The sequence below is a fragment of the Phoxinus phoxinus genome, assembly GCF_949152265.1.
Source record: "Phoxinus phoxinus genome assembly, chromosome: 10".
NCBI lineage: Eukaryota > Metazoa > Chordata > Actinopteri > Cypriniformes > Leuciscidae > Phoxinus > Phoxinus phoxinus.
Window position 1 is genome coordinate 29,664,996 of NC_136885.1, and position 60,460 is coordinate 29,725,455.

General features: G+C 37.2%; 2 protein-coding genes across 11 annotated transcripts; both read right to left on the reverse strand.

The window, feature by feature from the left end:
* Positions 1 to 4,671: 4,671 nt before the first annotated feature.
* Positions 4,672 to 19,100, reverse strand: ppox (protoporphyrinogen oxidase). Its single transcript, XM_079626520.1, has 13 exons — positions 18,961 to 19,100; positions 18,104 to 18,212; positions 16,285 to 16,419; positions 14,820 to 14,935; positions 14,608 to 14,740; positions 14,309 to 14,453; positions 13,586 to 13,779; positions 13,384 to 13,447; positions 12,960 to 13,078; positions 11,365 to 11,478; positions 9,868 to 10,017; positions 7,882 to 7,924; positions 4,672 to 7,790 (listed from the first exon to the last, which is right to left on the reverse strand). The coding sequence occupies exons 2-13, from the start codon at positions 18,188 to 18,190 to the stop codon at positions 7,657 to 7,659; spliced, it is 1,434 nt and encodes a 477-aa protein (XP_079482646.1). The 5' UTR covers positions 18,191 to 18,212; positions 18,961 to 19,100; the 3' UTR covers positions 4,672 to 7,656.
* A 6,945-nt stretch (positions 19,101 to 26,045) lies between these two features.
* On the reverse strand, positions 26,046 to 58,108 carry cspg5a (chondroitin sulfate proteoglycan 5a). 10 transcript variants are annotated; one of them, XM_079624722.1, is made up of 7 exons: positions 57,570 to 58,038; positions 49,090 to 50,062; positions 38,763 to 38,951; positions 35,761 to 35,839; positions 32,256 to 32,312; positions 28,386 to 28,487; positions 26,046 to 26,785 (listed from the first exon to the last, which is right to left on the reverse strand). In XM_079624722.1, exons 1-6 carry the CDS (start codon positions 57,664 to 57,666, stop codon positions 28,401 to 28,403), a joined length of 1,482 nt encoding a protein of 493 aa, XP_079480848.1. In that variant the 5' UTR covers positions 57,667 to 58,038; the 3' UTR covers positions 26,046 to 26,785; positions 28,386 to 28,400. The 10 variants fall into 10 exon arrangements, with proteins under 10 accessions (XP_079480848.1, XP_079480852.1, XP_079480853.1 ...); XM_079624728.1 differs by having other exon boundaries at positions 26,615 to 26,785; positions 35,683 to 35,839; XM_079624726.1 differs by lacking the exon at positions 28,386 to 28,487 and having other exon boundaries at positions 57,570 to 58,088.
* Between the last annotated feature and the right edge of the window lie 2,352 nt (positions 58,109 to 60,460).

Here is a 60,460-nt window from a genome sequence, read left to right on the forward strand (position 1 = left end):
CTTCCACGAGCCAAGCTGACTTACCCACTAACCCTATGGTCAGGGAAGAGGAAGAGCAGGAAGAGGTGGTCATTTTTCATCCTGAGGAGATCCAGGAGGCCCTAGATTCACCCAGTTCCCTCGCTCCTGCTGAAATGGAGGCTATACCTGAAGACGTGACCATGACTCTGCGACGCTCTGTTAGATCTACGGCAGGTCGGCACCCTAACCCCTACCGGCTCCCTCGAGCCATTTCCATGGGGAATGAGGAGGGGATATTGCCAAAGGTTGTTGACCAGAGTATTGGAGTGTGAACTGCCATCGTCGGGCCGCCGATTCACTTGGAGGGGGTGGAATGTAGCCTGTGGGCCTGGTTAGGATTGGGTCCCTTCGGTTTACTCTCGTTCTCTTTCAGTTTTATGTTTAATCACGTCACTAATTGGTGGGTGGAGCGAGTATTTAGTAAGCCGTCAAACGCGATTGAGGCAGGCTTATAAACACCTGGTGTCCTTAGACTGGGATGGTGTAAATGTACTGCTGGCTCTGGTGTGGTGAATCAGTGATCCAGATGCTGTTTGAGTGTTGAGTGCGTGAAGGAGCTGACGCTGATTGAGCCGCAGCACGCTATTGTTTTCCTGGTTGACCATGTATGGGCGAACGAATCACAGCAAAGTAGTGCCAAACTACGTCCGCGGATAATAAGCGTCAACTGGAGACTGTGACTGCAGTGGGATGTTTATATTCAACTTCGTGTTCCCCCTTTCACTGTGAATGCTACGACAGACCTGTGCAGTTACACTTGAGTTGCTAGCTGCTGTTCTCCATACTGTGTGATTGTGGATGCTGCTCATAGTATAGTTTATTTTTTTATTAGTTTTTTTTTTCTTTTCTTTCTTTTCTCCCTTTTGTTGGTTGTTTGTTTTCCTCTAGCCTGTTGGCTGTAGCTGTTACCGTGTGATCGTATGAGTTGTACGTCACAGGCTAGAGTGGGTTTATTTATTTATTATTATTTTCTTTAGGCCCAATTCCCTTTTTGTTTGTAACCAGCCTCTGTGTTATTGGAGCCAGCGTAGCTTCACTGAAAGCGAGTTTCCCTTTTTCTTTTGTTTAACGAAGAAGTTTGCAGTGCTGTGTAGTGTGAACCTTAATGTCTTTTAAACCCTATTTATTAGAGTGCTGTGAGTGTGCAGTGTATATTACTTCAAAGTGAGGTCTTTGTTCACCGGTGGTAGTGTGAACTCAGCTTCCCCTAGTGTTTTCACAACTGTTTTACTGGCTCCTGTGCAGAGGGCTTGGTATTCCCTAGTTATGGCAATTTGTTTTTATTTATTTTTTTCTTAAACCAACCAACACCTTCAATCAATATCATTCCTCAATAAAGATTGTATTTTTATACTTTTCTACGAACCTGTGTTTGTACATTTTATTGGAGTAGAGTTCCCCTTGCTCTGACACTTGCACTAACCAGTTTAGCTCAAGGGGTGGCGTAGTCAGTTGTACAATTAGGGGTGCCACAAAATAAAAAATAAAAGCAATGAAGCGTACATAGATTTAGCGTTGGGCATAATCAGAAGCTGCTCATTAATAGTTAACAAGCAGGGTTTCATTATGACGTCACTGTTTAACTGCATGCAAAAACCAAGAACTTTATTTAGGACAGTGTTCAAAATCCTGCCTTTCTGGATGTGCTTTTATAAGCCTAAAAAGAATCCAGGGATGATCTAACTGCTGTTCCAGTGGATGTGTCATTATTATGCAAAGCGCTCCTTACTATTGACTTAAAAGAGAATGTCAAAACACAAACAAGTCTTAATTATAATATTTTATTCTGAGAAGATGAAACTGAAGCCAAATAGTATCTTAGAGATGTGGTATTTAGTGACCCAGATTGAGCATGGAATATATGCAGACGGCAGGAGGATTTCAGAGTCCACCAAATAGCTTTTATGATCATAATTATATGCTATTTGGCTTATGATTTTCATACATTAGAAGCTCTTCACGAGTCGCTCAGTCGACAGAAGGAGCATGGCGCGGTCTCGCGGAATGACATAAAGACAATTGACCTCATTTCTCAACAGGGCTGTCCCTCTGACTCGGCTCACGTGTGAGTAACAGTGATCATGCATATGGAGAAGATGGAGGTGGACAGCTGAAGATACTTACAGACAACAGCAGGAAGAGTCACATTGTTGCATATACATAGCCATTATGTCAAGATTGTGTCTTATACTATTACGACCAACTAGCTGTTAGTCAATCAGACATCATTTTTGGTATCAAATAAGACCAATCTATAAGTTTTTATGTAACTGACTTGTAAACGTTATAAGCAGTCTTGGCACTTTATGCAACCACCAGCCACAGCATGTTCCATAAAAAATCTGTGCATGCATAACTTCAAAAGCGCTGCAGATTTCAACAGAGCTGTTTGTAGTCCTAAAACCTGCAAGAGAATTAGCATATTCAAGCCACGGATTCCCTTGGGGAGTTTCCCATTGTGGTTATGAATTTCAGAGTAAATGAAGTGGGCAAACTCAAATGTGATTTTTAAAAGCTTCTGTTTAAAAAAAAAGAGACATTGATAAGTTGCTATACAAAGACAATGACATCTACCACAAGTAATGTTTTTTGAAAGAAGTCTCTTATGCTCACCAAGGCTGCATTTTCTTTGATCAGAAATACAATAAAACATTTTATTGTGAAATATTATTGTAATTTTAATTGTGTTCTATTTTAATATATTTTAAAGAGTAATTTATTCCTGTGATGGCAAAGCTGAATTTTCAGCATCATTACTCTAGTGTTCAGTGTCACATGATCATTCAGAAATCATTCTAATATGCTGATTTGCTGCTCAAGAAATAATTTTATTATTAGCAATGTTGTGTTGCTTAACATTTTTGTGGATCTCTTGTGGAAACTGTATAAATGTCTTCACTTTTGATCAATTTAATGTGTCCTTGCTGAAAAAAATTATTAATAAATTTTTTAAATAATTGTCTGACCCCAAACCTTTGTACAGTAGTGTTTATGATTTTGAACAACATTTTTAGTCATTATGCAGCATAAATGTGACATACACAGCTAATAATCAAATTAATAAATAAATAGGTATGAAATATAGATGTTTCATTATTCTATATTATACACATTTTAAATATAGATTTGAAATTATTTAATTTAACAAGAGTGAGACAGATATATAAGCCCATTGATGCCTCAAAATATATTTTAAACTTATATTGTGAAATAGTCACAAACAACAAAATAGTTTAATTATGATCAATAAATTCAAAATTGTTACACTGAAATATATTAAAAACACAGTTATGAGAAATTAAGTCACTATTGAGATTTAAAGAAAATCGCATTTAGCTATATTTAGGGCTACTTTAGCACCACAGACCTGGCAACCCTGTCAATGAGAATCAAGTATTCCAGAGAACTAGTAAGTATGAACTCTGCATCTCCTTCAAGGATAACAAAACCAGTATAAAATTGTTTTAGTGGCCCAGAAATAAAGCAGAGGGACATAACAGCTCACAGCAAAACTGATGCCGGCTGATTCTGTCAGGAGCAGAGGACGACTGCCAACCGCTCCCGAAGGAATACCAATGTGTCTCTTTCATGCTGTTCTGTATTCTCTTTTACAGCCATATGTTTTCCTTTCCCACCATTTTAGACATAATATGCTGTTATATACCATATGCTGTTCTTTTTTAAATTAAGGAACTGACGGAAAGCGTGGGCATTAAATACAACAATGATAAATAAGAGAACTGTGGATCAGTGGCTTGGCTCTGCACAAGGACTTTCATGATATAGAATTAGTGGTAGCAATTTACTTTACAGTCCTGTTCTGGATGTATAGGCTTCATACTATATGTACTTCTTATAGTAATTATAAAACTGGATAATAACTAGGTATTAACCCTGAACTTACCCCTAAACCTAACCTTAACCCACGTAGTTACCTAGATAGGTACACTGCAAGTACAAGTACTGTAAAATAAAGTGCAACCGAATAATTCATCAGATTTTTTAAACAAGGTGGTGTATGACCACACAAAACTCACCGCCAGGTTGTTGCTAAGCAGATTATAAAGGTTACTGTTTTTTTTCCGGCACGTTGCTAGTATGTGGTTGCTAGGTGGTATTCTAGAACCTGCATATGGCTCGAGTTCTACAATATAAATCTATGCGATTTTTTTAAAATTGTAAATCTGCTCGAAAAGTAATAGCACACCTTACTTCAACAAGTATTGACACTCAAAATTGTGGCAGAGTGAGCCAGACAGGACAGGATATCACTTAAAATGTGCAAATTACAATACCAATGAGGAACAATACATTTCAAGGTCGCTGGCAGTCACAGTGTTTTTTGTCTGTGATTCACAGTGTGCTTTCTGTCAAATAACTTTCCAACTGAGCTGTCAACAGACTCAGAGGTGGAAACAGCATGTCATTGTGAACAATAACATTTCAAGGTGAAATTACCATTTGTCAGATAATGGTTTCAGGGGGTGGGCTTGTGTAATTTGCACATTAAATATTTCATTTTGGCTCTGTGTTTTATTAATGTAAACTCCTGTTTGGCTGCAGGCTTCTTCGCTTTAAACTGTACTGGCACCGTTCACTGTCTGCTCATTAACGGATAGAAGAAGTTATTAAACAGTTTAACCACAATATGCGCAACAAACCAAACACATCTCCTTTATTTATCACACTCAAGATAATCGCATAAAATACATGATCATTTATTGAGCGGTTGTCATAATAAATTAGAGGTTTTTCATGGAATTATTATTGTTACATACTGCACACTTTAGTCACATTCACTATAAAGTTAAATAAGGCTGAAGATGACGCAATCAGTTTCCATCGCATGTGGATCCATAATATGACAATAAAATATAAAACTGCTTTTACTGATGTCTCACAAGTACTGCATGAAAAAGGTATTCTCTGATAAAACATTATTGCAGATTGAAGCTCTGTGGCACATTAGCATTTATCTTATAAGATAAATGCTTTGCAAAGCATCTGTGTGTGAAACAACTGGCTCTCAAGCACCCATTAAAGTCTGCTTCTCGGAGTAATAGGCAACTTTGATCTTTTTGAATAGCAAACTTTGAAAGTCAGATTAAATGCAGATGGTCACAGCCATTTCCAATCTGCTACTTGGCTCAAATGTAAAATAGAAATAGTAAATATGCCATTGGAGCCACTTCAGTGTAATGGAATAACATTTTCAGAGCAAAATGTCTTTAGTGCACCCTGATTTAATGGTACTTCATCTCAGCCTGTCCTATCATACCTGAAAACAATCATCATCTTTCAGACAAATGGAAGAAACAACCCTATATTTTGAACATTTGAGATCTCTGGCCAGTTTTGATAGTTGCTGTGGTGACTTGAACGTTGGTCAACGTGATCTTTCCTAATGGGAAGTGTGATTTTGACAAACAGAAGTTCTGGGTGAGATACTAGTAACTACTCAGCCCAAGACTTTTGACTGATATTACTGATAAAGTAAATTATTTTAATGGCTCATTCACTGCATATTAAATCATTTTTTTAGAAGAAAATATCTAGACCTGCTTAAAACATTTACTTAAATTGCATGAGAATAAAAGTTTATTCTTCCCAAGCCAGCTGCTTTTTGTCTTGTTTTAAAGGGGTCCTAGTATGCTTTTTCCCTTTTTCAACTTTGGTTCGTGAAATGTTGCTGTTTGAGCATAAAAAGATCTGCAAGGTTACAAAGCTCAAAGGGAGATATTTTGTTTAACAGAATTCACTCTCTAAGAACTAAAACGAACAGCTCGCTTGGACTAAAACACGGGTCCACAGGTTTTTTTCTGGGCTTTGTGAAGTCATAATGTTCCTCATTTAAATGATCCACACCCACGTAATACACAAAGAAGGAGACGAGCCCTGATTGAGCTGCTAGAGAAGACAGTGTTGTCGGTATGTCAAAGAGAGACTGTTTTTTCCACCCCGTTCCCAAAACTCATTTGTTCGACCTTCCTAAGGCTGACGAACTTAGAGAGGTTAAAATCTATTTTAAAAACTGTTCCTGAACATTATAACCCCGACGTTATCTGTGTGCTGCACATTATACGGAGAACAGCTTCCAGAACCTAAGAGAAAACAACAAAAGCTTCTCCTGAAATGGAGCAGTTCCCACTTTGTCAAGACAATCTGTTGTTTGTGGATCATAACTAAGTATGTCTTATTATTTGTAGTTGCGTTTTCTATTAAAAGTTCAAATGATAAGTTTTATGTTGTTGCTACGATGTAAACAAAGGGCAAAGCTGTTTGGCTCCGCTTGCCTGCTAGCCAACATTAGTGTTGATAATGTTTACTGTAGCTTTTGTAAGGCTGTTCACCGCCACTTAGGAAAATGAACCATGGTTTTGTGATCAATTACTGTTTGTATTACCATAGTTTTCTGACAAATATCATGATTAAATGGTGTATAACATCGTATTTTAAATGTATAAGAAAATTCCCACTCTAAAACATCCTGTGAAATCCATGCTTGCAAAGCTCGTGCTTTAAATCCGTTCTGTACGATCCTCTTGTTTGTTAACATCCTTAAGTCTGATTCAGGCCTGAATTGGTTTGAAATTGATGGCATCCGACATGAAATCCAAATTGACCCTATTTACTTTGTTAGCGCATATTAGTAGTCTTGTGGTGAACAACTAATCCGTGCAAGTTAATACACAGAAAAAAATAGTTTGCCGTGGTAATCTATAATCAAAATCTGAAAAAGTTACTTCCGGTCTGGAATGGCGTTCCTTTTCTGTTGACGTCAGTTTGACGGCTTGGATTGAAAACGCTTAACCACTCCCCTCAGACCGTTAGTCTGCTATGAGCAGAGATGGAAAGGAGGAGCGCTAAAGTAAAACCCTGCCCTCAGTTCAATATTTCGTTTCACTTGGAAATACGTCACAACACTGGAGAAAAGTCGTTCGCAACTTCCGGTTCACGCGGATTTTAATATTTACACCCGATCAGATGAAACTCACGGTTATGGTAAGGGGAGGGACATTTCCTGAACACACAGTGCCAATCACAACATACTGGGCCAGCTAACCAATCACAGTACATTTCATATTTCGGAAGGAGGGGCTTCATTGAAACAGGAACTCTAAACGGCGTGTTCGAGCCAGACTGGGGAGAGAGGTGCTGCAATAATGCAAAATACGTGAAAAATAATGTTTTTTTTTGAACAATAAAGTATGAAAGCATATTCTAGTACAAACCATAAACAAAATCAAGGGGAAAAAAGCATAATAGGACCCCTTACGAGAATTTAGGGAGGTTTAACAAAGACAATGGAGTACAAAAAATAAGAAAGCAAAAACTGTTTTCAGAGAAAATATCTTGAGTTAAGTATACGTCAATGTATCTCTTTTAATGACATTTAAATATTTCTATTTTACTGAAAACAAGATAAACTGAATTAATATCAAATTATATTAATAATGATTTTAGAAATATATTACATATTCAAACAATTGGATGTACATTTTCCACCCTGGGTTCAAGTAAAGCATGTTGTTTTTATGTTAGTCTGCATTTTTAAGATCCTTCCCAAGAATCACAGTCAAAACATACAATCTTCAATAAAGGCATCTCACTCTGTCAAAATGAAGTCAGTCCAAGTCATACTTTTCCAACGAGACCCTCAGCTGCAGTCCGCCCACTAAATATAACATCATTGACAGAGACACCATCGTAGGAAGCTCCCGCCAGTGTAAGGGGCAGATTGTGGTTGCTGATGTATTGCCTCATCTTTTCTGAAAATAAGAAATGGGCACACACACAACCCTCATTTACATGACTCGGGGAACAGATAGTGGAATGAGTTTGGGGGATTGATAAACTTACCAAGTCGTTTCCAGTGTCCTAAATGATACTGCGGAATGCAGTTCTGAAAAAATAATCACATTGATAAAATGATTTAATAACAGGAATGACAGAGCAGAAAAAAAAACACACAAAAGAAATTACATTCTTTCATCAAAAAGATGAATATCTTCTAGAAATGAGATTCCAGATAAAGTAGCAGTCTGAATATCTCTAGTCTCTGTGAGAGTGTAAAAGGGTAATTAAACTGTTCAAAAGACATCGAGACAATGTAGCATGAAAAAAATTTGAGTGGGCGCGCAATAAGGTGGAAATTTTCTTCTTGCTCTATGACCATATAATTAGGAATAAGTCAGTCAGAAATGAAGCGGAGCAGCGAGTTGCTCCTCTCGCCCCCCAACGACAGTCTGTCATCTCCGGCCTGAGAACGAGTGACCCTCTCGTAGCCCTCCCGCCACAGCAGCGCTCGCTTCTGTTCTGCTCACTGAACTCCCTGAACCACACGAACCACACAGAGAGATGGAGGGCAGGAGTAATCTTTAAAGAAATGGACCATCTGCCTTGATTTATGTCAGAACTGAACCCCAGAGAGACGACTGAGGGCATCTGGTGGCTGTGAGCTCCATAAAGCTATTGCTATGCATGGCTGACTCAAAGGAGAACTTGGATAGTAAAAAATCTTTTGGCCATTCTTCAAATGAATGTGAATCAATGGGGGCATATTCTACACTTTTGTAGCAAAGTCATTTTTCATCCCAGATGCCTCCCAAAAACAGTCTAAATTAGTTTTACATGAGCATTTTATACCCTTTCTCTGACCCAGAGAAGTACACTGGACATTTTTGCTATTTTAGAATCTTTAGGACTTAAATGCAATTTGTTTTGTTATGTTCATCTCAATACATTTATGTAATGAACAGAATTCAAAAGAGCAAAACTTTTTATATAAAAATATATAAATATATAAAAACAAAATGATTATTATTAGTAGTAGTAATACTGTTATTATTAATAATATTTATTGAAAATATTATTTTTTATTTATTTACTTATTTTTATTTTTCATAATAGCAATAACCAACTTAAGGATATCTTTACAGATATTTTCACATATACACTGGAAAATTTTGTTTTTCACACAGAAATTGCTAGTACATTTCGCTATTAAAAAGAAATGGCAAGTTTCACATTGAATTAAATGTGAAATTTTGAAGTAGAAAGACTGAAATAGTATTTTCAAGTGAATTTAAATGGCAAATGCTTAAGAGTCTATGATTGGATCATTTTTGCAGTGATTATTATGTTTCCAGCATGTTATATGTTTGGCAACAGTTCTTCTAACCCTAATTGATGGAGTGTGTAACTTTACATTTCTTAAAGAACCATGTAGGAACAAGACACATCATGACCATATTCCAGGATGACAATGAATTCATCAAGCTCAAATTATGAAAGAATGGTTGGGAGGAGCATGAAGAATCATTTTCACACATGCATTGACACATCTTGAGTCCAGACCTTAAATTCATTGAGAGTCTTTGGGATGTGCTGGAGGAGACTTTACAAAGTGCTGGACTCTAAACATTGTCAATACAAGATCTTTCCCAGAAATGTATACAGCTCTTGATAAAAAATAACATCACAACATTTATGTCCATCAGGAGGTGCATTCTTGGTTATTCTATATTTACATACATACATACATACAGTATACACTATTTCTACTTCAAAATTTCACATTTAAATCAAACTATTTGCAACCACATAATTAAAAGCAATTACCAACTCTATATTTATATAGACTATATATATTTATAGGGTATATTTATAAATATTTACATTTATTTTTTTACTTCATATTTGCCTCCATTTTATAATATCTATAAGCTACTCGTATAGCTTTGACCAAGGCAAATGGGGCTTTATGCACTTTGCATAGAAGACCCATTACCAGTGGTAATGCACAGCTTCAATGGCTTATAGCTTTTTTTCAACACACAGTCTCACCTTGAGTAAAGCAACAAAGCTCCACACAGGTTGTGAGGTTACGCCCAGGTGAGAGGTCACGGCCTGAGTGGCTCGATCCAACAGCTTCTGCTCCGTCACTGAATCAGGACTCCCAAACGTCTGCTCGAACCACGCTCCCCCCATCATCACCTTCACGCAAACACACACAAACAGCTAGAGCACTGAGCTGCAGTAATTACAACAGAAAACAACATCATTCACAGAAATGGCTTCTGTGATGATAACAGCTGGAATCGTCCACATAACATCCACTCACGGGACTGATCTCGCAGCCGGAGGGAGTTACATTATGTTATTCAGGATGCTAACATTGCTCAAAGCATATTTCAGCTCCTCTAATGGCACTCAGTTCCTGTACGTTTCTGACCTCTCGACTATACAGATGTTTTCAAGCACAGGAAAAACATCATGTTCTAAGCAAAGGACATCTAACTATTAAATTAATAATGATTTAAGTGGGGGGAGAAATGAATAATGCAATAGCATTTTTTGTTGTGAGTACCGCAGAGCACTGAAGGCTATTTTTATTACCGCATGTAAAATATTCCTGATAGGGGACGGGAGAAGAATTCCTGACAGAGATTCAGGCGCTTGTTTACACCTGGTATTAAGATGCGTTTTGGTCAATCGGATCACAAGTAGATGAGGGGGACACATTCCCGTTTACACCTGGAGTATAATCCGTCTATTTTCTCCACTTTCAACAACTTCTGTCCTGAGTTCTTCGAGGGGAGGGTCTATAGGCGAATATTAATGTAAGGCCTTTTTCAGATCTTTCGACCTAATGGATGAAATAAGCTCACGAAAAAGTGGTTAAATTGAACAAGATCAGAACGTTTTAGACACCGCTTACACCTGTATTTAGTGTCGTCCGATCGACAGGTGTAAACAGGGCCTCACAAATCGCTGTTCGGGTATCGGTTTATAGACGCATCTATCCAGAGCCCTGTACTGTTAAATATTCACCAATACGTCTTTAAAGTTCATTTATTTAATTTTTCTTCATTTTCAAGAGTGTTATTTTCATTTTGCCAGATTTCTATTTTCTAGCCTTGTCCCCACTTAAATGTATAACTTCAATTTTACAATAAAATGTAATAAAATATTTTATTAAACTTTTTTTTTTTTTTTACAAAAAGTAATAATCAAAGCTAAAGATAAAAAATATCATATTCTCAATTAATGTGATATTTATGTGTATAATGTGCAATATACACTAACATTCAAAGTTTGGGGTGGGTAAGATTTTTTAAAATGTTTTTGAAAGAAGCCTTTTATGCTCACCAGGCTACATTTATTTGATAAAAAATATGATTACAATTCTAATATGCTTCTTTCATGAACAATAAGTACCAAAGAACAGCATTTACTTGAAATAGAAATCTTTTGTAATACTAATTTCATTAAAAAATACAAATAAAAACCTTACTGACCCCAAACCTTTGAGGGTTAATATTTATGAGTGGTCAGTCTCACCGTCAGCCTAGTGGTCGGTTTTCCACTCTGACTGTGTTGCGGAAAGGGAACAGAGTCGTACACCACCCCTAACAGACCTGGATCTTCTGAGGAAGGCACCAAATGTCCAAAGCCCTGAAATATTCAGAGCATGTGCACATATACATACACACTCATTATTAATAATGCCCCCACATACATAAAGTGCTTTGATGTTTGTACAGTGCAGTTAGGAAAGATTCCAGGCAATGAGAAAACGAACTGAACAAAACAAGCAGACTTGAGCATTTAATGGTCTAGGGCAGTGGTTCCCGGACTGGGGTACACGAGGTGACCGAGGGGGGTGAGCGAACAAATTAGATTTGCCATTTGTTTAATTCTGCCCCATCTTAAAATAACAAAACCGAGCATGCATTTCTAACAGGCAAAAAGCTACTTCTAATGAAAAAACAGGAAAATGGTAGTGCTGTAAAAGGTTAAATTCATGACATCCAATCAAATGACCTCATCTTTTGCGGTCAAACCTGACTGTATCCACACAAGCAGTGTGCATATGATAGGCTGCCTTTGCAAATTGCTCTACATTACTGCCGTTTTCAACAATGTATTTTTGTAAAAGTGGGGATTTAGCACTTACTAGCATGACGAACAGATATAGACACAGACTGTGCAGTGCATAGAGACCAATTTAAGACTCAAGCTCTTGGATACAAAAACATACCCTGTGTGAGTTCTTGTTTGATAATATATTAAAGTAGCAAGAATGTGAAAAATTTAATTCTTGGGAAAAATTGCATTCTTGCTCCTATTCAGTTATTCATACAACCTCTGATGCAGGCTGTATGAATAACTGAATAGGAACAAGAATGCATTTTGTCATATTTTTCTACTGAAAATTTTTTGTTTTATTTGAAAACATCTCATAACATTAGCCTAGTTGTGTCATTGTAACTGAATTCATGCCACCTCTGAGCAGGAATAAACAGTGTGTAAATAGATGCAGCTTGTGCCACTGCAGTGCAAAGATGGCTTTTATTGATAATGATTGAAATTATTTATTTAGTTTAATTCAATGCTTTTTAATTGTTTAATTCAATGATTATATTAATAATTAAATTAATGGAATTTTAAGAATTTGAAAAAAAAAAAAGACATTCCGGTACATTTAATAGGGTTAAAATAACTTTGCCTTTATAAAGGTAAAAATGCACCTAAAAATCAATTTAATAAGGGGGAAAATATTGTCTCTTCATGGAAAAGGTTTGACTGAAGAGAAGGGGTACACGACTATAACAAGTTTGTGAACCACTGTCCTAGGGATCTACACTCTAGACACTTTTCAACCGTCGGGCCGAACGCTCCCAGTTATATTTCCACTTGAGCACACAACGATTACAAACCATTGTCAGCTCGGAATTCTCAGCATGGTTGTAGAGTTTACAGTACATTCCAAAGAGTTACATTCCAAAGAGCTCTGTTATCAGAAATAATAATAAAACCATATCCGCACCAGCTGGGCTGGATCAGCACGGAATGGAACGGTGTGGCCTGACAGTGGAAAAGCAGCTCTGTTCTCTCTTTTTGTCTCCATTTAAAATCGCTGAGTGAAGACTTACAGTAACAGGAAGGATGAAGCCTTCATATTCCAAATTCACCACGGCAACAGTAACTGAAGCGATGGATCGCAGCTGTTCCGCCAGAGGATGAGAAGCAGGGGGCAATACAGAAGCCAAAGCTGGTAAACATATAGAAATTGCTTTAAATAGATACTTCTAAGTCATCCAAGTAGAGCACAGTGTGTGCATCTACAGCGCCACACTGAAATAAATCACATTTTATATTTGTTGTAAGATTGCATTTGTTGTAAGAAACTGCAAAAAAATGTCAACATTTCTATTCAACTTTTTATCGGTAGTTGAATCAATCTAAGGATCCGAATCATGCACTAAATAAACTGACTAAATTAGACTTAAAATGAAGAAAAACTTGTGTACCAGAATAAGGAAACATTGGAGTTCACTGTAAAGTGAGGGCATTTACCTGATGCTGGCAGGGTAGAAATAACATGATCAGCTTTCAAAGAAGTCCCATCATCTAGTTTAATCTAAACAAAATGTTTGAAAAATAAGAACACGCTCACTAATAATGCTGGACTACAAGACATAGAGTCAGACCATCTTAGCTGAATGTCAAAATATGTTACGTGGTGAATAAGGCGCTTCATGTTGGGCCATCATCTCACCTCCCAGCCTCCCCCGTCCATGTTCAGACTCTTCACTTTGGCATGATGATGAATCTCCACTCGCTCTTGCATCCTCAGCTTGTCCTCCAGGGCTTCTGGGAGTGTCTGCATGCCCCTCTTTAGAGACCACTGAGTCCAGGACTCACTAGACGCTCTCTTTGCCAAGTCTGAAGGGACTACTTCAGGACCCCCTCCTTACATAACATGAATTAAAACAAACATTATTCGGTAACCCCTTCTATAAATTTTTTACATATTAAGCATTATAAAAGGTATTTTAATGCCTTTATAATTAACATCAAAATACATTAAATATAACATTTCATGCATTTTATATATAGCTGTATATACAGTACTAGTCAACATTTGAAGTGGATCTAAACCTTTCATCAAAGTTATACATGATTTTGAACAATACCCATTCTTGTCTTAGGACAACTTTGATGAACTTTTTTCGATCCACTTCAAATGTTGACTACTGTATATAAATGATTAATTATATCAATAGTAGTGTTGTCAAAAGTATTGACTTGGTACCGGTAGTGTTTTTGACAACACTAATAGTACACGTATATCTTTTTGATAAAAGAAATTGAACCTGGTTTGCACAAAAACATTAAGGAGCACAGCTGTTTATTGCATGATGGCATTATGGGGAAAAAATGTTTTTTTAAATAAAATTCCATATAAGGTAACCACTAGGTTTACACCTACAGCGCTCACCTGGACCCATCAGCATGCCGAGCACGATGGAGCCCCGAGACTGCTCTGCTTTATAAAGAGGTGGAAAACAGGACCGTACACTCAACTTTCTGCAGTCTCCAGCATAAACTCCTCTACACAGGCTGTCTATGGCTATATCTGCCATCTGAGTAGAGAGAGAGAGACAATCAGGTGTGTTGAATCGGTTTCAGATTCTCTCCTGTCGCGACACATTTGAGACTGATTTGCCGTGGCAGTGAAGCATGTCGTACAGCACAAGGACGTTTAACAGGTCATTGTGCCTCTTCGCTAGTTCTCACCTCAGAACCCAGTCGCCTGGACACAAACGCATGCACCGATTCGTCCTCCTCTTTCCCTTTACTGATCAGTATCTCCTTCAGAACGCTCTGAATTATGGGACGAGAGAAAGGAGGGACGGTGCGGAAAACCCCACTAGAGGAAAGGAGAACAAGATGAGAACTATTTATGACTTTAAATAGGTAACTGTAGGCACGGTGGACTTTTCTCTCACCCAGCTCCTGATGGCATCTTGTGCAGCTGTCCCTTCACATACAAGAAGCGGTTCATAGACGCCACATGATCCTTCGTAATTGGCAGGATTTCAGACTCGAGACCCACTTCAGAGACCTGCACAAGAAAACATGAACTAGAACAGTGTTCGTCCTCCATAAATATGAGCATTCATCAGTAGGGCCCTGCAGAAAGGTACATTGTAAATACTACATTTCATCGGCTGCTACTTAGATTTAACAGCCTTTTCTGTCTCTTGGAATGCAATTTGCACATTTCCTCAAAGTACTTCAAGTAAATCAGAAAAGATGATGCATATGCAAGAAAATTCAAATAATATTATGAATAAACGGAGATAGAATGGTATAATGTGACAAATGTGACAGTAAAGACATTAATAGTGTTTCAAAAGATTATTATTTCAAATAAGTGCAGAACTATTCATCAAAGAATCCTGAAAAAAAATGCATCACAGTTTCCACAAAAATTGAGCAGCACAACTGTTTACAACATTGATGATAATAAGAAATGTCTCTTTCAGCAAATCAGCATATTAGAAAAATTTCTAAAGGATCATGTGACACTGAAGACGGTAGTAATGATGCTGAAAATTCAGCTTTGACATCACATGAGTAAATTACACTTTATAATATAATAAATTGTAATAATATTTCCCAATATTGTTTGTTTTTGCTGTACATTTGATCAAATAATGCAGCCTTCTTTCCATTACACATCTGCTCTAGCTAGTTTACTTCTCTAGTTTACTATTAAATCTTGGCATTATGTACTGCAAATATTGTTGGCTTTAACAACAAATTGATGTTCTTCATGTGTACAGTAATTCAACTGGATTATTATCGTTAACTAAAACAAAAACTATTAAAAAACATTTCTGATAATTGAAATACAGCTGAAATAAAATATTCATAAAGATAAATACTAAGTCAAAATATGAATAAAACTAAAAAAACTAAAACTAAAATAACACTGTATCTGCTACACGACTAAATGTAAATGCATGGTGGCCCTCTTGTGGCCATGCAAAGGAACAACAATAACAATGGCCAAAACCAACATTATCTCAAAATAATAAGTAAATGACTCAATTCTTAATTCTGACAATTCTTGCATGAAACTGATTCAAAATGAATGCACAGTTTATTTAGCAAAATCATAAGTTATTATTATTGTAATAAATAAATGTAACTATTTATTGAACATTGGTATTTTATAATATTGCTGATGCCATTTTAAAAGCAAGAATAAGCTATGAGAGGTTGTGAGTAACAGTAATTTTTACGTACAACACAATAATTGGTTTTACATACCAATTATAATATCGGAGACTAAATGCATGTGATCATGTGAATTGCAATTCTTAAAATATGAAATTAAATGACTATGTAAATGTGTGTCAACTTTCACATAGATTTTTCCATGTACATAAGTTCTCATATGTATACCATATTCAAAGTGTTCCGGCCGACAGCCCCTGCAGGTCGCACCCCTCGTGGTCCGTGCTCGAACACTGCCCCGTCATCCCTCCGTGTGGAGCTCAACCAACCCCCACATCTCCCAGATTCCTCCAGCAGCACCATCTACAACACAGTGGTTACATGTGTGGAACTTCATGTTGAATGTACCAATGAAAGCAGATCTATTGAGTCCTCAGGCTACCAGGGTTGTGGAAGTGGAAAAATGTTCAAATGAAGAGCATGTTGTGCCTGTGATCTTCTGCCCTACCGTTCAAATGTTTGGGTCAGTGAGATTTATTTTATCAAAGAAATTAATATGTTTGTTCAGCAAGTATGCAATTAATTAATTAAAGTGACAGTAAATTAATTTTACAAAAGATTTCCGTTTAAAATAAATGCTGTTCTTTTGAACTTTCTAGTCATCAAGGAATAAAAAATAATAAAAAAAATCACAAGTTTATACAAAAAAAAAAAGAAAAGAAAAAAAGCAGCACAACTCTTTTCAACATTGATAATAAGAATTTTGCAATAAAATATCCAAAAATCACTTGCACAGTGTGATATATTTCCTGCAGTTGTGTACTTAAAATACCCGAAAAGTTCCCAAAGATTTTTAATTTCAGAGAAATTCCAATTTTAAATAATTGGCCATCCCGGAAAACCTGTTCACTTGTTGCCTGTCAATGACGTAGTATCCGCGTTACCCCTGGTTTCCGCTTGTAGTACTGCCATAGTAACCATGGCGACAGACGTGGACAACTGCGTAGTGCGTAACGTCTAGCTGCACGCTGTTGTTGTTTTGTTCAAACATTATGGACCATGGCAAGCAGACTTTGGGGGAAAAAAGAAGAACTAAACCGAGGATCAATATCAGCGTGGCGTTTTCGAGATGCCGAGAGCTTCGTGTCCGTGACAAACTTCGACTTGACAGAGCTCTTACATGTAAGTTACTTTATTATTAGACAGGTGAGCAAATGTACATAAAACTAATCAATGTTATATAGCTCAACATAATAAAATTTTAGAATATGATCTGTATGTTATTCTATCTAATGTTGATCTAGCTTACTGCTAGTCTAATATAGCCAACAGACTAACACATAGAATAACATTATAACTTTCAACACACTCAAATGGAGTTTATGTGATAGTGTAGAGCAAGTGAAAAAGGTGCTGCGTTACCTTTCATTCGTCAAATAAACTAACCTGTGCGAGTATTAATTCAGCACTTGCGGGTAGTTCGGTAGAATTAAATGTTCTCATTCCTTTAACGTTAACGTTATATCCACTGGACTCGCGTGTGGCGCTGATGTGTTTCTTATTAGCAATCGCGCCCTGCTTCATACCACAGTCACGATAAAAACATCAATGTATTCACATAAACATTAATAGATCCATCGGCTTGACGACAAGTTCCATAATTCCGCAGGAAATTTTGCGTCATCAACGTACGACTTTGTTATTATAAGAGGTTAGTGACCCCTAGCGGCGAAAAAAATTACATATTGTATCTTTAAATCAGCATATTAGAATGACTTCTGATGGATCATGTGACACTAAAGCCTGGAGTAATGATGCTGAGAATTCAGCTTTGCCATCACAGGAATAAATTACCGTACATTTTAAAATATATTACAATAGAACTAAGTTATTTCGCATTTTAATAATATTTTACAATATTACTTAATATAACAATATATGTTTTTTGCAGCCTTTGTGAGCACAAAAGACATTTAACACATTTTTTTAACAGTCGTGCAAATGTAGATTGGCTAAATTTTAAGCATATTATTCACGGATACTGTACCTTGGAAACATTAGGACTCTTGCTCAGATGATGACAGGCCGACAGACCCCCAATCCCCCCACCAAGCACTGCTACAATCTTCTGCATTCAGCTCCAAACACTCCCACACCTGCAACAAGACAAACCAATGACAATGGATCAACATTTATATCAGCAAGACCATGAGTAAAAAATACAGAAGTGGGAAACACTTTATTTTACAGTGTCCTTGTTACATGTACTTACCATAGTAATAACAGTAAATGATGCATATTGCATGCAACTAACAACCAAATCATAATACTACCCTAACCCTATAGTAAGTATCTACATGTTCTTTCATAGTTCAAGAATAAACAAAACAAAAAAAATTAGGCACATTCTGCCATTTGGTCATATTGGACATTGAATGCATCTCTGACAGTTGAAAGATTAAGAAGGGTTTTCAACACTGGCATGGGGCCCTACACTGCCACAAGTCGAGGTCTGATGGGAGTAACAGGGTAGTGGCCCCTGATAAGGTCATTATCATATTCAAACAACAGAGGGCAGAAAAATGTGTCCTTCAATAAAAACTGGCCGTTATCTGTTCAACTGGTCAGAGTTGAACTCATACATAAATATAGAGCGAGTCTCGTTATAAAACAGATATAAGCCAAAAACATCCTGCAAATAATCCTTGTGGTTATTTAGAAGAAAGCGACATATTAAAAACTTATTTCAATGTTTGCAGACTTACTAATATGCTTTACATGCCTTTGCTGACATACAATTTGCTGTAAAAAAATGTGTAAACCTTTGTCTAACACCCGGAAATAATGCTAAATTAAATGCAAATTATATTAATATATATAAAAGTGGGAAATAACGCTTCTTACCTGCATACAATTATGAAATGTGGAAAGCTCGGCTTCTGCTGTTACATAGCTAGTGACTCAAGGGTCTCAAGTAGTTATGAAGCGTCAAGCCAGCGGCAACGGTGATGGAAAAACAACAAGTGTTTCAAAATAAAAGCCCCATCCGGTTTCCGCACTTCCTGTATAAAGCATGTAATGGAATACTCAACCACTAGATGACAAAAGAGACCACGCTATTTTCTTTGGATAATAATTGTTTCAAGTTCAAATGACTGCCACAGATGTGTAACATATTTGTTACGTCTAAACCCAAAGAGCTATATGTATAGCCTTCTAGGTTGGCCTATATATTAACGTTATATAGGCTATTGGTAAGCCAAGGTGTGGTCTCTTTTTTCATCTAGTATGGAATAAGAAAAAAATATGTATGGATGCATTACAACAATGACACTTATTATGCTAATATTTAATATTTTATAGGGCCTATTATTTATTTTATTTTAGGGAGAAATGTGACCTGTTAGTCTTTTAGACATTTGGCAAATAAACTTTGACCTTGTTCATGCAATATGCATCATGGTGGACTGTGTATGATTATCACCTTGATGGTTTGGTCAAATCTTGACACTTTAATAATGAAATGGTCAATAGTTATATTGTGGAAAATATCAGTGTTTTCTGTAATATATGAACTACAAAAAAAAAAATGTGTGAGAACCAAAACTCTGACACTGATTGTATTAGGTTTCACTAGCAGGTCATTGTGTCTTTGTGTCACAGAGAAGCTAATGGACCGTGCTAATTTAATCCCATGTGATGTGACACAAAAGGTGCCCTGGAGCTCCTTGCAGTTCAAGAGAAGGCCCTGTTGCTTTTGGTATTTCGGAGGCTGCTTTAACCACGCGTCGTTGTTCACGTGCACTCGGTTCTGTAAGAACTTCACAGACCATGTTACCAAAACCACATCGGTTCAGCCTTAACGGAAATCAGCTTTGGTAGATGGATCAATGTTTTGAAAGCATGTGGAAAGGGGCTTGGTAAATGAAGTCCTCATGCAGTGGACCTACTTTGCATTTTAATTCTATCATGTTAAGCTCTCCGATAGTTTATCCAAAAATGAATAATCTGTCATCATTTACTTACCCTTAAGTTGTTCCAAACCTGTATGAGTTTCTTTCTTCTGCTGAACACAAAAGAAGATTTGGAAGAATACGGGTAACCAAACAGTTGATGGACCCCTCTGACATCCATAGTGGGCTATGGGGAAAAATGCTATGGAAGTCAATGGGGTTCATCAACTGTTTTGTTACAGACATTCTTTAAAAAATATTATTTTGTGTTCAGCAGAAGAAGAAAAAAATTATACAGGGTTGGAAAAACTTGAGGGTGAGCTAAATTATCTAATTTAAATTTTTGGGTGAACTATCCCTTTAAGTTTCATAAACAAATTTCTCATGGATTGTCTTCTGTATTTTCTTGCAGGCTTTTAGTGTGTCAAGTTTGCTGTGAAACTTATTCATTTTCTCAACCTGTTTGCCGTACTATAAATTACAAAATGTGCATGTTTGCAAAAACATGAGGTGATCTGTTTCATAGTCTGATTTATTGTTTGCAGAAACAATCTGCTGATGATAAATTCCCAAGAGATATTCGTTTTTATTAGCTCAGCGACCATCTCATTCAGAGAAACATTTGCTGTGTGTTTCATGTATTATGGTACAGTGCATTTAATCATGAGAACATCACAGCTAACAAAAATATGTTCTAAGAATGTTTGCTAATGTTTCAATTACGTTATTAAAACATAGTTTTATGTTGAGGATTAAATGAAGATCCAACTAAAACATTTCAGAAAAGGGTAACACTTTATTTCAATGGTCCACTTTAGACACTCTACTAACTATAACTAACTTTGCAACTATGACAACTACTTTCATTAGAGTAGACTATTAGACTGTTCTTTAGGTTAGGGTTAGGTGTTAATAGAATATGTTGACATGTACTTGCAAAATTACTTATTATAGTCAGTAGAATGTCTGTTGAGGGACCATCAAAATAAAGTCTTAGCAGATATTATGCATACAGTCTAATCTAATGAATGCTAGTTGACTTGTAGTTGCAAAGTTACATTACAAAGAATGTCTAAAGTGGACCATCTCGAAATAAAGTGTTACCAAAAATAAAAGTTCCATGAAAGATTTATAAATAATGTTTTCGTGCTAACGTTTTGAGAACATTTGACCATAGACCAGATAACACTGAACGAATCTTTTATTAACGTTACTGGAAGAACGATTGCTCATAACTTTGAGAGAACCTTGCCAGAACATTTAGCTGAAGTTTTGAGAACGTTTCTCTACCAATGCTAGTTGATGTCAGATAAGACATAAAGAAACCACTTATCTTATCACATTATATCCGGATGATGCTTCAAATGTACAGTCTGAGCCCCATTTTATTAAGCAAATATGATTGTCTGTATGAAAGTCTCCATTTTACAGTGTTGCTCGATGAGGATAAATAAAGCATGCTCTGCTGTGACTGGTCAGAGTCTCTGCTCAGAGGGCAAACAGTGTGTGCATGTCGTGTCCCAGCGAGGTCTTGCTGTGGATGATTGCAGGCAGTGAGAGTGTGCTGACTGGACTGTAGAAGGGAGACTCACAGTCCTTCCATCTCACCCTGTGCTTCACCCTGCCGTTCACAGGCGATTTAGCCACTTTATAGAGGAACACGTCATAGTGGACTGGCTGGTTGGGCTTGGGTAAGACTTTGGCTTTTTTGGGAAGGTGAAGCTCCACGTCAATTGTCCTTCGTCCCTGCAAAGAGAACACAGGCAAAGACACGTGCACAAAGCACATTTCCATTGGCACACAAAGAGAAATGTGTTAATGCACCAATAAAATGTGTCCTTAGAGACGTGAGCATTTTTCCTAGTGTGTGGTTTAGCTGCTGTCACATTTGGCACCAAAAATAAAAAAATATACATTGAAATGATAGAAATTGTAAATTATATTATGCTTTCAGAAAAGATCAAGATTTTTTGTGTTGTCATAAAAATTAAGAACATTTTATTTTTTTATTCTCACTATCTAGAACATTTTATTTTTTTATTCTCACTACCTATCTATCTATCTATCTATCTATCTATCTATCTATCTATCTATCTATCTATCTATCTATCTATCTATCTATCTATCTATCTATCTATCTATCTATCTATCTATCTATCTATCTATCTATCTATCTATCTATCTATCTATCTATCTATATATCTATCTATCTATGTCTATATTATTTTCATGACAAATCTCATTACTGTAATGTATTCAGTTTTATTAAACAAACAAGCAAACAAACAAACAAACAAACAAACAAACAAACAAACAAACAATTAAAAATAAATTCAAGGTATAGATGCTAATCATTTCATGCATTTCCTAGGAATTTAACTCTTGAATTAGGTGTAATTTAATTAAAGGAACAACATTTAAAAAAAAATCACAATACATTTACATTACTGCATTACTTTCCACTGAGAATATTGGTAGTAATATTAATATTAATAACTGAATTCTTTACAGTAGTGAGATTTGTCATGAAAATAACTATATGCTAGCATTACATTATTTCGATGTTAGGGTGAAATGTGACCTAGACTTGTTTCTGTGAGATTGTTTCTTGCAACTGCATCTGCTACTTTAGACCTCACGTGCTGTTCAACATCAAAAGAACGTGCCAAACTCAGCAGAACAAAACACTTGGGGAAACGTGGGGTGTGGGAGCAGGGCCGTCACTAATGGGGCGAAAGGATTTTAGGGGCTCCCGGTCTTATGGGGGCCCTGCGATTTCAACATGGAGAGCCCCCCCAATCAGGGGGGGGGGGGGGGGGCATGTTTTAAAGGGGACCCACAGCAAGAACCTGCACCGGGGCCCTGGATACCCCAGCCCTGTGGGGGAGTATTTTTTAGCCATTGAGCCATAATCTATCAGACGCATATCCATTATAAAGGCTTCTCAGCCCACATTCCAAAGGCTTCATTAATAATCTTAAGCATTCCTTATTAGCTCAGCATGTTCTGATGAACCCACACAATCTAAATCTCCTAAACCAATGCTCTGAACGTGTGTGCGCGCGCATGTCTCCTCGTATTCCAAACGGCCAATGGCTGAACTCTGTCTGAGATCTGCATGTCATCGTTCCACTGTCTGTAGCCAATGGGGAAGCAGGGATGCCGCATGCATGTGTGCCCATGTTGGTGTAGGCGGATGTTGCCACACCTCAGTATGCAATGTTCTCTGTCATACAGCATTTGACTGCAGAGGGTAAAACAGATTCATTTAAAATAGACACACTGAGTTAATTATGTGCCAGCTGGAAAACTGCTTTCCTTCACATAGGTGAAGCTTTCTGGGTGAAAAGAGGAAATGAGAATTGAAAGGAAATTTTAGAACAATAGCATATGATATAGTGCACATCTGGTTCTTTACAGTACACCCTATATCCGGTTTAGTGACACTTACTGTAGGTCTTTATGTAGAAATGTCATTACATTACATATATGATATCAAACCAAATGGCATTCGCAAAAAATAATATCCGACCATTTCAGATCTAACTTCACTCTTCTTAACCATTTGTGCAAAGGTCATTTTAAGTGGACGTATGAAGTCAGTTACTACAGTTGTATGTAGGCTACTTGCATGTAAATGAGCTTTTTCGAGCAACTGTAGAATCTCCTTTGTATTTTGCTGTATGCCGTTCCACTTGAGTGACCCATAGTATCAGAATGTGTTTCAACGACTACACCCCCAGAATTGCATTTGCATGAAGATCAACACGGCAGAAAAAGGAAGGGGAGGGAAGGAAAGCAGTGAAAAATGAGAGCGAGAAGAAAGAAAGAATGCTAGAGAGAGCGGTGGTGAGATCGAGTTGGTTTTGGTTCAACATAAGCTTGAAAGCAGTCCTTGCATGGGACATTAATACTGTGTCCTTTTTTCACTGTGTCTGAGACTGAGGGACACCTCAGGGCACTGATGATTTTTATTTTTAGTGTGTGTCTCACACGTTGTGAACACTCCCTTGTTTTTGATTCTTGTGTATGTGCTGTTGTCAAGGTAGCAGGCAAGAATTAGATTAGGAAAAAGGCCGTAGCGGAGCTGCCACAAACCCAGATTTGGCCAAACACTAAGCAAAGGGCTCTTAAGCTGAGCTCTGAACATTCTGAGCTTCACAGACAATATAACCAGACTCACGTGAGTATGGGTCTATATGTTCCCGGATCTGATTTCATAGGCATCTGTGGTGCATTGAAAAGGTACTTGTGTCTCTCTATGAATATGAGAGGATGAAGTGGTCCCTTTTATTCATTATAATGCAGATCCACACAAAGACACCAAGCAGAGGCCCCTGAGGGAGCCTTCTGAAAACATGGGAAAAAAAAAAATATATATATATATATATATTTTTTTTTAATGTATATATAAAAAAAATCTACAAATGTTTTTTAATATTAAATATATTAAAAATAGAAAAATAAAGGTATATAAAAAAAATCTAGATTATATACAAAATTGACAAAATTACCTCATGTGCTTCTGCTTCCTATTTGCTGCATTGAACTTGTTCTCTATTAGTGTGGTTAAGGGACGGAGTCTTTGCTCTGGGGCCGAAACAAACCTCCTCGTCAAAAACTCATAAGAGGAAACCACAATAAAGAACCTGTGATTCATTTAACAGAGAAAGGAATCTTGGAGTGTCAGTTTGACAACCGACTACAGAGAGATTCTTATGAGGAATAATGTTCAATGTATATTCAGTGTGACTAAAGTATTTAAATCAATGAACTGTACTCAAGTATCTTTTAGGCTACTTTGGTTTTACTGAGTATCAAAGATATTAGCAACTTTTACTCTCTACTTTCTTCTACTAACATTTTTGAATAAGTACTCTTTACTCTAATACATGATGATGAGTAATGCAATTATGCTTACATTTTGTATGGCACCTAACTTTTTCTGCAGCAGTTTATTTCTGCTACAAAAGAAGTGATATCCCCATCCCTCAAGGCACTGGGTGTACTATATCTTGTGTGTTTTTGACCTTACTCACCCATGGCTATACTTTACGTGAATGTGAGTGCATTAGCAGGTTTGCTCAATCGCAGGTGTTTCATGAGAAGTGGACATGACTGCAACCGGTGATGAGGCCGAACTCAGCATGTCCAGTGGCTATGGCTATTTCATTTACATTATTTTATTTATCCATTAAAGAGAAGGATATTGGTTTACTATAATGCCCTTTTTTAGTTTAACTGAGTGTCTGTAGACGTTTAAGAGGCTGTTGTGTAGACCTTGATGTATTGCAATTTTGAGGTGTTCAGGTTTTGGATTTTTGGAAATAAATGATATTGCTCTCCTCACAAATCAACTGTTTCACATTTTCACTGGCACGTCTCTTAGGTGTTAAGGACTGGTGCATCTTTGAGCCTATATACATTCAAGTCGTATTGGTGACTTTCAACTTGTGATGTCATTTTTGCTGTAAGATACCTGTGCTTTTACTCAAGTATGGTTTTCAGGTAGGCCTACTCTTTACACTTTTAGTGTAACTATATCGGGCCCATTCATCATAACAGCCAATTTTTCCAAACCTCAGGTTTTGACTGTTTTAAATCAAGGGTCTTCAACAGGGATCTCGATTTCTAAAACTAATTCTTGTGAGAAAATAATGGTATATGAAACACCACTTTATATTAACTAATAACGTTACAGTAAGCAATGGTAAAGCTAAAGCTTTTGAGTGTATACCAAAAAAGAGATATGATTTGTCTAATATGGGTCAGATTACTTAGATGATCCCTAACACCTTTTAAATTCATATTTGTCAGTGAAATAGCAGAAATATGTGTATGATTTTGGGTCACCCACCTTATTTAGCGGCTTCTGCACAACATTGTCAGTATGAAGGTCTAAACTGATGTAGACTTCAGGGCATTGAGGTATCAAAAAGCCATGCGCAATATCAAGCAAAGCAAGAGATAATGAGTGCAAGACAGCATCTGGCTGGGGAAGAATACAGGCTAGGACCACACAGGGACAAGGACTTTAGTGTTAAAAAGGTTTATTTCAACAACTGTCAGATTTTTTTATCTTCGTAGTTTATATTCCCAAAAAAGTACAAAATAAAACAAGTACATCAAAGGATTAGAAATCACATCAAAACAAAGACACATTGTGTTTTTTTCTTTATATCAATCCAAGCATTTTTTCCATATATTTATACATACTCACTGAATTAGTCAGACAAACATCGAAACCTCTCAGTAGCGTTTTCTTTTATGACAACGTTTTATATTTTTAAACCCCAAATATGTTTTACTTTTTTCTTCTTTTTTACAATATACACCAACGCATGCCGTAATTCAGTTAGGCAGGGGTAGGTGAGTGTATATATAAGGGCTGAGTCAGGGGCGGGTCGACTACAGGGGCAAAAAGACTGCAACAAGGGGCGGGGCAGGAGGCGGAGACTGAGTGGGTATGAGGGGCGGGGTTTTTAAAGTGTTCTGTCATGTGATGATGGTGTGGTGGGTGTGGCTGCTCGTACCATCTGCGGTTCAATGCTATAAGTGATCGTGGACGTGGTTGCGTGGAGTTTTTTTTCTTTTTTTTTTCTGTTCTACATCATGTTGTTCTGCAGCGAGTTTACCTCCGAAGAGTTCTCCTCGCCCAGCACTTTATTGTTCTCGTGCTTAGGGGTGAGCGAGTTCTGGATGTTCAGCGACTCGTCCTCTTTGGGTGGGGGGGCCTTCACGGGGTCCTCCAGCTTGTTCTGGGCATTAGGATCATCCTGAGAAACGATAGTCCCATGTTAATAGAATTAGTGAATAATGTGCAATTGTAATCTTTTTAAATGATTAAAATAAATAAATGATTAAATAAATAAATAATCATCAAATAAAAACATAATCTTTCATAACATAAACTACTTTGGTCTCCAACTACTTTAATAAAATTATGTTTTAAATTGAATATTGTGCAATTGTAAAGTCATTAAACTACTGAAGTAAACAAAAAAACTAAAATATTGCTCATTAAGTCTCACTTTAATAAATTAGTTGTTTATTATTAAATAATGTGCATGTATATTAAATTATTTAAATAAATAAATAATATTGCTCATTACATCTCCAAATACTTTAATAAAATTGTTGTAAATGTAATAATGTACAATTGTAAAATCATTAAATTATTGAAGTAAACAAATGGACTGATAATAAAAAAATGCTCATTAAGACTCCTACTTTAATAAATGTTTTTATTTATTTAATAATGTGCAAGTGTAAAGTTAATAAATTATTTTTTTAATGTAACAATGTGCAAGTGTAAAGTTAATAAATTATTTAAAAAAAAAAAAATTCTATTGCTCATTACATCCCCAACTACTTTAATAAAATTATCTTTAAAATATAATAATGTGCGATTGTAAAGTCATTACATTATTTAAGTAAACAAACAGACAAATAAATAAATAAATAAATAATATTGCTCAATAAGTCTCCTACTATTTTAATACAATTGTTGTTTTTAATCGAATAATATGCAGGTGTATAAATAAATAAATAAATAAATAAACAAACAAACAAACCATATAAAGCAATCATTTCTAGTAGGCTAAACCAGAAACAAAATGCATATAATACTTTCCATTCAGGTCTGTAAGAGTGAATAAATTTAGTTGTGTAAATATACAAACAAAAGAAATATAAATTCAAACTGTAATGTAAGTTAGTAGATATTTTATCCACAACACTTTGGCGTCATATTCAAATAGTTGGAGAGTGATGGCACTGCAGGAACAGATCTTGTATCAAATAAATCCATTGATTGCAGTCGATCAATGGCTGAGGTTGTTTCCTCCTCTGGGCAGAGCAGAGGCTGTATGATCCACCCGTCCTGACACACATGCAGACATGCAAACCCATCACAGCTCATACAGCCCCATCCCACACTCCTGTCCCGCCAGTGAACAGGAAAAGCCTTGAACTGAAACAAGAGCTCTGGCAAGAGGAGCTCACCTGCCAAAGCAATAAAGCAAAGCTCTCTCTCTCTCTCTCTTCCTCTCTCTCTCTGTGGAATAACCATTTAGTGGCCTTTAATTAGTGCAGTATTGCAACAAATGAATGAGAGAAGACTTGCACATCCTTTGATCATCGAAAATGAGCCTCAAAGTAAACGGCATCATCTTAATATGAAAACTGTTTGAGTGACAACTGACACCCTCAATCCAGTGTTGAAGCGATAGCAGACCTTGCATCATTTTTCAAGGGAAACTGGTTGAGCTAAGATAATTTGAAGCTAATGAAGCATCCTGGTCCTTTGGTGTAGCTGGACTAAGGCACGAGTGTGTCACGTTTTGAACTCGGTAGAGACAACTAATGAAGATTTACCCTTTCAGTGATGACTTAGATTGTAACTTCGGGCAGGACGTGGGGATACGCCACCTCCATGGTTACCGGATAGGCGACATCCTTTCTTCCGTCGGCATGAAACTAGAAAATGTGTTTTTTAATTGTGGTTGGATGGGGTGGGGGATTACATTCCTCTTGAGACTTTTAAGGGAGTTGCTTTGGATGTGCCATGATGGAGATGACTGATGAATCCTGCCAACATTAGCTATGGTATTGATGACAATTGGTGGCTTCCATGTTGTTCTTAACTTGTTCTACTCTGAATGTAGTATTTTCAATGCTATTTCATTTTACGATTAATTGGAGAATCTTACCTACTCTTCCTTAATTTGTATAATGTGTATACTATTTAAAATTATGTAATTTATGCATCCATTTTACATTATTTTAAATGATATACACATTATAGCTCTGTTCCAAAACCTAGTGAACTGCTTTATTGCATATACTCTCTTCATTGAAAAGCTCATAATTGACTAATCAGAAACGCTGTGCATAAGAGCACATTCTCACATATATTGTTCCTCACACAAAACAAACCTCACAATTGATTACAACAGATTTTCGCATTAGCATATGTAGCTAAGCTAACAACATGATACTCTAACAAGGCATTTATACAGCTGGGGTCCATCTCAAATAAAAAGGGGTCTGTGGAAAACGCAACCAAATCTCACTTTTTTTTTCATGAGGTGGTGATTTTCGTATATATGAATTCGTATGATATCAAAACTACAGAGCCCCTAAAGGGACATAGTGAAGCAAAATAAATATGGGATGGGAGGAAAACTTTTGCGTGAATGCTTTTGTGTTCTCTCGCAAATGTTTTGTGTTCCTCGAGAAACTTTGTGTTTGGTCGAAAAGTTATTTGGTGAGCGAATGCAAAATTTCTCGGGAGAATGCAAAGGTTTCTCAGAGGAAAACAAAAGTTTTTGTCCCTTTAAGGACTCCTGAGAAAAGTATGATTTTTAGGGGGGAAAAGAATGGTTATAGTTAACTAAAACTAAATAGCAACCTAAAACAAAATAAACTTTAAAAAACCAAACATTTTATTTCAGCTAGTTGCCAAAGAAACATTTCTCATTTTAATTTAGTTTAGTATGATGTATACGTATATAACAAATTAAAAACTGAAATAAAAACTATAGAGATATTTAAAAACACACAACAAAATGACTATAACTTTAACTAAAATTTAAATAAAAACATAACTTTTTTTAAAAACTACAAAAGTATCTCAATGATACTAAAGTAACACTGATGAATGTTCACGCATAAATATATTCGGCACTGGGACATAAGCAGATTGTACGAAAATGAGATCATACAAATTCATATGATTTAGCCACGAATTGCCATGAGATTGTGTTGGAAAATGTCAATTAAAAACAAAAAGATGACAGAGTGTGGGAACACTGGGTGCAAATAGGCGTCCATGATTCTTATTCTCATGGTAATGCAACTGAACAGTTTGGTCTTAAACGGGACACTTAGTTCCAAAAAGATTGAGAACCCTGCTCTAATAAGCACAGATAACAGCACACACAAAGCAGCTTGTTGTAGGTTTCGGAACAGAGCTGTTGAGAAGATTTCTAATGAAAACAAACTGGTAAATAAGCATTCACATTCAATTGTGGATTCTCTGCATGAGGGTCAGTTGAGGTGAACGGCGAAACGTTGAGGAGAGACACTAAGACGAGACGGGAACAAGGAAGGGACACTGTAGAATCACGGTTGTGGCTTCACTATAGCGCACAACTGAGTGGACAGAGGGACAGAGGATACATGGGAATAGAGCAGTGGGTCCACACATACATATTCTATGAATAAAGTAAAATATTTCACTCTATCTGGAAAATGCTGGGGATAGAGGTCAAAACTGCATTGATTGGTTGGACAGATCCAGCTTAGGTGCACTAGCATGGTCCATGTGATGTCTTAAAGGGACAGGCCACCCAAAAATTAAAATGTTTTAATCTTTATGAATATTCTGCCATCAAACCATTGTATAGCAACACAATAGTCTATATGAATTGTGAGCTTTATTCCAAGTCTTTTGAGGTCATTTGCATCAGTTTTTTTGTAAAAACAGACTGAACTGTATATTATATTATGCTCTACAGCTCTAGAATTTCATTTGATTGATTTAAATATGGCCATAATCAAATTTGCCACATTGCAACTGGTTATAAGACATTAGAACCAATACCATTGAACATAATTTACATGGTGTGACATGTTTTGTTGTGCCATATTTGAATATGGAATAAGATTTGAGAAGAAGAGAAGATTACAGGCGAATAAAAACGTATCAAACCAAAAATGAAAATTTTGTCATCATTTACACAACTGTCATTCCAGACCTCTATGACTTTCTTTCTTCTGTGGAATACTAATACATTTATTATGAAGATTGTTGGAAACCAATGTTTCGGCTCACATTGACTTCCATTGTATGGTCAAAAAACATATTGAAGTCAATGGGAAACGAAACTGTTTGTTTACCAACATTATTCAAAATATCTTCTTTTGTGTTCCACAGAAGAAAGAAAGTCATACAGGGTTTGGAACGACATGAAGGTGAGTAAATGATGGCAGAATTTTAATTTTTGGGTGAACTATCCCTTTAAATTTCGCTCTGTTACTTACACAACGCCTTCAGATGACTTGAATTAAAGACTTGTATGGATTAACATCTCCTTTTGTGTTCCACAGAAGAAACTAAATGTTTGGAACAACACATGAGGGTGAATAAATGACATTTTTGGGTGAACTGTTCCTTTAAGTCAAGTCAAAATCTCAGACTGAAAAATATTTTGCTACAACTTCACTTATCTGACCTTTCCGCTCTAGTTTATGGTCTATTTAATTCCAAAACATCTGTCAAGTCACAGACCGTCCCAGAGGCTTTAGGTCTGTGTGCATGTGTGGAAAGAGATGGAGAGAGAGAAATATAGGCTGTTTTGGCTGCTAGCTAGAGCCGGGCTACTTTACTCAAGCGGATATTGATCTGCGGAGCAGAAGCTCTGAGCTGATGGTAATAAAGAGGCCTGACTGTCCACATTTTTGCCTCCCTGCCTCCCTCCCTCCTTGTCTTGAGAGATTCCTCATTTCATGGGATGCATTTCATTTACAGGAGGTTTTTTTTCTCTCCGATGATGAGCTCCAAGCCTCCATGTGGGTGGAAGAGACAATCAATTTCAGCGTCCTATATTGTCTGAAGGTCACAGAGTGTTTGAAAGGATTTTGAGAATTTATCTCAAACTTGATCTGATGCTGGCATATTATATTTCTGCAGACGACTCTAGCTGAAACACCATATACACCCACAGATGTGATTTCCACTAATGGACTATTATTTTTTAATAGTTGCAAGTGTAAATTGTGACCGTTTATTCTTATAGTGAACATATTATTGTGTTCTTTAAAGGGACAGTTCACCCAAACATCTTTTACTCACCCTCATGTTGTTCCAAAACTTTGTTTCTTCGGTTGTTCTCTGAAAATCTTTCACTTCACCTTTTCTGTTAAAATGAATTCAAATATGAAATTTTTGCAAACTTATGAAACACAACATGGACAACTTTTATGGAACTCGGCCATTTTTAAAGCCCAACAGGACAGATGACACGAGGGTGAGAAAATGATGATAAAACTTTCAATTTTGGGTGAACTATCCCTTTAAGACTTTAAATGGACCATACTGTTGCAAAATGGGTCTGGGGTCCCGATGATGACGAAGGTAGGGAGGGCCAGCATTGGTCACTACAGTTTGATTGACAGGATAATAGCACAATGAAGGGACAGCTGCTGTGACTTTGGACAGGGCCTTTGGGTTGTAAGTCTTACCTCACAGCCGGGCTCCTCTTTGGTCTTACACTCCCAGGTGTATCTGCTCATGGTTTTCTGAGGGGTGGGGGCATGGAGAGGATTATATACCTCATACACATCATTTCCATTTAGAAAGAGAGAGAGAGAGAGATAGAGACTAAGGAAGAAAGAGACAGGGAAAGACAGACAGAGGGGCAGGGAAAGGGCCCTTTGCATAAGACCCTTCAGTTGTGAGAAGCGTTCACTTAAGTTTTTTTTTTTTTGCTTTATTCAAGCATAAGCATTGTAGGTGTATGTCTACGACCCTTTAAAGTCTTTAGGTTTTTACGACTAAAGCAAAAAATATACATACTTTCACTGTGTACTGCACTAAAAGGGAGAGATAACAAAATAAAATAAAATTTTGTCATAATTTACTCAAACTTGTATGTTTTATCTGTTCAAATTTAGTTAGTCCATGCAATGTTCATCTGTTTTTACAAAGTCATCAATCAAATAGCTTTAAAAGACCTGAAATATATAGCACATAAGACATATGCATGATTTTTTATGACAACTTTTTTTGAAGAGTAAATTGTTTTTAAAAATTATTATTTCTGTTCTTTTTCGGCAAAGTGAAATTCAAAGTGAAATAAATATACAATATTTTAAGCCCCTAAAAAAACAAAAACATATTTTTCTCTCTATATATTTTTTTATTTTGACAAAGAGCTGCATAAAAATGCTCAAATTCTATAAATAACAAATATATAAAAAATAAAAAAAAGCATATGGGTGTGGAAAGACATCAGGGTGAGTAAATAATGGCAGAATTTTATTTTTGGGGTGTACTATCCCTTTAAAAATGTGACCTTGAGTTGCTACTTAAATATAATTGTATCAAAATTATCAGCAAAAACTCCTGAGCTCAGGTCCTAAAGACATTTTTTTATGTCCCACGACCCAAACGTATTAAAAAAGGAGTATGAAACCATGAATAAACAATAGAGCTTTGATTTGCTTTTACTTTGATCTAAATGATGCATACAAGCTGGAATTGAAGGCAACACATATTTTATGTAGATGTTATGCTTATTGAGAGTTTTTGAGACTGTTTTTACAGAACAATTGAATGTAGCGAACATAATATGAGCGAAGGGCTCAAATATAGGCTACTTATTTATTAAAGTAATATACTTAAAGTTTTTATTTTCCATTGTTTAAGACACATTAGGATAATTGAAACGAGAGGAGAGATGTGTTATGGTTATCCCACAGAAGAGAACGACGCCCGTGTTAGATCTACATCTACCCATGCCGCAGACATGTTAGCCAAGTGTTACGCCACCTAAAGGCAGCAGTGAGACGTTGCATCTCAGATGTTTATCCTGTGTTTTACGCTCAACCCTTCATTGGTTGGTGAGATCTGGCACAAGGAGCTCACCCACTCACCCTCTCATCTTTCTGAACCAGGATAAACGAGTGAAACGACAGACAGGTATATTAATGCGATGCAGTGGACAAGCAGCAGCAGGTCACAGGACCACTAGGAGGTCCATGTGAAGAGTCAGACATGCAGCGATGCAGAGGAAGAGAGAAGGGGAGCGGGGTGACGGGGGGAGGAGGGTGGGCATGGGTGGGTGGGCTCTCTCAGCGGAGTCCAAGGTCTGCAATCAGGGCATAATGCTGGAACCAGAGATGCTGCCAATACCTCACCCTTAAAAATCTCAAATCGTATCTGAAAAACATATCTGAGGGCATTTCCTCACCTTTCCTGATCTTAAAAAGTATGATCTTTCCTACAAGCCAGACAACATCTCCTCATCATGCCATCATTCCAGTGAAACGCAAAATACAATGCAACCAAATACGCCACTATTATTAAAACACCTACTGACAGACTGATGAAATTCTAATTTACTTTAAAGAAAATATTAATTAAAAGAATTTATTAAACTTTTTTTAAATAATGAATAATTAACTAAATTATGAATTAATACATTAAACTTATAAATGAGGACAGCAGAAATGTGAATTTTTAAAAATAAAACAATAAAAATTTATGAAAATAAAATGAATAATGAATTAATACATTTAATTAAAAATGTATGCAAATTATTCAATCAATTTCGAAACGACACTCGTAATCATTCACACTTAAAGTTAGAAATATTCCTCAGAATTGTACAATATCAAAAATAAAAAATAAAAAATAAACCACATACATTTAATATGTGGTTGTGGTTATAAGACATTATAGATCTTTGCAATTCTTTAAAAAATGTAATAAAAAGTGTATAATTAAATGAAAGATTTATACATGATCTTTAATCCATTCATAGACTCAAACTCGCATCCTCTCGCACATAAAGCAAGAAATATTCTTTTGATCCGTAAAATATCATGTTAAATGGATAGTTCAACCAAAAAATTAAAATTCTGACATCATTTACTCACCCTCATGTTGTTCCAAACCAGTATGAATTATGAGCACAAAAGATATTTTGAAGAATGTCGGTAATCAAACAGTTGACGGCACCAATTGACTTCCATAGTATTTCTTTTCCTACTACACTCTAAAAAAAACAATTCTGGGTCAAATATGGACAAAACCCAAACGTTGGGTTAAAATTGTAGGCCTAATTTAAAAATGTAACCCAACGGCTGGGTTTGTCCATATTTGACCCAAAATTGGGTTGAAACAACCCAGCATTTTTTAGAGTGTATGGAAGTCAAAGGTTACCGTAAACTGCACCGACATTCTTCAAAATATCTTCTTTTGTGTTCAGAAGAAGAATACAAATCCATACAGGTTTGGAACAACATGAGGGTGAGTAGCCTAAATGATGACAGAATATTACATTTTTGGACCTCGACACCTATAATATCACCTCAAGCCAGATTACAAGGCGCAAATTACACAAAGTGCTTAATACCTTGTCACTTTTATGTTTAAAACAAATAGCCTGCATGTTTATGCATATGAACATTCCAGGGTATAATGTGTCTTCCAGGTCTGCCTCTGTATTGATTCTTGTGCGGGATCAATAGAGTCGCTTTCCCATGAGTCTCTCAAACCGCTGTTAAAGAGAGTGTCTACAGGCTAGACTATCTGTTCATCTAGAGACACAACGGGGCAGATGGATGGGGCTGACAGACAGTGACAGACTAAGGTCATCCACATCGCCAAGCCCCACCATTAACGGAGCATCAAAAAGCGGCGCTCGCAACAAAAAAAGACCAGCTTTTTCCCCCGCTTCCCGGTTACCCTGTTGCTATGGTAACAACTGTTGCCTCAGTAACCACACTCCTATCTGAGAGCAGACCTTTTCAGCGGAGAAAACGCTCCCATCTCTCTGTGCGCTGTGCACCCCCTCCCTTACCAAAAAGGTTACGCTCGGGGTCCATGCAGAGAGGGGAAGGAGGGGGAGGGGGAGAGGAAAGAGAAAGACGAGAAACACGTTACCTGACAGATAATGTTATCATAGTAAGCCAAAGCACGGGCATGAGGGAGGTTAGGAGGGGTGTCGCAAAGTTTCCTTACATTTGGATGGGAGCCCTCAGCGATGGTGGACAACGAGAAATTATCATTGTGGTGCTCCGAGGAGGGACGGTACTTACTGCTGCGAGGTGGCAGGGGGCGAAAGGGAGAAAAAGAAGGACAGTGATGGAATGGAGGGAGCATTGTGGGAAGATGAGAGGTATAGAGACAAGGACACAATGGAAAATATAGGGGGAGAATATTAGAATGAAGAGATTATGAAGGACAGAGGAGAGAGAGAGAGAGAGAAAGAGAAAAGAGCATTAGTGCAATTCTAGGACTGCGTTGGAGACACACGTTCAGTTTACAACCTGTGATGCAACATATCAGATGACAAAATGACGTCACTTTTTCTTCTCAAAATCAACAAATGTTTCACCCATTTCAAAACAAGAGAAGTTTTAAACACATTTCATCACCATAAAATGACCTCAACTAAATAAACAAATGAAGCTTCTTGGGCTTATTGATCGCAATTTCTTCCCATTTTTTTTCTTCCCTTATCCTTCATTTCCCACTTCCTACTCAAACATTCCATTACTCTTCCTGTTCTCAAACACACATACATGTAGATAATAATAATACAATTTAAAGACCTGCATCATTGGCTAATGAAAGAGGCTGGAATATAAAGAGAGAGGGAGAGGGGGTTGTCACTTCTATTTTGAAGGCCAATATAGACATTTTGGACAATATAGCTATTTTTAAAGGGGCTATATGTAAGAATTTACATATTAATCACATTTGTATTGCCAATACGTGAACAGCTTGTAATGAAACTTAAAAAACGAGACCTTCCCCGACTTCCTATGAAAGCATAACTATTTTTTTCTGTGAAGGACTCGAAAATCAAAACGATGTGACGTTTACGCACACTCACGAGAGCCTCTCCTCCAATGACACAAACGAATGCTTATACAATGTTCAGCATAATGCCGAAAGAGCCATTCTATACTGTAATGTCAAAGGATCAATTCAAACTATTCTTATATAGCCATATCTATATAGTCTATAGTCTCTAATATACTTTTTAACCAAACTATCATAATTTGAATGACCTAATCTGTCCACATGATGACTGTAAATTGCAGAGCTAGTGGAAACATCCGCATTGTTACGATCAGATGCTTTCTAAACTGGTGCTTTCTCAATGCTGTCATTTTTGTTGTGTCTATTTTGTTATTGAGAGGAAAGTGCGCACCACATATTTACATATTACTGTATTTTCAACTTTTTTAATTTTCATTGAATCATTATGTGCACAAGTGCAAGCACTGCTTGCAGGCTGCAGTTCACTTAATGGCCACCGGTATTGCTAAAAACAAGGTTTTCTGATTATATATGCTTTTATGAATAATTTTGCATATTGTTGGGCCTATGCAGATAATAGTATTATGAATACAATTTCACGGTTTGATTTCAAGGACATTTTTTGCTTACTTTTGGGGTGATATACAATTTTGACAATGTTTTGGGTCGCCACATGATGTTAATCTGGGTTCTGAAGTAAAACTGCTTGAGAATTTATAGGATCAATGCCTTCTCTTTTTTGCTTTAATATGCCCCAGCTTTTCTGCTACAATCTGTAGATTAGATCTCATAGAGCAGAAAGACCTCAAGCACATTCAGTTGCAGCAGATGTTGAGGTGGGTGTCTGCTGTATTCACGAGTCTCATCTGTAGCACTGCCTGTTTCTTCCCTCCATCATTCTCACCTCCAAACATGGCCGCCCCTCCTCTGCAGCCTGTTATAAAACTCTCTGTTTCTCCACTGGCACTTGCTTTCCTCTTCTGCTCTCCTCTTTTCCCTCATCATTTTCCTTCTCTTCTTTGAGGAGGGTGTGCGATGTTTAATTCCACCCCCCCCCCCCCCCCCCTCGGGTCTCACAGCTGTATGTAGGTCAGCCGGCCCCTCCTCCCCCTCTGCCCTACTTTCAGCTGGAGCTTTAGTGACATCATGCATTCTGCCCGCTGCTAGCGCAGTACGCTAAGCATTAGCATGACATCCACTCACGGCTTTATTTGGTCTCCTCCGATTAGCAGCTGCATCACTAACAATTTTTAGGGAATTAAAAATTCAGCAGACTTTTACAAAAGCCATTTCTACTATTATGTTGTTTCTCTCAGTTAAACCTTTATTTATTTATTTATTAATTTTTATTTCACCCTGCTGTAGAATACAGCTTAAAGTTGGTTTGCTGGTCTTGGTTGGTTTAAGCGGGTCTCCCAGTAAGGTCAAACTGGTCTAACTATAGTTAGCTTGCTAACAAGTCCTAAAAATGTATCTAAAACCAGCAAACCAGACCGGTTAACTATAGGCAAGCAGGTTTAAGCTGTTAAGCTTGTTTTTTTAACCACAAACAAACACAATATTTATTTAAACATTAAAGAAATATTTAAAGAAAATTTTCAAGAAAAGTTAATTTTGTCTTGCAATTCTACACAACCGGTCAAATATTTGGCATAATTAAGATGTTTTTGATGAATTTATTATACAGTAAAAAGTAATATTGTGAAATATTATGACAATATTAAAGAACTGTTTTCTATTTCAATATATTATAAAATGTGATTTATTCCTGTGATGGCAAAGCTGAATTTTCAGCATCATTCAGTGTCACATGATCATTCAGAAATTATTCTAATACGCTGATTTGCTGCTCAATAAATATTTCTTATTGTGATCAGTGTTTTTGCTACTTAATATTTTTGTGAAATCCATGATAGACTACTATTTCAAATTTGAGTAAGATTTTTTTTGTGTGTGTATATGTCAGAGAAAGGTCATGGGATTGAATAGTTGCTATAACGGCACAAACATTTGGCAAGCTCCACTGTGTGCGACTTATTTGTTCCTAATTCCGCCACAAAACATGAGGTTTTAAGGCTTTTAATCCATAAACCCTTCTACTTTGTCTTACTCTCTCTAAAAATCTCTACCGCATGGGTCATTTTCATGAATTTAGCTGTGTCCTTCCAACTGCCCACAGCATGCCGGAGTCTCACCTGCGCTTGCGCAACTTGTTATTCTCAGTCTTGAGCACGTGCAGCTTCTTGGCAAAGCAAACGACGATCATGAAGAGCAGGAGCACCATGAGAGCGGAGGCCCCGATGGCGATGCACATTACCTGGAACTCCGTGATAACAGACTCGCAGCGGGCACCCTTGTGCCACATGTAGTCCTGGATGTTGCACCTGCAAGACAAAGAAAGGGAAATATATGCAAATCCAAAATCAAGAAGATTTTGATGCAATGGTCAAATGTTAATTCAATATACAATGAATAAAATTAATAGCAATATACATACAGTAGCAATTACGGTAATCGCAAATAAAATAATTTTACGGTGCAACAAACAATGAATGCATCTAAACGTGTTATTTAAATATGAATGGAATGATCCAATTATTTTCGTGGGATATTGCATCGGTCTTGCATTATTAGTTGCTGTTCAGAAAACATTACTTTTTGCAGACATTATCCCATTGGCCTCTGGTTCCTGGTTCAAGACCAGCAGGTTTTAAGGGTCAGTGTGTAGCCAATCTTTTTTGCCTCTTCTCCAGTAAAAACATATGGAGCGACAAGGCCCCTACTGGGATTCATCCAATATCATGCCAACACACTCATTTTTGAAGTGAGACATTTTAAACACACCATATTAAGACAGTATTTTAATCCTTACTGGCTTCCCAAAAATGTGCTTTGATTCCCAATGTAGTCTCTTGTTTCATATGAATTATTCATGTGGGCTCAGTGCATCTCCTACACCAAGGGCGAGTTAAAATTCACTGCCTTCAGCATTTTTACCATTCATTTTTTGCAGACACCTGGGTGGATGACAAGTTCACTGCCTTTATCTTACCTTAAGTTTCTTCTATACTGCTTTAGACTGGATTTAACACCAGTTCTGAGCCTGTTTTAGAAGTCATTGTACTAACTTCAAAGACTGTCAGGATCTGTCATATTAAAACTCAGTGACATTTGCCTTGATAAGGCAATCCGATGTTACAATATTATGTTTGAGCGTGTATGAAAATGTTGCTACCAAAAAAGGTTTCAGAACGCTGGGCTTTGCATCTGGGTTTTGTCAGGAATAAAAGCACGTGGGCATCTGCATCCTCTCCATCAGCTCCCTAAACGTTTCCTCCTCTATTTTGCACACATAACAAACAGGGTTGTATCTGTCAGAGGACAACATCAGAGGTGCAGATGCCGCTGTCAGATTGAAGGATGAAATCTGAAACATGCCCTGTATCTTTTGAGCTCCACCAGCATTATTGCTAAGAAGAGTCAGGCATGAAATGGCATGATGTGATTTACCCATGTATAGGCTATGATTTCCTATATTTGTTCCTATATTTTGTTGACAGGGAAAAAATGTGTGTGTATATATATATATATATATATATATATATATATATATAATGTTATTAAGAATATTGTAACACTTATATATTATTTATAAAACATCTAATCCGACAATATTTTAATAATATAAAATATAAATGTCACAATATTCTAAAGTACATTATATATTATACATGCTAAAGTGCATTATACAGTGTGTGCGTGTGTGTGTATATATATATATATATATATATATATAAATATAACACACACACATATATAAATATACATATATAGCCTATATATTACATTTATATATATATATTAAATAGATAAAATTTCAATATACATAATATATATATATATATATATATATATATATATATATATATATATATATATATATATATATATATATATATATATATATATATATATATATATATATATATACACTCTAAAAAATGCTGGGTTGTTTCAATATGGACAAACCCAAACGTTGGGTCAAAAATGTAATTTAAAAATTTAACCCAACGGCTGGGTTTGTCAATATTTTACCCAAAATTGGGTTGAAACAACCCAGCATTTTTTAGAGTGTATATATATATATATAATGTATATTGAAATTTTATCTATTCTGATGTTTTTATAATATACATTTTTTAATTGATAAAAAATAGAATACATTATGTATGTAATGTTTTATATATATGTAATGAATGTACAATATTTGAATTACATTATAATTTAGAATATTATAAAATGTGTACATTACTATATATAGAAAATCTAATCTGATTGGTTCATCCCATTGGTGATGTTGCTCCAGGAACCAACGTCCATGTCCAAATTACGTTAAGCGTGAACAGTGGTTAAAAGCTTCAATGGTGCATCATGCAGATAATCGTGGGAAAGAGAGATTCAAATAGCTGGAGAAGGGCGAAAAACAGATGTATATAATAAAACACAAATCTGATGATAACTGAAACATTTGCAAATGATCTGCAAAGACTGCAATCCTGTCTGCACCTCTCTCTCTCTCTCTCTCTCTCTCTCTCTCTCTCTCTCTCTCTCTCTCTCTCTCTCTCTCATCCACATTTGCACATACTCAAATGTAAATGTCTATAATGAAAGGAAGTTGTCTTCATTCACAGTCTTGGTGGTCACGGGAGGGGGGTCTGAGGTTTCACTTCTTTTCACTACAGCATCCTGTATGCCCCTTTGTGCCTGAGCCAACCGAGAGCGAGACGAAGGAGAACAGGGTTGGCGCGGCGCCACCGAGGGCATTCAATCGCAGAAGGGAGAGGTGTCAGGCGTGTTGATGTGAGTGTGCATATAAATGCATCCTTACAGTGGGCTGTATAAAGCAGCCTGTCTATTCAGCCCCTCAGCTGTTTCTCATCCATCCTCCTAGATCTCAACACTCTCTTAACTGTGTTTGTTTCTTCCACAAAGTTTGCATGCTATCTAAATTACATTCTACACCCATTCCCTTGCCTGTTTTCCAACCCAACCCTCTTTTCAGGGCTTTCAGTCAAGATCTTTTATTGCTTTCGTGCATTCTTATGTTCTTATTTATCTCCTTCCCTCATCCACTGTCTCTCTCACCCATGTTTATAACTGCACAACCTTCAGACTGCGTCAGTAGTCAAAACTGTTATGCAATCAGTCATATTCATCCTGTGTAAGCTGTCATCCCAAACAGAGCCTACATCAATGAACCTGTTTACACAATATTAATATTATTATGTGAAATGAAATCAGATGGTTAGATACATTCTGAAAAGTTCCAAGAACATCCGATATAACTACAACTGACAGGCTGAGTGAGTTTATGCATTAGACTACAAAACACAAGCCACCAGGCTACTTAACTAAGTAAAGTGATAGTTTAACCAAAAATGTAAACTCTATCAGTATTAAAGGTAGGGTAGGCAATTTCAGAGTGGCTAGCTTTGAAAGCATGAGATCCCCCATCCTTCAGAACGCTCTCCAAAGCCGCCTCATCTTCAAAACACCTGAACGCACCAACCCGATCTCACGGCAATGTAATTTACGAGGTGGCTAATTCGTACAAATTCATGCGACCTCACTCGTACAAATTCGTAAGATTTTTGCTAAATCGCACATATTTTACGAGTTGCCCAATTCGTATGAATTCGTACGTATTACCCTGATCCCACCCCTAAACCTACCCATCACTGGGGTTTAGACAAATCGTACGAATTATTACTAGTTAGGTTGTAGAAATTCGTACAAATTAGCCAGCTTTTACTCAATTCGGTCCGAATCCAATGATTGGATGAAAATTTTTTGGTCCTGAGACTTCCACAGAAGCTATATTCACGTTTTCATATTTACTTCACTTCTATTTTTGATTTCTATCATGAGAACAGAGTGTCAACCACTGTAGCAAAAAGTGTTTATAAAACAAATTGCCTACCCTACCATTAAATCCCCCTCATAGTGACTTTCTTTCATCTGTGGAGCACAAAAGAAGATACTTTGAAAAAAATATATATTTTAAAATAATAGTGGGCTCCAATGTTGCTTGGACAGAAGAAAAGTAAGTCATACAGGTTTGGAACAACACAAGATGGAGTAAATAACGACAGCATTTTCATTTTTAGGTGAACCATCCATTTAACCAAGCATAATGTTGTTGATTATCCTGCATCATTTTAAAAGACCATTAGTTAAACCCATGACTATGCTAGTGCACCTAGAAATGTTGGTCTAGATGAGGGTTGAATTTGTGCGGTTAATCTCTGTGTATAAATATGGGCAGTTTACGAAGCTGCCGTGTGGACAGATGGTGCAGCTAAGACTGTGTTTGTGTGCACATGTGTGTGTGTTACATGGAGTGTTGAGATGGATGGATGCCAAGCCGCCCCAGCTGAGCAGTAGCAAGCAGTAGTTGAAACAGATGTAGTGATGACATGTCATTCCATCACTAATATCTCTCTTAAGACCAAACCTCCCTTCTGTTCCCCTCCATTTCTCTTTCTTTCTCTGCTCTGTTATCTCTTCCTCTTTCAAGAACAACATATATACAGATAGTTTTGATCATTGTAATAAAAATGTCAAGAAACCGTTTCTGTTCTCAAAAATATGCATACGTGTGATTACACACCATAATGTACATGTCATAAAATGCTGTAAATCCACTGAAAGTAATCTTCAGTCATGCAAACGATATTTGCAAGAACAATGTACATTTAAGACAGGCAGGTCTAGTAATTCAATTCACATATTTTCCACAGATAACACAGATTATGAATCATTTTATAACTAACAAATTAATAACAAATTATACAACTAGAAGTATAATAACCAAATAGAACTTGCTAAGCAGTGTGTACAATATAGCAAAGCGATACATTACAAGTTGTAGGACATCCTACTTTACCTGCATACATAATATAGTATTTTTGTAAAGCAATATACTATATAGAAAAACAATCTAAATGATTTTATTGCACACCTCTATAAGGTTGTATCTTTATTCGCATAAAAACAGTATAATCAAAAACAGCGATATATATAGCAAAGCTCAACTAACTGTAACTATATTATTGCCCAGCTCTTTATATAAAGTTGGATATGAGTATGTCCAACTTTAATTGCATACAGTATACTCTCTTAGGGCAATATATACTATATAGCATATCTCAACTGCTTGGTTGCTTGTATTGTCACAAAATGTAAGCTATATTATCAGTATCGCCCATGGGCGCTCCAATCTGCTAAATGTGACTATAATGCATGAAGATAATAAGTTATGATAAATATTAACACCATGATTTAAAACAATGTGTATTGTGAACAGCGCTATGAATAAATTGAACTTCCTCAAAATGCATCTTAAATTTTCATATTCAGCTTGTCTCTAATGTATAACTTCCTTAATAAGCAAAAACAGTAAATTATCGATTGTCAGCAACATCTGCATGCTTACTAGTGCTAACAATATTTTTTAGCAGATGCATTCTTACTAAAAATGACAAACAATGAGCCCAGGTCTTACTCTAAAAGTTATTTCGCACAGTACACTGATAGGGGGACAAGATTTTTGCCACCTATCTCCCATTAAAAATGAACTGGGAAATCTGTAAAATTGTCTTTAGGAAGATCTACTAAAACTTGGCGCTCAACCGTCGCTAAATTAAGTCCCAGTACAGCTTGTCATCATAAACACAGCCACACCATGAGCGGCAACCCTTCATTAACTCTAAACATGTGGTTTAGCACTGCTGTCACAATCATCACTCCTCGATTGCTGAATAGAAACCCCAAATTACAAGGGTTACAAAAGTTTGCAATATTCAGCTTTGAGAGGCTGCAGGCCACTTGATCCCCTGCCGGATCCCTGGGGTGGTATAAGGGTGATCCCCAGATGGAGAACGCTTTTAGGAGACCGCCAATGGTAATAACCCAATGACAGAGAAGGATCAGGACTGGATTAGACCAATCATTAATCAGGTCCAACTGTGTCTGTCACAACAGACTCTATCTATCAAGAAAATGAAGCGCTTGTTGATCTTCAAAATCTAAATGAACAAATTATACAATTTACAGGGTTAGTTCACCCAAAAATAAAAATTCTTCCATTAATTACTTATCCTCACGTAGTTTAAAACCCGTAGACATATGTTCGTCTTCGAAACACAAATGAAGGTCTTTATAATGAAATCTGAGAGCTTTCGGTCCCTCTATTGACAGCCTATATACACAACTACCACTTTCAAGGTCCAGAAAGGTAGTAAAGACATCATAAAAGTACTCCATGATATGAAGCAACGTGAGTGCTTTGTTTGTGCAAAAAATATATTTTAACACTTTATTTAGAAAATATTAATCTCTAATGTGTGTTCATGCAAAAACATCTACTCTCACGACATCACAACACGCATGCGCTCTCGTGAAGGAATGTCGGAGATTAATACTGCTGTATATTACAATATATTACATTGATTTTACAAAAAAAGTTGCATTTGAGGTGTTCGCCACTTGTGACCAGGAGGAGTACGAGTGTGACGCCTAAATGAGGAGCACCAGAGGGTCTCAAAACTACAACAACAACTTGCTGACCCCAAACTTTTGAACGGTAGTGTAATTGACCCTTCGCAAGAATTGACCAATCATACTTCGCCATCCGCCATTTGCCATTCAGGAGAGTTAGTAGATTAACATGGGAGGATTTGAACATGAAAAACAGAGTGTATTGACGCTTTTCCGCGGTTAAAACAACATTCCTTCTTAAGTTCATTCATGTTTATTTGATGCTATAAATTAACTAGAAGGAAGAGATGATCGGTTCACGAGCAGCTTTAACTGATGCTCTACAGCGAACTGTCACGACACATTAAAGAGCCACAAAACGGTATTTGTTGTTTAAATTTCTTTTTAAAAAATGACCAAATTTGAAAGGTGAGACTTTGTTTAATATGTTTAATTACAAAAGTAACCGAAAAGTAAGCTGGTCTGTCCTGTCTGTCAGTGTGTTGTCAGTCTCCTCTCTACTCCGCAATGTATTTTTCACTGCGTGAGAACATGGTGTGGCGTGAGAGCGGCGTAACTTGTTGGATATAGTGACAGTAACTAAGGGGGGCGGGTCTTTGCGAACGGTCAATTGAGAAATCTGTTAGGTCTATCGAGCTATGAAAGAGCATAAAAAGTCCTCTTGGATGTTAACATTAACTTTCACAGATTAGAATCACAGTCAAAAACATGTTTTTTTAACTGAAATGAAGGCACATCTGTCATATATCCACACAAACAGAAAGCTCTTGATAGATCACTAAAAGAGAGGCAAGTGCGCAGGGGAGGGGGAAGGACGGTGTTCTGAAAAGATGTCTGAGCCATTAACATTCATACTCTAATAAGATTGCAGTGGTGAATAAATCAGAGTTCAGGCGAGCCTCATATAAACAAAGCCAACATGGGACACAGCTGCCCAGAGCTCCACTGACCCACTTTGACTGGCTTGTTTTGGGGAGTCAGTGAGGGTAACCGGCCCCGAAGGGGGGGGGGGGGGGGGGGGGTTACTGGTGGGGCAAACGTCTGTTTACAATGCAAGTACATGAACATGATGAGGAACTCGGAGACACGCTCAGAAGAAGAAAAATACATCTGATTCAATTTAGCAGATGCTCTTATTCAGAGTGACTAGAGATGTAATAAATTACACTGGTAATTATGATGACGACTAGGGACGACTAGGTGAGAGGAGTAACTGGGAGTAAGTTTTCAGCAAGATCATTTGATATGAGCACGGACTGCTCATATTATGTTACTACGGTATTATTTAGAGGGGAAAAGGGAGAAAAAAAAAGATTTTTAATCCAGCACAACTGGCAGACAGACAACTGTTTGTTACCCTAGAAAAAAAAGAGATTAAACAGAACATATGCAGGTCTAAGTCTCCTGCTTCTTAGAGTTTTCTCCTGAGATACAGACCCCAGTAATCTCACATACTGTATGTATGTCTCCTCTAAGAGATCTCAACAAACTTTCAAACTGTGCTCAATCGCAAACAAAAACCAGAAATTTCAATATTTTCTCAAACATTCTTCCAAAATCAAATGATCTATTTATTCATACATATAGCTCTATATTGATTGCAAACTGCATGCAAACCATCCTAAATTCAAGCAATGTCTTAGGAGAAACACCTGAGACTAAATTCTTATATGAAGCATACCTGACAAATCTCATGAGCTATGAAAGAGCAACCTCTGAGCAATAAAACGTTCAGCTAGGAATGAAATTCACAGCTAACCATGACCTCTGGACTGACAAAGGTTGTGGATACCGTCAGGGTCATTGCACAAATCCAAAAAGAGGGAGGATCAAGTGATTTATGATCATGAATAGGTTGTTAATATTCACTGGCTGGCAAGGGGATTGTCTTAGATCTTAATCACAATGTGAATTACAACCGGTGTGTGTCTGGAAGAGTTGTGGAGGGAGAATGACGGTTAATTTCACAATTATGCAGTACTGATATCCCCTGAACCCATTATAGTATAATCTACCCAAGGTCTACCCTCCCGAAACCCCCAAAATATCATTAATATGTGACTTTTATGTAAATAAAATATGGTAGTTGCTTTTCAGGAAGCAGTGAGCTTGGCTCTCAAGCATCCTCCCCCCATTTGACCTAATCTACCCTTGAACAAGCTGAATTTCATATCTCCTCATACTTATTTTCAGCTTAAACATAATCCTCATGATGACCTCTTTATAGTGGTTACAGGTTACTCTTTATAGCGTTTGCTTACATGGTAAATGTATTTGCATTGATAGTGAAGTTAATGAACCCGCTGTTATTGTTATTCTTCAAAATAGGACTTTTAAAAAATGACTTTTCTAGTAAAAGAGAGGATTTTAGGCATAATGCAAGACACATGAAAACAAACATAAACTTGTGTGTCTAGAGTCTAGACTATTGTGCATGTTTCATGTTTGGTCACATGTTTGGGCAGAAACAGTTGTGCCCAAAATAATCTGGCAGCGAGAGGGAAGTTTCCTAATAAAGTTTCCTCATAAAGAATCTGGGAAAACATGTGGTGCATTCTGCTCTGCAGCACTCAGCCCGTCCTTGTGCATGTCCTTAGTTCCCCTTGTGACCAGATGTGCCATGAGGAAAGGCAAATCTTCTTGAGAGGTTCCCTCCATTTCATTCCAATTTAGAACTAGATTTGTCCAAAGAAAATACCAGGGGTGTTTGCTCATGCATAAACTAGGGCGTTGTGTGCGGTTGTCAGGGTATTTCTATGTGGTTGCTAAGCAGGGATGTGCAAAATTCAGAATGGCTCCTGTGATGGATTTTTTAATTAATCATAATTCATAACTAACATTTATTTTTCTTGCAGGGACAACATTCATATGCTTTTGAATCTTAAATGTTTTCAAACCCTTTGGTGAGAAGGGTTTGCCTATGAAGAACCAATCAAACTGTAGGGAAATTATGTAATGTTTTATATAATTTTTGCCATGCTTCTATTCTATAAAGTTAGTGGAGCAAGTTAGTGGAACAAGTTATTTAGCAAAACACTAGAGATCTTACTCCTATTCCCAAGTGATAGTGTTTGAACGGAACGAGACGTTGTTCGACTCTTTATGAGACTCTTAGGCGGGGTTACCGTAGTTTGCGGTCAAGTAACTAGAATTCTTAGGCATTTTATGTGGTCAGAATAGCTACACTTACAGTAGGTCGTCAACCCGAGCGGTTAGAGGTAAACTCAACTGAGTATAATATTTTCAGGTGTCAGGGACACTCGGTTCAACCAAAGTCAGGTGCGTAGGGGGAAAATCTACCACACACCTTTTCAAAATATGATTGTAAATTTGAATCGAAACTGCCACAACCCACCAAAAGTTGAATTGGAATGACAAGAAATGGATCTGTCTGTCTTTCTGTCTATCTGTATTGTTCCCTCTTGAGGCCTCTAAACTTTTAAAGTTCAGGGTTTTTAACATTGTTTCTAAACGAAACTTTCAAATAAGGCTATGTGAAGCCAAAATTCAGATTTTGACAAATGTTGTTTTTCTAGTTAAAAAACTAGTTGAATTTCTTTCCAATTCTATTCCAATTTTGTATCCAATTCATTACGTCAGGATTTGAATTGAAATTTAAAAGACAATCTCAATTCAATTCTGAATGGCACACAGCCATGTTGCTAAGGTGCTCTGAATGTTTGCTGTGAATTTGCTAGAGTGTTTTGGATGATTGCTATGTGTTTTCTTACAGGCCCAAGTCAGAAGAGCCGACCCTCAAGTACTCTGGTCGCTAGATATGGTCACATCTTTGACGTAAGCTTATTGGATTTTGTTACCTGTTTCAACATCCACTAAGTGAAAATTGCAAGTCTAATCACCTAGAAAAGTAATAGCACACCTGTCCTAAACAAACCAAACGATAAGTATGAGCAAAATGAATTGTGATTCTTAGTGAATAACCTGGTTCTTCTAAACGCTTACCTGCAGAGCATTTGAGTTCCTTCCAGGACGTAGCACTGGCCCCCATTGAAGCAGTAGTTGGGCTGCAGATCACATGGGGACTTGCAGGTTCCATTGGTGCGGACAAAGCCCTGCCGACAGTCTGAGCCATTAACTGAGTCGATCACACCAGGGGGAGCACTGGGTTTTTCTTCCACGGTGGCTCCTTTGGGAAACGTGAAACCAGGGTTGGGGGGCAATCGAGGAGGGAAGCGTTTGGAAGGAGGGGTAGTGGAGACGTCATCATCGTAAGACTCAGAAGTGCTGCTGTTGGGGTAATCGTCGACAGTGGGAGTCACATCGTCGATGGTGGGAGTCACACTATCATCGTAGGGCGTCATGTAGTCGTAGTTGTCAGGCATGGCCCAGGAGGTGGGGTCACGGCCCTGAAGCTCGTGCGGTGACAGAGACGATGGGTCTAGGTTCTTGCGGTGGGAGCTAGAGTCGAAGAAATCTACGGTGACGTCAGATGGGGAGGGTGGATGAGTTGGGGACGGGGTCATGGGAGATGTCTCAAGGTCAAGGTCAAGGTCAAACACAGTGGTCTTCATGTCTCCTTTAGCATCCTGCCAGGGTGGTTGTGTAGGCACTTCCTGCTTCACTTTGTCTTTCTCTTCCACTTCCTGTTCCTCTTTCTCCAAGGTATTAACAGGCTCATGGGGAAGGAAGTATTCGTTCTCAGCAGAGTCGGGGCTGATGTCTGGGATCGTCAAAGTGGTTGTGGCACCCTCACTGGAAGTTGGAGTTCCTGGAGTTGGCGAGAAGACTTCATTCTGCATCCCACTGCCTACATCTTCATCTCTGAGCTTTCGTCCGGTGGGAGTCAGGTCGGAGGTGCTGGGCAAGCTGGTGAACTGTAACACCTCCTCTATCTTCTCCTCCTCACCCTTGGTAGACAAGGAGGTCACATTAACAGCACTATCAGCCTCCGTTTCATTTCCCACCACAGAGTTACCTGTTGAAAAGAGCAGATTAAGGTTAGGAGGAATGAAAACTCTTTGCTTATTTCCTTCTCAGTGGTAGGTCTCCCAATGTCTTTTAAAAAGCTTCTTTAGCAAGCCTTGAGATTAGGTGTAATTATTTTACTAATGTACATGGTTCTCAAAGGCAGGATTAGGGATTAGGGGTCGAGACTTGAATCATAGGGGCTCCCAGCAGAGTAACGATTAGCTAAAAAGACACACATTATCTTTGACCACCAGAAAAGCCCATACATTATTTTGTCATCTATATATCAGGTCTTATCCAACAACACAATTTTATTAAAATCAACACAGTGTTCAAAATCTATTTTACAGCCATAATGTGAATAAAATATTCGATGAGGGGAAACAAATTAAAGAGAGGCTAGATTGTATCCATTGAGTTGACCGGATTGTGAAAAATGTCAAATGGCAGATGTTTAAAAAAAAAAAAAAAAAAAAAAAAACAGGGCTTGGTAATAATGAAATTAGTTTTCATATATATTTATATATATGCTTGCAGATAATTTGTTGAACTTGTTTTACTTTAAATATAGGCAAGTTAAAAACTGAGGAAAAACAAATGTAATTGTATTTAAAAATACAAGCAATTAAAACAAAATATAAAGGTCAAAATATCTTCTACAGTGTTGCTTCTAAAGTAAATGTATCTTAGTTTAAGAATTTTTACTGGAAACAAGTAGTAATTTTTTGCAGATATGAAAGTTACATTTCTTTCCATGAAAAAATCAAACAAATCTTTCACAATAACAGAAACACTACAAGCATGGATTCTCACAATTAATCTGTAAAACACTTTTATAGAAGTTGAACACGAACAAAGATACTTTGTTCAAAAATATGAAGCTCAAAATATGTGTTTGCTGCTTCCACTACACAGGAAATTGTGTGCATTTCTGGAATAGCAATAACATTTTTGTGAAGAAGTATATGGACTGATCCTGCTTTCCTGTCGCACAGAGCAAAAGTCTAAGCAAACTTACACGGCAGTCTCTCTTTCTTGAAGACCGTTGTTTCCAAAGATAACTGTTTTGCATTGATTTTCCATGCTGTTATCTGACCGCTCTATTGATGAGTTTATAACTTCTGTATTGCCAGGGCATTATTGTTCCAAGAACATCTGTGTTTTTCAAACACATGAAAAAATAAACTGAGTAGGATATAGTCAGAGACATAACATGTGACAGCGGAGACTAAGATCTTTGGCACAGAGATGCTCCCTCGGAAAAAGGTTCCCAAAAATGGCCAGATGTGCTTGGTCTGGATTTTATTAGAGAGTGTGAATCACTAATGTAGTATTTATGTGATAAATCTGACGGAGATGAATCTGATACAGCTCCTTTGTGGTAACTTTAGACATTAGCGAATCTAGAAATTAGCATTTAGGTCTCTGTATTCGTGCAGGATTAACATGCTTTTCAAACACAGATGTCAAATCAGTTATTGGAGCATAAACACCACACACAACAAAACAAAGAGGGTGAGGAGGTCATCAAGTGCTGTTTCCAATCAATCCGCACAAACACTTTAAAACTTTGTCCATTTAGTTTTCTGTAGATTGAGCAAATGTTTTTTAAAACTTTAAAAAGTTTTTTTTTTAAGGATACTTTCATGAATAGAAAGTTTACAATAACAGCATTTATTTACTTTTTATAAATGTCTTAACTGTCACTTTTGACAAATGTAATGCATCCTTGCTGAATAAAAGTTTTTGAAAAACATAAATTAAATTAAATCTTTCCGATGCCAAACTTTTGAATGGTGAAAGTGCAAAATAACATTGTACACAGTCAGTGATGACTAAAAATGTGTGTGAATGACTAAACTAAAGGTGCCCTATCGAAGCTCTCTGTGGACAAATATCTTTAGCATCTGATACACAAAAAAGAGTCCTAATACACTTTAACAAAACATGCAGAGAAAAAAAAAGAAGAATCCTCTGTTTATTTTAAGACAAAAATAGTCTTAAATATGATGACTAATACAGGAAGACATCATCAGTCTGACTAGATAGAAAACAGATGTGTAGTTAAAACACATGATCTCTATATTTGTTTTGCGCCATTAACATGGCCAATGCCAAGTAATAAAGCTCTCATTTGAGTAGCATAATCATAGTTGCAGTTTAGTGTATCTGCTAAACCGTATTATGGTGTTTCAGTGTGACTCCTGAGAGCAGCCAGTGATTAAACTAGAGATAGAAAACCAAACTCTGGTGTGGAAGGTCTGAATTTAATAAGTGCGAACACATAATGCACAGCGTCCTTCAACCGTTTGCAGACGTGTCATGGATACTTGGCGGTATAACCTAATTAGGAGCAGGATTTTCACATTCGCTTTCATGCATCTCCTTTTCTTCTAGCAGAACATGCCAAGTCGGTCAGTCAGTCAAGGCTATTTGTTCTGTAAAAAAAAAAACATTTGACACTTGCTGGAATGCTGGTTTTGCAGATTGTGTGGGCCAGATTTGGGTCAGATCTTTACAGCCACGGCATTATCAAAGATCTCCTGCCATAATGCGTCTCCCAGACGGGATGCACTACAGAAGCGAGGAACCGGGGGCCCCAGGCAAAGCGGACACAAAAGGGTCCTTGTGTTTCCCCTTTTCTCTCAGATGGTCAAATCTTGTTACATAATACTCAGTTACCCCCTTTTCTCTCAGGCACCCCAATGCAGCCCAGAGGGGAGGAGGTAATTTGGGGTTTGGCGCTTGTTGTTTGGTGGCCAGGCTCGGAGGAATGATGGCTCGGGTCTTGGTTGCATGACTTTGGAGAGACGCCAAGCTCTTTGTTTGTGCAGCACTGCAGACAGTGAAGGGAGGACAGCGAAGAGCCCTGACAGTTCGTCTGTTACCTCAGATGGGTTTCTGATGGCAGACTGCCTGAGCATGAACTGTGGGAGGTACATCTCAGAAGCCATGGACCCGACAGCTTCATTTAACATTTTTCTGTCATTTAAAGGTCGGTCTAGTGTAACATTGTGATTTCTTTGAGGTCAGCATTAAATGTTGACTTTTATTGCAGTTTAAATCCAATATAACTTCCATAAGAGCAAAAGAGGATATTCAAAGAGAAAAAAAATCTAGTTTCATCCATCAGGAATTGATTGGATGATGAAAAGAGATGCTTGGAGGGAGGGGCGTGGATATTAACTGTTTACATTTTGAAAAATAAAAGGTTTCTTTGGTATAACATGAAACGTTTACAATAAGATTTGGAATGTGTATTAAGAAGTTTCTCATGTTCACCAAGGCTATGTATTTGATCAAGGATGCAGTAAAACAGTAATATTGTGAAATAGTATTACAAGTTAAAATAACTGTCTTCTATGTTAATATACTTTAAAATGTCATTTATTTCTGTGATTTCAGCAACCATTACTCCAGTCGTCAGTGTCACATGACCTTTCATAAATCATATGCCGATTTGGTGCTTAAGAAACATTTGTTATTATTATTATCAACATCAATATTTATTTTTTCTGAAACAAAGAAATATATTTTTCAGGATTCTGTTGCTAGCATGATTTAACATTTTGCCAACATGATGTGGCTAACATGATTTAGCACGTTGCTAACATTATTAAGCATATTGCTAGCATGATTTAGATTTAACATGTTCCTAGCATGATTATCATGTTGATAGCGTTATTTAACCGATTGCTAACTAAATTTAATACATTGCTAGCATGTTGCAAGCATGAACTAGCATGTTGCTTAATGGTATTTAACACATTGCTAGCATGATTTAATACATTGCTTGCAAGATTTAACACATTGCTATATGTTGCTAACATGATTTAACATGTTGTTAGCATGTTGAAAATGGAAAGTTTTTCCTTTGCATTTTTTAAAAGTTTTGCATACAGACGTTGTCAAAACGATTCCTGTTCACACAGATCTGCGAAAACGCCTAAAAACGCTGTATTGCCAGGCCAATAGTTGGCAATGTCACTTTTTAAAGAAACTACGCGCCTATAGACAAAACAAATAATAGGCCTACGCATGCATATTACATCACCGTTTTCACAAATTCGTGTTTTTGAAGTTTACATGGAGATGATAACGTTATCGTGATCATAATCATGTTCAAATACTCGCACTTTGAAACCTGTTTTCAAAAGATCGCGTTTTCATTCCAACAAAACACTGTTTGTCCTGTAAACGGCCCCTAAAACAGCAGACCAAGCTAATGAATTTGTAAAGAAAACATCAGTGTGACTGATAGTGACAATAGAGACATGGCATATTAATGATGAGCACTGGCCTTAACCTCTATGTCCACCAGTACGTCCAGGAGCTGTCAAAAGTGATTGATTATCTGATGATCAATCACAGAATGAAGCCTTAATCACTGTATCCCTCCAAAACTTTACAAAGACTTGAAGAATGAAGTACATATGTGAAATATATATAAAGAAGTATACAGAGTAAATTGATGAAGTGGAAACCGTAGAGGGAAATCATTTAACTCAGTGTTGTCGACACAAAACTGCCTCCATCCAATATGCTTTTGTGAAATGCCTTAATATCCTGTGCAAAAAATAGGAGGTGAATTTTGATTCCATCCCTCCATGGAATATTTGAACTTTACTAATTACGGAGGTATTAACCGCCAGATCTTTTGACCTTGAGACATAATCAGACAGCTGCCACTGGACGTCTCTCCACCTCCCAATGCATCAATCTTTCCATTTCTGTACTCAACAGGTGGTTGGGTGGAGGAGGGATGTGTTGCCATGGGAACCAGCTTGCCCTCGCTGTGCAGAGTGTGCAACGGCGGAGCTCGAATGCGCTGTGTGAAAAACCATCATCACAAATTTATACGTCCACATCAACAATTTTAAATAAAAGAAACACCTAGAAAAAAATAGCTAAGTCTTTAGACTACTCAATTGTCTACCATCTGCACTGCTGATCTTCTCTGCCATTTTTCTACTTTGATAAGCTAATTAAATAAGCTAATTAATGATCTGTTTTCATTACATGTATGAATTCACATGGTAGATGCATTAGAGGTGGGGTGATCAGTTTCTGATGAAACACAAAATGGCAGCAGTCCACATTGACAGCACATCTTTAAAATTAACTCCCGGTTGCTTTACAGTAATTAAAATAAATAATAATAATAATAATCAAGGCATTGAATACCTAGTAAATGAATGCCTTCAAAATAAGGAGGTGGAGAGATTGCTCAAACAAATCAATCCTTACTCTGAAAACAGACTGCACTGACTTTGTTGGGCAGCAAATGATTATGAATGAATGCAAATCTGATTAACCTCCCCGAAAACCATTTAAAATGTGTGAGCTGTTGTTTTCGAAGTCCATTGCAACAGATCCAGAAAAGACACAGCCCTTTTGCCTACAAATTCATCCAATTCATATGCACAAAGTATCCACACATTTATGTCAAAACAAGACTTAATACACTCTTAAAAATGAAAGTTCCTAACAGGTTTCCCCCCCACACCCTGATTCCAAGAACCATTTTGGGTTCAACAAAGAACCTTTCAGCAAACCGTTCTTAAAAGTACCTTTTTTGCTTAGTGTAAAGATCATTTTAACAATCTAAAGAACCTTTTTCCATGGATTCTTCACCATCAATGCCAATAAAGGACCTTTACTTTTTAAGAGTGCACTAAAATGCACCCTGTATCGAGTAGCTGTGTACATGACATCATATCCCTGGAACAAAGAACTGCAATCCTTGAAATACTCAGGATTGGATTGGACATGAAAATGAGTAAAACTGCATGCCATGGCTCCTTTGGGGATATAGTAGCCTATGGTGGATTCCAGATTGCTAAATGATGGCGGTGTCAGTGGATATCAGAGAATCTTGATATCCTTCTCATTTAAGGGTATTGAGGTCAGAATCCTGCTTTAAGTGTTCATGGCTTACTGATGCACAGTAACAGGTGGCACTAAATAGAGATAAAACTGCTATCAATCATGCATGTGTCAATGTATGAAAAAATCGTGTTAGAATCATATTAAAATCAACACAAGATGAGGCGGGCAACACCTTTTTCCCCCTAGCAGCAGCGGAGTCTCTCAGCACAGAAGATGGCAAGTGTGTCCAATGGGCTCTTGTGATAATAAAAAGGCAATTCAGCAAATACTGAAAGTGAATACATTATCAAATCAGTTACTGACACAAATCAAATTTTCCTGCAAGGTTTCACCGCACCAATATGGACATAATGGATTGGAAAAGGCTGTCTATGATGGCCAATGGCACTCCTCTTCTACTCGAATGACCATTTTCTTGCAGGCAACAAAGAATGCAAAAATTGCTTGTTAATTTCTAAAAATTCCTCATGGAGTTCACATGGAAGACAGGAAGTGAATCAACAAGCAAAATCAAAAGCAGGTCCATGCACGAAGCTAACAAAGGGCACCGGTGACATCTTTTTTTACCTGACCACACTAACCGCCATCACAGTATAGCTTTTAACAAAGGTGTACAGCTGATCTAGTGCAGTTTGGGGCATCGTCAAGAAAAATGTGATAAAAGAAAGAACATTTATTATAGATAAAGTCCTTCAATATTCATATTTCTATTAACAGATTCAAGAACACCAAGAAACCATGGGTATTTTTTCTGTCTTGTTGCTGGGCGACAAAATGCAGAAACTGAGCATTCAACTAGACGGACAATGGACCTTCTAAGCACCATTGCAGAATTATACATTAGACTTTATATTATTTAATGAAAATACCGGCTTTTTTACATAAACACCGAGCGCGTCAATGAGATCATCTCTAACGCTCAGTGATCTATCGGAATTTTAAACACACCACTGGTCGAACAGTCGCTCCCATTGGGCTGGTCCTCCATCCTTAGGCTGAACGACACAATCTCTTAAATAACCCAAGTGACTGACCATTAAAACTACAAAGACATTCTTGTTCTGTGCGTAAAATCAAACTACACGGATTAACAGTGTGATTTGCTGCGCGAGATTGTCCGAGCATAAATTATTTGGTGCTCTAATCCTGCCTTTGTGCGCCTCCATCATTGCCATAGTGACAACAGCTGCTCAGTGGAGTAATCACAGCGCAGTAACTCTACACTACCACTACTACTACGAATACCACTGCATAATATGCCCTGGAGGAAAAAGAAATGAGCAATTATAAGCAATTATTTAAGATAAATGGTCTGCAAATCACTTGCAGATGTTTTCTGTGGTGTCCTTCCTTTTAATGTGGGTTAATTAATGATGTGCATTTTGGACGAACCCCCAAATATCCCAGTTCGACATTTAACCTACATTTCCACGGCGCTGGTCCAGGCACATCAGCAGCAGCCGGCGCGCAGTCATGATTTACGCGCTACAAAACCCAGCAGTGGCTGCACTACTGACCGACATTCTCATTTTTGTGATGCTGTTCTGTCATGCCACCTCGTGTTTGAAGGCTATTGAGTCTTAACTATCAGCTGATTTAATATGCATGTCAAAAAAAAATCTTACCATGTGCAAACAGCGGTGTCAAGGCGACAACCAGGAGGACAGAGAGCATCGGCACGCTCCAGCATCTCGAACACAACCTCATCTCTTTTCGGTACATGCTTGCGTGCAACTAAGAAATCTAGCAGAATACAAATTCTATAGTCTCCTGGAAACCAAAAATGTTCAATTCGAGAAGTAAATCCTAGATGTGTTTCGTCCGATCTGTTATATCGTATCTCCTCTGCGCTTCTCCATGTCCACTTCTTTTGTGAGGTGTCTTCTCTGGTCGTATTTGTTTACTTCTATTTTTTTTCTCAATGCGATGGAATTTGTTCCCTTATGGTCCCATTGCCACAGACCAAATGCAAGTCGGTGATCTTGCTGAGAACCGGACGGACGGACGGACGGACGCTGGCCGAATCAATCGGTTCTGAACCAAACCGACGCGCGTCCACTTGGAGAGATGCGATTCTACGCGTTCTCACAGTATGAGAGGGAAAATGATTTCGGCTCCCACTGTCTCCCCACCCCCTCTTCTCCCCAACCCCTCCCCAAGTTCTTACTCCTTTCAATAATGTTCAACTACTGACAGACACAAAAACAGCCCTCCATTGTACAAGCTCGATTATTGCCTTGCTCATCCAATGGGTTTTTATCTTGGATAGTCGGAAACACTGATGGTTATAGATCGGTGGATGGAACTGATTTTGCTGCTTGTGGCTTAATCTTTCGTGTTCAAATATTCGCACAAAATTGTTTATTTTGTAAATTACATATAATAATACTTTTATAATAATAATTATTATTATTATTGAACTGTTTAAAATATTAAGCCATAAATAAATAAATAAAATATTTTAAACGATGTGGATTTTACTGCTTGTGGTTTAGTTTTTCATATTCAAATATTAGGCTACATGTGAAATATGACAAAATAAAATAGAATTGTACATTTTGTAAATTATATAATAATAATAATAATGCTTTATATTATGCAAATGTTTGAATATGATTAGGCCACACACAAAAAACCTGTTTAAATAAATACATTTCAATGCTTTTAATATATTTTAAGGGGGCATCTTACATAATCTTCCCTAAAATAAGAATATGTAAATGGTATACAGATATGACCAATGCTTTAGACATGGGTGCCCTTTCAAATGCAGAAACCTGCAGATTTCAATAATGAATATAAATCTTTTAACAGTGGATCAGAGGGCAGAGGAGATGCATGTGTTATCGAGGGCTGTGATATGGTCCAGATTGTTTACGGGTTGATGGTTTAAGGAGAGGAGAATGGAACAATAAAGCAGAGGAGGGGCGGGAGGCATGAGATACACTCCTCCGGCTGTGGTGATGAATGCATGAGGGCTGGAGGTGTCGGTGGGGGTCGGCAGCATTCTTACACACAGCACCATTGAGAAACACAAGGGACCAGCAACAGGCGGTTCACCAATGCCTCTATGTGTGTGTGTTAATAGCGTTCACTTTGTCCAAGGTTGAAATTTCACTCTTCTGGTGGGCAAAATAACTAATAATGCTATCAGCAAAAAGGGAAGAACATCACAAAATTCACTGCATCATAAAGAATCAATAAATCAATAAAGTGACAAATTAACCATAATGCCTCTCACTTTACAATGTGAATTTCATCTAAACCTACTTAGCTATCACAAGTTTGATTAAGCTGAGGCTTTAAAATCAATGGAAAGTTTCACTGGGTTTTCTTTTTTTTTGGCACTTCCTGAACCTACAGGGGTCATATACTGTATACTACATAAATATTTCAAACAGGATATATGACTTTCATCTGGTCACTGAACAGTAATATTATACAGGATTACTGTAGTGAGTTTTTGCAATACTAATATAGAATAAACGGAGCAATTCCAAGAGGGTCCTCACACCATCTGTGCTCGGGCCCTAAATAGCAACACAAATAAATATATAAATATATACACAACACCATAAAAAAGAAAATCCCATAGAACTGATATTCTCCCACAGACTCATTAACCCTGTCTCTATGCCTCCTTCTCCCCCCCCACTGGTTCCCACACTGCTCTCCGAGTGCAAGATTTGGGTTAAGTGCCAACAGGCTCCGCTTCAAAGGGACCGTGGAAGCGAAGAGCTGGTGTACTGTGGCCTCCAACCAGCGCTCTTACAATAATACAAATATACAACCATATACACTTCCCTTATGTGCTGGGAGAAAAACTTTTTGACACTACCAGTCAAAGGTTTGGATGACAGAATTTATGCTTCAGATCTTAAAATCCTTTTGATCGCATATACAGTATGCTTAAAGGGACAGGTCAAAAATGTAAATTCTGCAATCATTTACTCACTTTCATGTCATTTCAAACCTTCTTCTGTAGAACAAAAAGGTGTCCTGGTTACTCTTTTCCACTCCGCAGTAAATACATGGCTATTTATCCACCTTTTGAATTACGGGAGGTGCTTCCGGTTTGGGGAACTTCCACTCAAAAAGCAACCGATTTCAAATAATAAGGTGACGCTACAAATAATCCTTATCAGCCAGTTTGACTGAATGAGCTGTGAAATTCCCTTCATGTTATATTTTCAGACATCAGAATGGCAATATTCAGTTGCTGCATTATTTCCCTCCTGATTATTTTTCTCTCTCTTTGTATTCTGCTGTAGCAATATGAAAAATGACAACATATACTTTGCATTTGTGGTCTGCTCTCCTGATTTAATATACGATATATCCCATTGATAATTCACTGGAATGCATTAAGAATCTCTCTTTTTCTCCCCAAAATCCTCACGTCTCTTTCCAGGTTTGTTAAAATGTAATTGTCTCTCCTTTTCACTTTTTATCCCTATTAGCAGTGTTTACTGAAACATTTATAAAGCAGGCAAATGCAGTATTTGTTATGATGTAA

Bases quoted from the DNA above. Each gene is read 5' to 3' on its own strand.
- ppox (XM_079626520.1), bottom strand. From the start codon at position 18,190: ATGCAGAAGATTGTAGCAGTGCTTGGTGGGGGGATTGGGGGTCTGTCG. The intron at 10,018-11,364 runs GTGAGACTGACC...GTTTGCGTGAAG, and splicing joins AACCGACCACTAGGCTGACG to GTGATGATGGGGGGAGCGTG. The intron at 7,925-9,867 runs GTGAGACTGTGT...TTATTTTTTCAG, and splicing joins GCTTTGTTGCTTTACTCAAG to AACTGCATTCCGCAGTATCA.
- cspg5a (XM_079624721.1), bottom strand. From the start codon at position 57,666: ATGTACCGAAAAGAGATGAGGTTGTGTTCGAGATGCTGGAGCGTGCCG. The intron at 50,063-57,569 runs GTAAGATTTTTT...TCTTTTCAACAG, and splicing joins GACACCGCTGTTTGCACATG to GTAACTCTGTGGTGGGAAAT. The intron at 26,786-32,255 runs GTAAGACTTACA...ATCGTTTCTCAG, and splicing joins AAGAGGAGCCCGGCTGTGAG to GATGATCCTAATGCCCAGAA.